Source organism: Gadus chalcogrammus, chromosome 18 (assembly GCF_026213295.1).
Source record: "Gadus chalcogrammus isolate NIFS_2021 chromosome 18, NIFS_Gcha_1.0, whole genome shotgun sequence".
NCBI lineage: Eukaryota > Metazoa > Chordata > Actinopteri > Gadiformes > Gadidae > Gadus > Gadus chalcogrammus.
Window position 1 is genome coordinate 19120963 of NC_079429.1, and position 65000 is coordinate 19185962.

The following is a 65000-nucleotide window of genomic DNA, read 5'->3' on the forward strand; positions in this document are numbered from 1 at the left end:
TAACTGTGAGCCTCGTGGACTCGGGACCAGAGAGGGTCTCCTCCAGGAGAGACGAGGGTCCCCTCCAGGAGAGACGGGGGTCTCCTCCAGGAGAGACGGGGGTCTCCTCCAGGAGAGACAAGGGTCTCCTCCAGGAGAGACAAGGGGGTTGGGGGCTAGAAGCCATCTGTACTGGTCTGTGTGATCCATCGTACACATCTCTCCTTGTTTCACTAAAACAGTCCTTACTAATATCTTTTGTATAATTAATGGTTTATTATTGCACATAAGGGTGCAATAATGAACCAATAACTAACATCAGTTGATGCATTGTTAAGCATTAACTAACAATGACCTAACTAACTAACTAAGTTTCTAAACAACTTATGGTCTAATAAAAACGGTGAAGTCTTTAAACTTTACATTATCTAATAGGGTTAGGGTTTTCTGCGGTTAGAGATAGAGTTAACCCTATTAAATAATCTATAAATGAATACCTTAGTTAACGTGAACAGCATTATCCAATATTAATTTGCTGTCAATGAACTTCACTTAATCTATATGGATAATTTACTAATGCTGTTCACGTTAACTAAGGTATTAATTTATAGATTAGATTTAATTGTGTTCATTGTGTTCAAGTTAACTCTAACTCTAACCCCATAAAACCCTAACCATATTAGATAATGTATAGTTACAATTAATTGACTTTTTTTAATATATTTTTTATATATAAACTAACAGTTTATAAACTGTTAGTTTATTGTTAGTTAACGTATGTCACTGCATTAACAAATGTTTTTTAATGTCTAATCATTGTGCCGTTATTGTAAAGTGTTACAAAACGACTTGTAGCGGTTCTGCCGAACAGCATCTAGCGTCATCACGCCTGCAACACACGTAGTCAACTTTTTTTCTTTCTTTTTGTTGCCTTTAATAAAATACTTTTATACGTCAGCAAACCTTCACCAGCTTTGTCCTGAAGCGACGCCCATCGACTCCTGAGGACCAAAGCGCTGCGCTGGTTTTGTTCTCCCACGTCCTGCTCTCAGGCAGAAGGAGACAGAGTCACTGGAGGAGTGACGCAGGTTGGACTGGAGCCAGGGGGAAAGGGTTCTTAGGATGCAGACCATAATACATCCCACTATTCTGCCATCATACACAAGTATTTCCTCTAGTCCCAGACGGGTGGATATACTGTGTATGTATCTAGATGAAGGCAGGAATAGGCCCGCTGCATTGAGACTCACAGCCTCCCGTTACTCAGCCCAGCTCATCCCAGATTGGATTCAGAAGTAAATAAACGTTCCTCAAACTAAAGAGCCCCCATCCATACAAACCATGAACCGTGCGCTCTATGAGAACCTTCCAGCCAGACGGCCTCTCTTCTCTGAACCCTCAGTCCTCCACCAGGGACCAAAGGAACCCTCCCACCTCCACGCTCCCCCAGCAGGTCTATCAGAGAGACCCTGAGCTGCTCCTACCCCCCCGTGATGGGGACACAGACCCCCCCCAGGACCCTCAGCCCCTGGACCCTCACCCCAGCCCCCAGGACCCTCAGCTCAGCCCCCAGGACCCTCACCCCAGCCCCTGGACCCTCACCCCAGCCCCTGGACCCTCACCCCAGCCCCTGGACCCTCAGCTCAGCCCCCAGGACCCTCAGCTCAGCCCCCAGGACCCTCAGCTCAGCCCCCAGTAAGCTCCAATATGTCTCAACTTAGCCTTTCTAACACTTTGGTATTATTAGGATTGACTTTGGCGTATGTCTTTGGCAGTAGGATTAATATTATTATCACATTATATTATATATTAATAAGGATCAGACATCGCTCAAGTTAAGGTTTGTATCATGTATCATGTATCCTATCTAGAAATGGTGTAGATATTAAGATATGCTAAGAAATCATCCAATCAAAATAATATCCATTCATCGTGTGTTTGTGCGTGTGTGTGTATGTGTGTGTGTGTGTGTGTGTGTGTGTGTGTGTGTGTGTGTGTGTGTGTGTGTGTGTGTGTGTGTGTGTGTGTGTGTGTGTGCGTGTGTGTGTGTGTGTGTATGTTTGTGTGTGTGGTGTGTGTGTGTGTGTGTGTGTGCGTTTGGGTGTTTATGCATGTGCATGTTTGTGCATTTTTATGTTTGTGCATGTGGGTGGGTGTGTTCACTTGTGTGTATGTGTGTGTGTGTGTGTGTGTGTGTTTGTGTGTGGGCGTGTGCGTATGTTTGTGGGTGTGCTAAAGTGACCTTTGCCGTCATTACATTACATTTCCGCCTCACCACACAGATTATTCCCCTGAAACCAGGAATTCCATTAGCTGAACGTGACACCCTATCTGGAGGGACATCTTGCCGTTTGTTTGGCTGTCTTCAGGAAGGAGAGAGTTCACGGTTGGGCTGAACTTTTGAACTTGGCGAGGTATGTGACAGGGCGGTGCGCGGCGGAGGAGGGGAGCCGGGGTGCAGGGGCCGGTCTCCGTGTGTAAGGCCCCCGCTGGGCTCAGAGCCCTGCTCCTGGGACTCAGGGGAAACAGGACAGCAGCATTTGCATTGCTGTCGTAAAGACCTCAGGCTGACACTCACCACACCAAGTGAGAGAACATTGGAGCGCAGTGATACTCAAGAGACATTTCATGCATCACTTAACCTCAGAAGGAAGGTTCAGTCTTTGGACACTACTTTTAATGGCCTTCAACATTCATCATGTTGTGAACACATACGTATGAATACTTTTTAATACAGGGACGCTCAGTTAATGGATCAATAGATGGCCTTAGTTCCTTTTAAAATATACTTTCATCACTGGATATTCTGTTTGATTAATGTACAACTCTACAACTGCACCATTAAGAAATCAGAAGTACAATTTGAATCACAATTAAGTAAATATAAGTTCAGGTTTATTCCTTCAACATTCAGAAGAACCCGGAAAGACTGCGATAGTTATTGGAAATCCTGGAAATGCCTTCCCACACACCCGCGCCATGTTCCTGAAAGCTGATGATTCATCGGTATCTGATCTCAGGTGAGACAAAGGTCCCTCTGCCCTCAGGGGTTGGTTTGGTTACAACCTAGAGGGTCTGTTACGGCTGAAGGGAGGGGTGGAGAAGGGCAGAGATGCGTCAGGTTTTACTACAGTAAATATGGTAATGATTGAAAATATAGTCACTCAGAACTTGTATTATACTCAGGTAAAACATGTTTACTCAGATAACAATTGTAATGAATTACTGCACATTAGCATTTCTGTGTGTTAACATGCAACATCGTCATCAATATTCCCTTTCAATTCAGCCAGTAATCTTAAAGGACAACCATCTCTCCTTCACTAAAACATCTGTTATCTAATATGTCCAAATCACTTCTGTGTTGCTGAGTCTGCGAGAGCCTTCTGCGTGAACATGCCACCATTGTAAACAATAGCAATACAGCATAGATCATTTGTAAAGTACTTCAGTGTTATATTGACCACTTGCTGCGTTCTGACTGACGCACATTGATTCCAAAGGGCTCCATTGTCATTGTTAACGTGCGTGGCAGCCGCGCACACAATAGAAGTAAGAAAATAATTTAATCACAAATAATGTTGTTAACGGACGTTTGTGATGGCTTCAACAACCAGATTGATATTGTCCTTAAATATGACTTATACCAAAAGATTACATACAATACCAACGACATCAAGATAACGTGTAAAAAATGATGTCAAAGTGTGTGGAGTGTGTGGAGGATGGCTGGTTTACAGTAATCAGCCTCCCCTGGCCAGAGTCAGTCTGATCAGACCCAGGGGAGGGGTGAGGCTGCACACCTGGCAATCAAGGCTCCCAGGATCAAACAGCCTTCACCACACATTCTGAGGCTGCGCTCCAATGGTCAAAAGAATCATGGCCTACGTCCTTTCCTACCCTCTTTTCCCTGACCTTGATGGAAAACGAGGTCAAGGAAAGATGTGAAGGAGAATTCATAAGATCTAAGGAAATGACATCCGACTGCACCTACACTAGACTACTTCACTATGAGACTGCACTTTCTCTAGGCTACGTCACTATTAGACTGCACCTTCTCTAGTCTAAGTCACTATGTGACTGCACCTACACTATATTACGTCACTTTGAGACTACACCTACACTAGTCTATGTCACTATTTGACTTCTCCTACTCTAGGATATGTCGCTATGCGTGTTTTGGACATGGGTCTGCTGTGGTGAACTCCATGTTCATAAGATGGACTACACAAGGCTGTTAGACACTCCGTGCCTTCTGACCGTGTTGTTTCCTGCAGGCTGGATATAAACCAGGATAACCATGTGAAAAAGAGGAGTTCATTACCAAGGTTGTAATTTAAATACAAAAATGTAACAAGGCTCCCATTCACAAAGTGTAACGGAATAAATAGCTTACCCCATTGAGAAGGGTGGATCCAGATCAGGAATGGTCATTCATGTTGCTTGTTAGTTTCCCTGCTCGGCCGGATGGTGCCATACTTTAAATGCTCCTGCCGCAGAAAATGGTGGGACGGTATTTTCACCTTTCATTTCCTAAAGGATGGCCCAGTTTACCCTTTGCTAAAGGAGATATGGAAGGAAGCATTGAAGCCCCTTTCCTTTGCGTTTAGAGAATTCACACAGCTCTTATCATGGCTGCCACTGATACTTGCGGGTCATTTCATTGAATTAGGAACCTTCCCAAAACACTCTCCGACCGGCATCGAGACCAGAGCTGACGTCAAAATGGAACAACTGCTCTACCTTAAACTGCTTCCAGCGCTCCAATGATGATCTGCTCAGCAGATCTATTCATTAGTTCTTATTCCTCTTTAAATGGTGCTCTCTCAGAAGGCTGCCTGGGCCTCTGACTGCCTGAAACATCCTTGAACTCTTTATCTTTCTCATCTACAGTTCGGGGGTCAACTTGTAGATAGTGTTTCAGGCATCCCACACGGAGAGAGCGGGTATTGGGATTGAGTTTGAGCATTTTAGTTAAAACTCTTATTGCTAATTTCTTAACTCTTGAAACCCTATTCTTTGTTTCCTTGGTATTGTTAATCCTTGCTATGTTACCTTCCAGTCCGATTCAGAGTCTGTGTTTGCATTTCACACAACTCTGCGTATTAAAACAGTGATCTTGTTATATTCAATCTAAGTTGATGTGATGGACATCCATGCATTTACGTTTTAAATGTTTGTTAGGGCTTTATCGAGGTGGGTGCTGTGTCTCCATAGAGCTAGCACCCAAATCAAACTTTACATTCATATCACCTCTGATCGCTGGGTAAACGAGCCGTTTGACTCCCTTTCGCTTCAGATGGGTTTATCCCATCATGCTGGAGGCAGGGTGTGTAAGTGTGTGATTGGCTAACAGAAAACTGTTCAGAACAAGTGCACAAATAAAGTGTCTGCAAACGTTTCAAATGAACACCTTGTAGGCTGGAAAATGCTCTTCGGACAGCGGGGAGAAGATAAGGAAACGGGGAGTCACTGTGTAGCTCGGCCCCCCCGGCCCTGAGCTCCGTCAGAGGTCAGAGGTCAGAGATCCTGCTGTACAACAGGACTCCCAGATCACCAGCGAGCCGGCCGACGCCTTTGTTGTCAGATCACCTGTAAAAGTGATATGCAAATGAGATGCAAATTCCTCACTACCTTCCCCTCATCTGGTGCTGGTGAGATGTTGGATAGGGCGGGGCGTTCCTCGCTGTCCCCCCCTCCCCGTCGCGAGGCCCATCGCTGGGGACAGAAGGACTCCGGCGGTGAGAGAACACCCTGTGGAAGGTAATTAGCGGCTATCTGAAGAGAAGATCTTTGCATATTGAAACTGTATGCAGAGCCATTCATTAGCCCCCGCTGACCCCGGTGGGGGGGCCGGGGGGGGGCCCAGGTGATGCGCTGATAAAGACGTGCTAATTGAGTGCGAGCCGTGTGCTCTGAGCTGAACTCTGCCTGACCCGCTGAACTTGTCAGCATGCGCTCCTTTCAGATGAAGAGCAGTCACAGCGGGCCCCTCGACGGGCCCCTCAGCGGCTGCTAACGGGCCTGTGAGCTCGTCCTACGGGGCCACGCATATCTTCTGCAGGGCGGTGGGGGGGGGGGGGGGGTCGGAGGAGCCCGCCACATTACCCTACAGGACGCAGTTTCAGGGATTAATGCGGCCATTGACTCGCCAGCGATCTAGCAGGCCTCTCTTGATGACCCCCCCCCCCCACACACACACACACACACACACTGATCTCCAAGGCATCCGGTCCACAGACAGATAGCGTACTCCTCTATCTGGGCCGCCGGTTGGCTAAACGATGTGGTTCTTCCCATTGATTAGACGGTTATAGGATTACAGGCCGTGTCTCTGCAGACGTTGGGGGCCATGAACAAGACATTAGCCAGGGCTTGACCTGCAACGCAGAGCGCATTATAGCACAGAAACACAAAAGGGTTTTTAGCCCTAAATGGTAAAACGAGGTGCTTATATGATCAAGCAGGGATGGGGCTGTCACAGAGAGACGTGGGTCGTCACCGGCCCTTCAACCCCATCAACAGCCTCCATGTGTGGCTGTCAGGGGGAGGAGCGCTCACCGGCAGCCATCATCAACCACCACTGGAAAGGCTGGAGGGGACTAGGAAACAGAGCTGCAGGAGGGAGCGGGAGGAGAGGAGCCTAGGAGACGAGCCAAGGAGATGAGTCTAGGAGAGAAGGCTGCATGAGGGAGCCTGACCTTGATGGAAAACGTCATGAGGTCAAGGAAAGATGTGAAGGAGAATTCATAAGAACTTAGGAAATGACATCCGACTGCACCTACACTAGCGGTAGGAGAGGAGCCTAGGAGAGGAGCCAAGGAGATGAGCCTAGGAGAGAGGGCTGCATGAGGGGAGTGGTAGGAGAGGAGACTAGGAGACCCGCCTAGGAGAGAGAGTGGCAGTCTAAAGTGTTGCACGATGCCAAAGCTAAATACAAGGACAAGAAGTTCCACATCAACAACCATGAAGACACTGAAGATGTGTCCTACTCCTCTTCCCCTCCCACAAAGCCCACTCCCTGCTAGATACACCCGGAACACCCCTATGCCTGGCCTAAAACCAACATTCATAGTTTATTCCATGTCTATAAAACACTTTCCTCTTTCCTGAACGGAAAGAGATTTCCTCTGTGAGAACTGGTTGATAATATACCGATAATAACTTAGGAGTTGGACGGTAAATCAAGTCCCCTCTTATCTCCCCCCCCCCCCTCCTCTCACGTTAAGGTCCCAGGCAGCCAGGCGCTCGGCCCATCAGGGCTATTACCCTGATTTACACCGGCCCGCGTTCAGGCCGCTGAGGGGAATGAAACACGCAGATTTCAGACTTCTTTTCAGCGCCGTGTTGTAAATTCACTGTGATGTCGGCCCGCCTCCTCAGGAACGGGCCCTGGCGGCACAACGAGGCGAGGGGCGACAATGGAGGGCAGTCCCGCTCTTTACAGCGCCGAGAGGAGGCCGAGTTCAGAGAGGTTCAGGGAACATGGTCCGAGGGCTGGGGAGCCCGGATAGGAGGGACGCGCATAAAGGTGTCAGCGACAATTTACTATCCCAACCTGGCCCTGCCCCCACACCCTGGTCCAGGGGGACCCACAACAAGCGCATCACTTCAACATTTTGCGAATGCCATATTAGCGAGTAGCCTGGGAACTTGGAGCAGCCTGGAGGAAGGGTTTAAATCAGCAGGGCTCCAGGAAGACCAGCAGCATATGAGGCAGGCAGGACTCAGTCGAAGGCAGAGCCAGTAGGCCGTGGTGGAGGAAGGAATCCGCTCTGAATACAGCTGACCATTCAGTCAGACCTTTCAAACACTGATCCTGAATACAATCAAATATATACTACTCTGGACGAAGTGTGATTTCATACAACAATCATTTACATTTAGATCATCAATCATGCATAATGCATCTCTAATCCCAGTAAATTCACATTGTGAAGACAAAACATGGTCTAAATTCCACATTCACCTTGATGGTCTAGATTACTTTATGGTACTTTAATTAGCATGAATTAAAAAAAAAAATTAAAGAAGCATTAAAATGTTTCTAGCTAGCTAAATATAATTCTCCAGTATCATTAGCCATTACCAGGGCCAAAGTGAAGTTTGTAGTTCTTAGAAAAGAGGGACCTAAATATTGAAGGTATTGAGGAGACAATGGAGTGAACATGCTGAGTTACAGATGTTTAGTTTGTCTTTACCTCAGTGAGGATCTCCCTCAGCCCTGTGGAGGCTGGCTATAAGATGGTTCCTCTCCCCCGACCTAAAGGCTTTCTATCACTCTACACACTGTGATGCTGGGTGTTCATGGACTGCTTTGTTGTGTGTTCTTGTCTGCATGTGTTTGTTTCATAGACAAAATTAATGGTTTCTCAGCAACAAAACTTTTATTAAATAAGTCCAAACAGTAAAACATATGTCATTTAAATAGGTTGAGGGGTGATACAAAAAACGCTATATAAACTGTTTCTACATACAAATGTACATCCGAGCCAGAGTTACAACCAAGGCTGGTTACAACCCATTTCAAAGTGTTTCACGTCAGTGCCTTTTGTCCACACACACACACACACACACACACACACACACACACACACACACACACACACACACACACACACACACACACACACACACACACACACACACACACACACACACACACACACACACAAATATAGTTATACACATTTCATCTACAACCTTTCATCTGTACAATAGGCCAAAAACAAGCAGCAATGCAGTCAGTATTAAAAGTGTAATTACAGACTTTGTGGCTCAACATTTTAGAAAAACTACTCTATATACTCTTTCCCACTGTTAAATCTCTTAGTATGAAAACATATGTACAAGGTGGCTCTCTGTGTAGTAGGAGGACTAGTTGGGGACGTAGGGGGAGAACTTGGTGGGGAGGTGGTCTACGGGGTACACTGTAGGGGCGGTCTTCATGGTGGGCGGTCCGTTAAGAAGGGTCCAATTGCACTGAGTCACCACTTCCACCAGGAAGATCTTCAGCAGCACCTTGGCAAACTCCTTCCCCACGCACATCCGGGACCCCCCCCCGAAGGGGATGTACTGGAAGCGGGAGGAGGAGGAGGAGGAGGAGGAGCCGGCCTCCCCTGAGGGCGTGGCCATGAAGCGCTCCGGCTGGAAGTCCTCCTTGTTGGGGATCTCGGCCACGTCGTGCGTGTCACAGATGCTGTAGATGACGTTCCAGCCCTTGGGAATCTGGTAGCCCTGTGATCAGAAGGAAGCCATGTTGTTCATATTCACGGTACAAAACACAAACTGCTAGTCACGACTGCTTATTTATTTCACCTTTTTAAAGATCACCTGACTTTCTATTTCCCTCTTATACAAACATACATAAATGCATAATATCTGAGTATATAGATCATATCCGGATGATAACAGATTCCACAACGTTCTCTGAGTGGGGGCCAGGGGTCGGGGGCTTACGTTGAGCTCAAAGGTCTTGAGGGCCACGCGGAAGCCCCCGGGGACAGGGGGGTTGATCCTGAGGGTCTCCTTGATGACGCAGCCCGTGTACTGGAGCTGGTCCAGGGTCTCCATGGTGAGGTTCTGCAGGTCCACCCCGCGCTCCTCCTGCAGGCCCACCAGCTCCTGCCTCAGGCGCTCCACCACCTCCGTGTGGAGGCCCAGGAACATGACCAGGGAGGTGGCCGTGCTGGCCGTGGTCTCGTGGCCCCCGAACAAGAGCTCCGTGGCGGACTCCTTGATGGCCTGGGAGGAGACAGAGGGGACACACCGTAAGACACAATGCCGTGGCAGAGGGGCCCTCGAGCACCTCAGGGTGCTTGAGCACAGAGATACGGTCTGGATGCATTCAGAGGACAGGTCAGAGGAGCTCTTCTACTAAGATAACCGCCATAGTAAGGCATTTACCATTTAAGATGTATTCCAAGACAAACTTTTAGTAAATAAAGTAGTCAAGTTCAAGCAATATTGTCTAAACATTAACACATGTTTCAATAAGTCCTGCTCTGATGGAATGGCGCATTCTAGGTCTCTTGTGTGAGTCGTGCCTCATCCGAAGGGAGGGCTCTGTAGGCCTGGTGCTCTGTAGGCCTACCTGCATGCTGAAGGGCTCTGCGTTGTTCTTGCTGCTGTCGATGAGCTGCTGTAGGGCGTCTCGGTGTTTACAGCCCAGCCCCTCAGAGTCCTCCTCAAGCTTCTTCCTGATGTTCTCCTCGATCTTGGAGTGGATGAAGTTCCTGGCCTTCAAGCCCTGCAGCACAGAGGGGAGAGGAGAGCTTAGCACACACACTCTCAGATGAGCAGCAGATGGATGTGCAGGGAGACACCAGCGGCATAACACCATAATGGAAAAATAACCTGGTTCTAAACAGTGGTCCACACAAGGTGTGGTTTAAGAAACACATTAATCACATTGACATCATAGAGTTATTTGGTCTACCAACTGAATTATAAGAAATACGATAGATACGAAGTAGATCACCAAAAAACGAATGTAAATGTGAAATAATCCATTTAATTGATTTGAGTCCCGTGTCATATACATTAATCAACTTATCAACTTGCAGTCTAACGGATCCACATACCCGGTACAGGCCGCTGAACGGGACGTCGATTGGCAGCGAGAACAGGTTCTTGATCATCTCCTCGAAGGCCTCGACCAGCTGCTGCTCATCCGTGCGGATCTGCTCCGGGTCGAAGCCCAGCAGGATTCGCATGGCGATGCGGAACATGAGGCGCTTCATCTCGGGGTAGACCAGCACGCACGGGTCCCGCTGCAGCCAGTCCCGCACGGCGGCACGCACCTCCTCCTGGATCACCGGCACGTACTGCTCCAGGGCGTCCCGGGAAAATGCCCGCATGATGGCCTGCAATACGTCCGCGCATTCGTTAGTTTATATTCGACGCAACAGCCGAAATCGTATCAAAGGGTCAAAGGGCATTATCGCTTGATCAATTATTCCTAGATGTCTATTCTTGCATGTTTTTTGTTGGTACAATTGGCCATTGCATACATCTAAGAAGTTATCAGATATATTGGTAACACTTCCACAACACGACCCGTGAGGACAGGTGAACCCTCCCCGGACCACACAGGTGTAGGTCCTACCTTCTTCTTGGACTTGTGCTGCGCGCCGTGTACGTTGGAGAGGGTGTCGGAGCCCAGGATGGTGCGCACCGAGGCGGGCCACTGCGCCGCCACCAGCCGGTGCTCCCCCAGCAGGATCTGCCGCACGTTGTCCGCCCCGGAGACGCGCACCGTCGGACTGCCGAAGAGGTGCGTGCGGTAGATGTAGCCGTACTTCTGCCGCTTCATCCGCAGGAACTTCCTCCTCTGCACAGATCGAAACATCCACACGTCAGCCCCCGAATAACAAAACACGGCTGCGTGTTCAAATGGCAATGCCACTGTCATTTCGTGAGGAATATCCCATCGCTATAATAACGTCATACAAATGTGCATGCATGCATGCATTGGAGACCGATCTGCATAAGTGCATTGCAACATTTAAATGAACGGTTGAAATGCAGTGTCTAAATACAGTGGAGTCCCGCAGACATGTGTCCGTGTTTACCTGGAGCAGCAGCTGCAGGGTCTCCCCGAGGAAGGGCAGCCCCATGGAGCCGGGGGGCAACGGTCTAGGACAGCTCGGGTCCCGGCCCCGGATAAGGTACACCTCCCACAGCTTCACGGCCACCAGGAACAGCAGCACGGGCAGCACGATGGTGCACAGCACGGTGGCCAGCAGCGTACTTAGAGCCATGTTGTGGTGATTGAATCCCTTCTGGAACAACTGGCTGCGTCTGGTTCTAGTTCTAGTTCTGCTCTCGGCTGCTGCAGACTCCAGGACGCGGGTTCGCTTCTGAATGCGGAGGATGTCGGCGCGCGGCTTTATAGGATCACCGCTGCCCGTCGGCAGCCTGCTACCTCCTCAACGCCGCCGCAGCAGATCAATTAGTTCACACAAAGTTCATCTTTAATTGTGGGTGTGACTTGGCCCCGCCCCCCCGCTCTGGCCGCTCGCCTACCCTCGCGCACCATTTGTTTGTTTGCTCGGCCGCCGTCTTTAATCCCCTCCACCTCCCGGTGCTGCTCGCGGACCGTCCGCGGCGGATTGAACTGTGAAAAGGTGATGAGTCTCCCCGGACAATAGGACCCCATCCCAGGGTCTTTTGTTGGGGTCCTCGGCGGTTTGGGAGCCGCTGGAGGAGCAGCGGCGACGCCCGCGGCGCCTCCACATCTGAAGTACCGCTCCCCCCCAGCAGCGCTCCGGGGCTGGTGGAACCAGTACCGCCCCCCCCCCCCCACACACACACACTTTAAATCCGTTCGACCAGCATGCTGAGAATACAGAGTGTTAAGTTTTAGCTGGACGCTGTAGACCGAAACGCACCTGATAGCAGAGGCCTGATCTAGACCTAATCTAGACCTCCTCTAGACATTAGACCCGTCTTCTACACCTTGGACACGTCCTCTACACTCTGCCCAACGCCAACCTGTCTACTTCAGCTATAAAATGGTATCTCCTCTCTAGTGTAGGGTTCAGCCCTGGGTCACGAGGGGAGAGAGCGAGATGGTGGGATAAATAGTCAGGGAGAGAGCATAAGAAAATACACCAAGTATTTTGGAGCACACATCTTGCTGTTCCAGAGAGAGAGAGAGAGAGAGAGAGAGAAAAAAAGAGAGAGAGAGAGAGAGAGAGAGAGAGAGAGAGAGAGAGAGAGAGAGAGAGAGAGAGAGAGAGAGAGAGAGAGAGAGAGAGAGAGAGAGAGAGAGAGAGAGAGAGAGAGAGCCACAGGGTTACCCGCGGGCCACAACACAGAGCTGCAGACGCGCGCCCTCCTCTACATGTGAACGTGTTTTTACGCCGCGGCGTCAGGAGGACGTGTGTGTGTGTTTCTGCGTCGTCAACAGGGAAGGCTGAGGGCCAATCGGTCAGCTTTTACAAGAACACATTACAGGGATGGATTTCTCCCCCCCCCCCCCCCCCCCCCCCCCCACACACACACACACACACACACACACACACACACACACACACACACACTCTCTCTTTCAGTGTCACCCCCGTGCAGCGGAGGGTGCCCTGAGTTTCACCCCGGCGGCCCAGTGTTGTCGGCCGGGGTGAACCCATGAGACTGACGTCCAGTTATCATTACCAGGGTCACAGAGCAGGCGGGCCGCAGCACGGCCCATTGTCTGGCGAGACGGACGGACGGACGGACAGATGGATGATAAGAACCCAGCTTTAAGGCTCAGGCCGACATGCGCACTGAGGCATGTTGGTCCATACTTCACGTGAACGGCCGTACATCTGGCGTACACGCGCTGCACTCACGAGGGGCTTTATTGAAACAACGTGCACGTGTGAAACAGGATTCCGGTGTGAAACAGGATTCCGGTGTTAAGGTGTGAGAGGACAGGGTTGGGGGAGGTGGGGGGTGAACGGAAGTTCAAGTGTAGCGGATCATTGCGTGGTGTTTACAGCCCCGCGTCTGGCGGATTCCTCTACAAGGTCCATAACATGCGGACCAACACGTCAGGGAGCATGTACGCATGCGTGCCAGTACCTGGACTACAGCGCTGTAGTGCAGATACACGCATGCGTACATGCTCCCTGACGCATATGCGAGCCAAATGGCCACCTGTGATTTGCTGTGTGTGTGTGTGTCAGTGTGTGTGTGTGTGTGTGTGTGTGTGTGTGTGTGTGTGTGTGTGTGTGTGTGTGTGTGTGTGTGTGTGTGTGTGTGTGAAATAAAACTTTGCGGTGCCGCAAAGTTTTATTGTACGACCCTGCGGGGGCCTGGAACAGATGCGGGGGGGTCGTGAAGGATGGCGGCTGGCGGACACGTTCTTCAGCGTGCACAGTCAGCGTTTTAATCCACGAAAGCGAACGTCCAACAAAAGCCCGTTGCCGCCTGAGCGCGCGTCCGTGCGTGCCCCCCCCCCCCACCCCCTTCCGTGCATGTTGACCTGCTGGTGACCCGCGGACACGCGGACCCTGACTTCTTGGTGAACTCTCAGTGCGCACAGTCTCGCCAAGTTCACTGTTCATCAAATAACAGAGAGAGACAGAGAGCGGGGGAGAGAGAGAGAGACAGAGTGAGAAGATAGGGGTAATGCGTGTCTGTCACGTCTGTTATACAGAGTTTAACAAGCTATGGAACGACACGGTCAAATCTGTGTTGAAGTAGCCATATGTCAAATGATGGAATAATCTCATTATTATGCTTCGAACACTTGAAAATTAACATTAAACCAAGCCACAACTACCACGCGCGCGTTACAATCAGTGCATATGCCGTCTAATTAGTGACGTAATGGATCTGTGAACAGCCTGTACCATCCTTTACAGGCAGCGGGACGTTTCGGCCTCTGATTGGTCCGACTAGAAGTCAGTTTCAGGACGCCTCGGCCTCTGATTGGTCTGACTAAAAGTCAGCTACAGGGCGCCTCGATTCAGGACGTCGGTGATGTGAGTCAGTTTAATCCACCTTTTTGAGAAGACCCAAGGCAATAACTCAAATAGGGGAGGGGGTCACGGGGTTCAGCTCGAGGTCAGCCCCCCTCCGTCTAATATTGAGCATCTCAAAATGTCATCAGACTGACCATATAAAGCATGTGTCTGAAGGCTGGACGTTGCACCATAGCTTTACAGAAACAGAGCTATGAATGTTGACCTAAATGTGTCTGGTTGAAATTAGAACTATCGCTGTCATTTAGGCAAAGAGCCACCTTTATTTACATTTCATCAAATAAGAAAGCAACAAATAACCCATCAATAAAATGTTTATTTTGGATGACAATTGGTTTACAGGTCAAGATGAGTTCTTCAGGACTTCATGTCAAACATTATTGGCTCCAGCTTCACTGAACCATGCACCACGGGATCACTCCGCTCTGCCTCAGCACCAACTCCCAATCAACCAGGACTTTATACAACATATTCACTCTGAGGATTCATTCAATTTCAAATGCAAATAATGTACGAATGATGCAGTATATACAATGGTGATTACAAGCAACAGAAAGGCAACAGAAAATAAACAATTAAATTAAAAAACAGTGCAAAATGCCTGCTGAAGCACAGACCTCAAAACAAACAATAAAACGTCAACATATGTTATGTGACATAATAAAAACAATCACTTAATCACATTTTTCATGTAGTTTTCCATCGGGAATCATTCATAGGTGCTAAGGTTACCTGCTAGCATGACAACCTGCTAGCCTGCAGGTCAATCTAACCAATAAGTTATTGCTGTGCTGCGGGAATATGTAGAGGAGAAGACCTTAAAGCTTACATTTCCCAGAGGGGAACAACATATTTCAAATGATAAGTTAACAAAACAGATTTTTGTTTGAAGGTAATTTGGTCACTCAGACCAGTGGGGGCGCTGTTGTAACCCCAGTAGGTGATTGGGTCGCCCCGACCTGTGGGGGCACTGGTGTGCAAAGGATTATGGGTGTTAGAGGTTTACGTAGAGGGGTTTAAGTAGGGTTACAATGTTGTGTTTTTAGTGTTGAAATGTGGAACCGTGACGCAGACTATCAGGAGGGCCTTCTGTGTTTGTCTGGTTTGAACAAGTTGAACAAACAAGCAATTTGGAGTTCTGGAGTGCTGTGGCTGGGACACACCATTGTTTAATTTAAATCTCTTTCTCAGACATTATGTATATATATATATATATATATATATATATATATATATATATATATCCATGTGCGTGACATGCTGGAAATAAAACAAAAACATTTAAAATGACTTCTGCACTGCCACAAAGTTCCTTGATCTACATGTTCAATGCTTGCTTGATGTTCACTTTCATATTTCCCTGAGCAACCCACCAGGGGAGATTCCCTATACATCCTGGATCCTTCATCCTCATTCACCTTTTCTTGTGAGAATGTGAATGTTATTCCCGTGGGCCCTGACACACAAGTCCCTGCTGGTCCTGTCCGAGCAACGGCCCACCTCAGTCTGGTACTCTGAGCTTTAACCTCATCATATGAACAGAGCCAGGGCCAACGGCTGTCCCTCCTTTCCAGTTTTCATCTGATAAAAAAATGAACAACGCTGAAAAAGCTTCATATTAAATATCACTTTGTATCACAGAAAAGTAAATAATAAAATGTTAATTTAGGCCTCAAAGCCCCCAGAGAGACTGCCGAGCAGCGGTACTGGAGGACCACACAGGATTGACACTGCACTTTAAGTGGAAGCTCAGAGAGAGAGAGAGAGAGAGAGAGAGAGAGAGAGAGAGAGAGAGAGAGAGAGAGAGAGAGAGAGAGAGAGAGAGAGAGAGAGAGAGAGAGAGAGAGAGAGAGAGAGAGAGAGAGAGAGAGAGAGAGAGAGAGAGAGAGAGAGAAAAAACACCAAGTATTTTTGAGTACACATCTTGCTGTTCCACGTGAACATCAGTCTTTGGGGACGTCATCATTCATCCACTGCACACCGATGCATGGCGGCAACCAATAACCCAAAATACAGAATGAGGCAGGTCTAATATGGCTGCTTCTGTGAAGACTTGGATGGCATACAAAATCATGAGTATCCATCCTGATCAAACACAATCTGACCATTTTCCTATTCCTACTGGGAAGCGTCTTGTTTTAATATGTATTTCGGCAGAGTTAAGGGTGCAACACCCCCTAACCCAGGTAGACTGACCCCTAACTCAGGTAGACTGGGCCGGCTGTACCAAGCCTCACTTAGACCTCCTGGAACCATTGCACTTTCACTGAAACATGGGCCCAACACGTTTAGCCACCCTAGTCGTTAAAATACATTCAGAACATTTGACTGGTGATCTGTTTTAACAGTAGGTAATATACGTTCTTTGTATGCGTGTATATCATTGAAACTTCATATTCAGTCGCGTTCGACTGAAGGGGCAGTATGCGAGTGATGCAGAAATGCCATGACTCATGGGTTAGTCTGCAGCTTTTGTTTTAGATATTCCTCTTTGTGTGTTGTGTGTGTGTGTGTATTGGTCTCCATGTGACCGGACCCCCAGAGGCGGAATAGGAAAGAGGCCACCACAGAACGAATAGGTCACACCTCTGTGACATCAGAGGAGTGTAACCAACAGAACAACAGATGTGGACCGGGGACACGTGGGGGATGGATGGAGCATTTTTTTAAATATATCAAACTGAACAAATTGAACAAATTGAATAAGTTAACAGGCATTAAGAGTTGCGTCTCAATATAAATAAAATCCCACTTGCCCTAGACAACAGCTTGCACTTCAGGTGAATAGCCCGTCTCTACCACCAAGCTCTGCCTCTGGCTAGTCTGGCATTGAAATGTGTGTCAGGTGAACTGGAAGTGCTCAGAGACACACCAGCGCAAGATCGAGTTCGGTTGACCAATAATCCATCCTTTGCGTGGTCATCTGCACCTATGTCCTAGATATGCCTTGTTCCAAACTGAGTTTGACTTTAATATGTCAATAGTTCCCACCTCTGTCCAAAGCTAGATGGTGGTGGAACTAGTTTCATATTATAGCAAAGCTGCTGTTTGTTCTGCTGTGGTCACACACCTGTCCACCGGCATACAAACCCATCACCATTCCACCAGTCATTTGGAGCTCAGCAATCTATTGATCATATTCATGATGCCCTTTCTACCCGACTTGCTTGGATTTTCAGACTTTGAGAAGCTCAAAGCCAAGCACATAATTGGTCACTGAAGATGAATGAAGAGACACAATTCAATGCCAGAACTTCTGGGGACCTCTGGACCCAGCCAGGTCTGGACAGGGCTGAACACTATTGCTTCCATGTGTCAAATAAAAAAAGATCTGAACCTTTGCTGGCAATGACTGAGACCTTGGTTGAGAATGCCATGCCCTTCAGTATATTTAGAAGTGTGCGTGTGCGTGTGCGTGTGTGTGTGTGTGTGTGCGTGTGTCTAGGAGTGCAGCGACATGCCATTGACGAGGCTCCTGAGCTGTTTCACTACTGTCTCGATCAACTTCTGCTTATCCCGGTCGTTCTTCCTGAACTGGGAGAAGATATTGTTCTTCTTACTGGTGTCCTTCATCCTGAAGGGGAGAGAAGAGCACATATTGATGGACATGAACATGAAGATCTTTCCTATTAACTAGTTTACACATGTAGCATCTGTCTTTTGAGTAGTTTATACATGTAGTAGCTTTCTTATGACTAGTTTAGACATGTAGTCTCTGTCTTATTAACTGGTTTACTGCATACATGTAGTATCTGTCGTATTGACTAATTTATTAATGTATTATCTGTCTTATTGACTAGTTTATTCATGTATTATCTGTCTTATTGACTAGTTTATACGTGTATTATCTGTCTTATTGACTAGGCAAGGCAAGGCAACTTTACTAGCATAAACATGAAGATCTGTCTTGAATAGTTCATACAGCGAGAGGTCTATCTAGAAAGGTGGGGACAGTAAGATGAGGACTATCTAGAAAGGTGGGGACAGTAAGAGTAAGATCCAGTCTATCTAGAAAGGTGGGGACAGACAGTAAGAGTAAGATCAGGCCTATCTAGAAAGGTGGGGACAGTAAGAGTAAGATCAGGCCTATCTAGAAAGGTGGGGACAGTAGGAGTAAGATCAGGCCTATCTAGAAAGGTGGGGACAGTAGGAGTAAGATCAGGCCTATCTAGAAAGGTGGGGACAGTAAGAGTAAGATCAGGCCTATCTAGAAAGGTGGGGACAGTAGGAGTAAGATCAGGTCTATCTAGAAAGGTGGGGAGAGTAAGAGTAAGATCAGGTCTATTTAGGAAGGTGGGGACGGTAAGAGTAAGAGCAGCACCCTACCCCCTGTAGACTCTGTGAGACAGCCAATAGCAGCACAGAGAAGGAGAAAGGAGAGCGACAAGTGAGGAAAGGAACATTGGCCCGGACAGCCAGAAGACAAACTACACATTCAAATTAGCTGCAATAGGGCCATTTCTAAGATTTAAGATTTGAGCCTGCCTTTTGGTATCAAGGCTGCTACACACTGGTCCAACTGTTGGCCATCTGAGGCTCGGATGAGTTTGGGAACTAATCTTTTCTGTGTGGTGGAAGCTTTGGAACCGCGCGGACGGTATCTAGTCCGATTCAACATGCAAAGACTGAGAGAGTTGGCGTCTGAGGACTGGAGCCACAACCAGGTTGAGTGCTGCTAGCACATAACCAGCGAATCAGCGAGGTGGGTGGGCGGGGCAGACTAGCGCCACAAGACAAGCGCCACTCGATGTTAAAGGAGACATATTATGGTGTTTTCCCAACAAGTTAACATAGTATATGAGTTCCAGAAAACATGTTTTTCAAGCTGTTGCTGGAAATAGCTAATTCCCCTCTAATTCAGTCCCTTCAGAATGCGCTGGTTCTGGTGTCTGTAGCTTTAATGCAAATTAGCTGCCGCCCATTGACCAATGAGCTGTCAGAGTGAACAACAGCATGGAGCAGAAGTGATTGTTGCCGTTTGCAGACTCCTGGAGCTCTATGTCTATATAATATAATATAATAATAATAATATTCTTATATAACATAGGTATTTCCATAATATTATATCAAATATCACGCCCTAAAGATATGTGCGCCTTGGATGATATTATGAATCATAAAGGCTGCCTCTGACGTCACTGGTACTTCGGCGGCAGTTCAGCTCCCGGAGAACGTCCGCCGGAGCTGCCTGAGTCGAGGGGGCGCCGCCGAAGCTTTGGCGGCAGTCCGGCGGGGGGACATGGCGGCAGTCCGGCAGCTCAGCTCCGGGAGTACAATCCCTTTCTCCTCCATGTCTCCTCCTCCGGACTGCGAAGCTTCGGCGGCTGCCCGGCAGCTCAGCTCCAGGAGTACAATCCCTCTTCTCCGCCGGAGCCTAGCTCTCCCCCGCGGGAGCTGCTCGTCAGCTGGTCCACAAAATCGTAGCTATGCTGTGATTGTATGGGGGTGGGGAAGTGGGAGGTAATATTCAAATGTGCCCCCTTCCCACGTAGGAAGGGGCGCCGAAACGGACTCGCTTGTTTGGTAACTGTAGGTGGGGTACTTTCAGAAATGCATATCTCACTCAAAAAATCATGTACAGATTTTTTTCAAATTTCTATACGTGTGGGAGCACCACAGACCCAAAACAACACCCCAAATCCCAGGAAAAGTGTTGTTTTCCTGATATGTCCCCTTTAGGGAGACTTATTGCATCTCGGGCAAGCGCAGAACGTACACGCTACTGTGTAGTTGGCAGTAGTCTTCGCAGTGGGTTTCAATGCAACTTTTGCATCTGGTGTGGGCCCCTTTAGGAAAAAGTTTTTAAATAATGTGCAACTCTCCAATATTATCGATTTGATCTGGTTTATTTAATGTCTTAAAGTGGCAATCTGGAAGAACCCTGTTTGATTGTCTGGGACTAAAACAAAACCTGTTACGCCGCTACACAACACAAGCCTGTTTGAGAGCGAGCCTGGGGGTCGGCTCCACCCCTCTCCCCTCCACCACACCCCTCTAGTGACCTTCATATTAATGCAGATGTAAAGGCTCTCATCAGGCCAGCAGGCTCCACCAAGCTGTGGTGGAGCCCTGAAAGACATCCTTTACATGGAGATCTTTGGAGTTCCTCTCTAAGCAACGGGCTGATTTAAACTACATGTGTGCTGTTACCCTACAATATATTCCCATGCACTCCCCAGAAATCCGGCAGGCTTTTCATGTGCTGACAGCAGAGAAATGTAATGTATTGCATCAGTATCCTTGATACTAGAAGTATAGGGTGGTCCTATATATAACAGTGTCCATGAAAGACCAGGAATGAGACGGCCGGGGTGGATTGAGTCACGGTGGTGTGAGCAGTCAAGCGGGGGGGGACTCACTTCTCCAGCAGGGCCAGCGCCGTGGTGGGGTTCACCCTCAGGTACTTGGAGGTGGGCTGCCCGTAGTCCGCCAGGTAGGTGGACCAGTCCCACACCATGAACAGATCCAGGAGCTGTCTCACACGCACACACACACACACACACACACACACACACACACACACACACACACACACACACACACACACACACACACACACACACACACACACACACACACACACACACACACACAATCAATGTCCATGTTTCTCCCATGCAGCAGGTAGGTCTGACAGAATGCGGCGTGGCTTCCACTTAGAGCTGGCACCAGGCAGCCCGTAGCCTAAGGGGGCTGGGACCCAATCCCCCTCCATCAACAGAGAGAGCGCGAGACGCGACCCAACGTAGGGAGGATTAGAGTCTAGACCCCTAGAATGTAATCTGGGGGAGACTTCCAGGGCATGCAGGGTCCTGTTATCTCCACGCCATGAAAGAGGCTCGCAGCCTTTGTGACAGGGGCCGAGTGACAGATTGGATAAAAGATGGGAGACGGCAGATCTAAACAGACAGTAAAACAAACAGAGAGGCTCCAACACACATGGAAACATTCTGGCTCAGCGAGAGCCAGAGAAACGGAGAGGGGAATGGGATCTGAACATGGCCAATAGCACAGGCAATAACAGATCCGTTTCATATATGAACCAACCAGGGGTTAGACATGGGTTCACTCTACTCCGCCTCGTGGATCACTCCCTCCAACGCACATCTTACATTCTACAGTGGCGGGAACATGTGGGGAACATTGAGGAGTTACAATTTGAGGGGAATTTGCTATAGCATCCATCTGACATCAGTGAGTGAATGCTTTGTGAGGATTTTTGTTTGAATTGACTGCATGGCCTCCTCTGGATGAGACAATTTAGATTTAGACCGCTCCCTAATCAGGTCTGACCAATCAGAGAATCTCTCCCCTGTGGCTGCGGGAATCCATCGCGCTGGTCAATATAAATCACATATGCCGTTACCAACTCAATGGTGGAAATAATGAAGGGAGGAGGCTGTATGCTCTTGGTTGTTGGTTTTCAAATTCTCTCTCTTTAGAACTCACATCTTTCCTACCTCAAGTTCAGGAATATTAAACATCCATTAAAAAGGGGATGCGATTCCTATGTCTATGTGTTAAGATAGGGCCAACAAACTCCCTTCATGGGAATTGTATGTGAATGCATTATGTTGAGAAGAGGAACGATGCATCATGGTACAGAAGTTCCTTTAGTAGGGTTGATTTGATAAACCCAGCGAACCAACTAATTAGGAGCTTCAGCTCTACAGAGTACTTATGGCCACATTAAGGTGAAGGAACCTCAACTCTACAGAGTACTTAAGACCGCATTAAGGTGAAGGAACCCCAGCTCCAAAGAGTTCGTATGGCCCACATTAGGGGGATCTCTGGCTAACCCCCACCTATTGATTTCTCCTGACCCCTTATTTATCCCAAGGCCGAGATTAACCGGTGAATGTTACGGCCCCGCCAGAGGAAGCCTGTAAACATCCTGTGTTGGTGGGACTAACAATGCTCTATCTTTCATGGGATCCATGAATGCACACCTACTAACCCCAATAACCATGGGGGACCACGTTTCGGCATTAGTGTTTTGCACTAAGGTCTGACAATTGTTTAAAGATGATGTTCATGCAGATCTGTGGGCGTATTACAGTGAAACAACCTCTACGTGACCTGGACTTGTTGATACAGAACCAAACCCCAGGCTCAGCTTAGCAGGTCAACAGAACTTCAAGTCCCCATCAACACTTCACATACCAAGGCAGCAGCCATTAACCATTGAGCCACCAGGACGCTGTGTGTGTGTCTGTCTCTGTGTGTGTGTGTGTGTGTGTGTGTGTGTGTGTGTGTGTGTGTGTGTGTGTGTGTGTGTGTGTGTATATGTATATGTATATGTCTCTGTGTGTGTGTGTGTGTGTATGTGTATGTGTATGTGTGTGTGTGTGTGTGTGTGTGTGTGTGTGTGTGTGTGTGTGTGTGTGTGTGTGTGTGCGCGCTTCAGAAGGAGCGGGGGAGAGAAGGAGAGGAGTGTGTAACGTTAGGTGAGTGGGGAGATAGCAGCCGCAGCCATTCGTTCTGGAAGGTCCTGGAGGGCGAGTGAGAAGGGGGACGTTAAGGAGAGGGGAAAGGTGAAAAGGTGCAAGTGAGGGTTTTGGGATCTGAACGAGAGTGGGAGAGTCAGGACTGAATCTCAGGCCTAGGGTCTACGGCCTAGGGTGAGAGTGAAGAGACTAGGATGAGGGTTTAGAGGCTAGGTTGAGGGTTTAGAAACTAAGGTGAGGGTTAAGAGATATTGAACGAGGGGGAGAGCCAGGACTGATTGTCAGGCCTAGTTCACACGCTCTCTTAAAGCTGGGGTAGGCAAAATATTTTCGAAGCATTTTTGTTGTCATATTTGTTGAGATTCTGTTTATATTCCGACAGCAATGCATACATGAAATGCTAAGACAAAAACAGAAACATCGGGTATCCGTGACTGTCGAAGGACTGTGTAACAGGCCTGTACCAATCTGATGGCCTACTCGTCTGTCTACCTAGCTACCCGTCTGTCTACCTAGCGACCCGACTGCCAGCGGAGACTCGTTACCTATCACCGGAGTCTTCCACAAGGCTAGCAGCCCTGTAGCTAAAGCTAGTGAGCTAGTCATGTGTTCTGGGGGAGGGGCTACAGAGGGAGGCCTGAAGGAGAGGTTCCTCTAAACGGCCGACCCCAGCTTTAATGAAGGCTCAAATTCTCTCTAAAAGATTTGAGTATGTGGAGCACTTGGTAAGAGAACATCAATTGCACTTTTGATGAACAGGGCCTAAAACGGGGTTTAAAGAGCAACGTTTTAACCGGGAATGTGATTCAAATTAGTGCTTATCATTATAACCTGACTGGAGCCGAACACACCTCGTCTTTAAGAGACAACACCAAAACGTACTGCAGTCAATGACATTCAGGACACCCAGATGAAGAGATCGTGGTGTCATGTTGCCTGAAAGCAAGCCAAATGTCGTAAAGTATGGCTGATAAGAGATGAGAAGGAGCCATTACCTGTCTCAGGTCAATAAAGGCCAGTTGGAGAGTGTCTCCTTGGAAACCTGGGACCGGCTCCGAGCTCGCAAACACTGCAAAACAAACACAAAACACCACACCTTTACTAAACGTTAAATTAGCATGGAAGACAATATACTACTGCTACTGCTACTGCTGCTAACATATTTTCCCTGCAGTGCGGAGGGATTCATATGAAACTTAATTCCCATTCAAAAACTGTTTGAGTTAGATTGTAATATACATTTTAGAAATATTACAGGTACCCTTATCCATTTGGAACTTGTTACAATATCAGCAAACCTTTCATTCAGAACACGAAAAATAGAAAAATGGAGCAAGTTTCTCCTGAAAATCAATTGTTCTTTATATATACTATTCAATATATATAAAGCAAATGAGGGAAAAAGTACTACAATCTATATGATTCTGTTACTACTGCTTCAACATATTAGGGTACAAAGATGTAACAATTTTAAAGTTCCAACACACAGAACGCTAAAACAAACCCCACTAAGCTTCCTTGGGATAATCATCCCTCTATTGAACTCCAGCTGACCCAGCACACTTACACATGAACACACGTGCACCCGCATACCAGTATCTCCTGCCTGCAGAGAGCTTCAGGGAGGATCACCATGGAGGCGTTCACAGACATGCACCAACCACATGCCTGCTATTGAGACATATCTTTCTGCTTGAGACGCCGTACAATGGAAAATTGGCTTTTCATAAGAATTGACGCTGCCAACTATTCAGCAGTGGTATGCTCAACATTTCTACATGTCATTTCATGTTCTCTGCTTGCCCTCGCTGAAAGCCTGCCACAAGCTAACAGACACAAGCTGACAACTGCAAGCTTGCAGTGATAACACTGCTAGCCAGCAGTGCCAGCCAGCAGTGCACCTGTCGCTTCCCCAAGTCCTGAAGGCTATGTATTCAGGATGGATACACTTGTAACAGAGGCTGTCTAGTAAGGAGAATCCATCCATCATATTACACCTTTAATGGTAGTGAACTAGCTCTCCGTCTTTAACGAAGCACTCATTCTCAGGCTTGTAGATATCTTGATGATATCTTGATAACATCAATAGATCTTCTATTGAACCCAAACACCACCATGCTAACAAGGACGAGTTGGATTATCACCAACGACCCGGTGTCCTTCCTGTGTGAAATCTGTTCAACCGGCCCAGACTGGTGAGACAAACATCTGCACTAGCTGGAGTCATCAGGACTCATTCTTTATATCACCAGTAGCTCAGATCATTTGCAATGTTAATTCCAAACAAACTTTAGTTCTATTCTGAAATATTTGACCGCAACTAACGGAGAAAAGATGACATGTTTTTCACAGTAAACCACGCTGCATCATTGCTTCTTAAAGAAGAATGTAGCTGTTGACAACCCCAGAGTGAAGTCACCCAGAGTATTCCTTGTGTGGGCCAACATGATGATACATTAGTTTGAGAGGGTCGGTCCGTCTGTCTGTCACAGCAGCTCTTCACATACCAGAAGAGGTTCACCCAGAAGTCATTGGCCGACGTTGTGTCATGCAATACGTCAAACATAAGATGGAACCACTTTAAACCAGGCCTGTGTGTGTGTGTGTGTGTGTGTGTGTGTGTGTGTGTGTGTGTGTGTGTGTGTGTGTGTGTGTGTGTGTGTGTGTGTGTGTGTGTGTGTGTGTGTGTGTGTGTGTGTGTGTGTGTGTGTGTGTGTGAGAGAGCCGGTGAGTCAGAGGGAAAGATAGAAGACAGAGAAACGGTTGAGGTTCAGACTTTCCTAAAGTGTAAGTGAATCCCCTTTTCCCCGTTGCACTACAACATCAAAATGGATTTTCTCAGAAGAGTAGGCGTTTGTAATCCCCATGGTAACAACCCATACCCATGTTGAGATACTGTTTTAAGCGAGTGCACATCATTGGTTCTAATGAGAAACGTGCAGCAAATGGACGCCACCTGAGGCCGGAGCAGAGGACAACCTTCACCAACAATTCGGCTGACCAGAAAAACATTGAATTTTAAACCAGCCTTTTTTGCATTATGCTATTTTTTATAAAAATAAATACAAGTAAACTTTTTTTTTTTTTTTTAACAGAACAAAGTAGTTATTTATATGTATAACTTTTGAATCAATCCTGGCCTGGCTGAGTTAAATGCAAGGTCATTCGTTCATCTGGGTCATTCATTCGGTGGAAGTTGCTTTATGTTGATCTCCATGTTCTGCCTTCAGTTTGAACCACTAGTCAGCATTAGATTCACCTACATTCTCTTATCCTGTTCAAGTCCTAACCACACTATGTTGACTCGTGCCTCCATCCCGGTGGACGTGGAGATGCACCACGCGCAGACGCACTCACGTTCACACTGGATGACGTCCAGGTTGAACTGCTGGACGGCACCCATGCTGATCTGCTTCAGCTCGCTGTCCATCAACATCTGCAGCAGGGAGGTGGACAGGTGCTTGCAGGCGGACATGCAGGCGGTCTGGGCCACCTTACCCTGGGGGGGGGGGGGGGGGGGGGGGAAGCAGCAGGGAGCAGGGAGGGACAAGGAGCAGGGAGTTTAGAAACAGGCAGGTGAAGCACAGCAGCGGGAACACGGATAGCAGAAATTTCTTCAGATTAAAAAAAATCAGATTATGAATTTTACTTTTTCACTTGAAGCAATCCCTATCCTTTGAATTACACTGGAAACTATAATTTATGAGTCAAAAGGTTTCAATATACCGTATTTTTTTTTAATAAAGCGACATCTACAAGATGCAGGCGCGGTAAAATGGGGTTCATGTTCCAAATTCCCTCTAATAAGGTGCTCTGTAGTATAAGTCGTATCTTTTTAAACATATTGGCCCACAACCCGAAGACTTGTTGCCCCAATGCTGGTGTGAAAAAGTCACCAAATTGTTTAAATGTTCAATGTTGCTTTATTCACAGAAAATACGGTATCAGGCGACATTACATCAGAAACAAGCAAGTCTGTTTAGTATTTCAGAAAAAATAGACGTTAGATATTCTAAGAAATACAAAGCCCTGCACAAACACAGAAGTGTGAATGTGTGTTTTAGTGTTAAACTTCCCCTTCCAGGGGTCTGCGGTCACAGGGTGACGAGCTCAGGATGGGCTGCTGTAAGTCAGACGCCCCGATGGTCCACATCAGAGGAATACGTGATCCCACTACAGGGCCCAGAGCCTTTTACACCCTCCTCCTGCACTACACACACACGTTCAGACTTCCAGGCTTGACCCAAGGCCCATCCCCTCCAGAGCATGCTGCAGTGGCCTCAGCGTGGAGCTCACTTCAGGGAGATCATCGTGTGAGCATGTGAGGTGAGTGGTATGCAGTAGTAGTACTCATGTTAAGTTGGACTTGCAACAGAAACACAGACAGAGATCACCACTGACAACATTGAGACCAAGACGTGCAGAAACGGTCAAATCCGGGCATGATATGGTAGACATATATTACAACCCAGACTCTGTTGGTAATTCATATTTCTGAAAGGTGTGAGGATGTAAAAGGTGGACAGAGGTGAATCTGATGAGATGAGTGTTAACACAGAAATTATGATTCACCAGGCACAGAACCAGTTCTAGAGTCGTTTGAATACATCTTAATATAAACCTCTCAACAAACCCAGCCAATGGAAACATGGACAGGAGGCCAGACAGACGGTCATCGTTCAACCGAAGATAAGACTTCTCTTTAAAGGTGTCCTCTAAACGGGATCTAGGTGAATATCGCTGACCCTGCTGCAGATATTCACCTAGATCCCTGGAGCCTTTAAAGTTATCCTCTATTCTAGAGCACGTTTCTGCATAGTGTAGCTTTAAGATGTATATTTTTTCCTATGTTTGACTTTGGTAGTTTTACCATCTTCTTAAACACGTGGTTTACATGTAAAAGCAAGATTAATCTGCTTTGTAAGTAGTAAGTACTAATGTTGGAAAAAACAACAATAATAACAAAGAACGGTCAGAAAAGCAAAAGGAACAATACAATATAAATAAATATAATATCGGCAAGGTGAATATTTCAACTCCCAATCATAAAAATCTAAATTCCATTTAACAGGTGGAATCCATTCAAATCAAAGTCGGCAATAACTTCAAGTGCCGTGTTGTACCAACAACAGAGGAGTGTAGTTCTGACCAACAGATCTGGCCTCAGGCCTTTACATGGGGCCTGAATAGACGGTGGGCCTGGTCTACACCCATCCCTGATACACACCTACGGCCACATGGAAGCAATGGAATAAAAATCCACCAACGTTGAATTTGAAAAATTGTATGCACTCATAAAATCACTGTCAAATCAGAGGTTTTTAATCAAAGTTGTCATATGGCATTGATAGTTGATAGTACTATTCCTAAACCCTAACACTAAAACCTTGTTCAGCATTGTTAATATAATATACAATATAACACTCCTAATAACACATAATATAGGTAATATAAGCAGCCACCTTGAGTTACATCAAGCACAAATCTCATTTATTTTATTATTGCACCTTTACTGATTTTAGATTTTTAACTAACACATATCAGACCGTTGCGGAGCAGTCCGGAGGAAGGTCACATGGAGTTGAGGAGTGGGAGGGGAGAGGCGACAGGTCTGAACCGTGAGGGCCGGGATTACGTTTAGTTCACACCGGCAGAACCAGCTCACGCACGGAGACGATCAACCGGGGTTTAACATTTCATCTCATCAGCCAACTAAAACGGCAATGACTGTGTGGAGGACGGCTGGTTTTAGCAGCCTCACCTGGCCGAGTCTGACTGGACTCTTGGGCTGATCGAGGCTGCGCATCTGCTGCACATTGAGTAAGTGTGCTAACCCTAACCAGCCATCAGCACATACACGATATCTCCTGGATGGCAGCGGAACACCCGTGTCATGTTCATCTGTTTGGAGAAGCACAGAAAAGTCACCAGGGTGGAGTGTGGCGGTGGACTTTGCTACAATGGCCATCCAGGAGATCTCTCCCCGACTGTGTGTGGAGATGGTTTGTGTAACCTGTGCACACCAATTACTCGATGGTGTGCAGCCTCAGAGTCTAATCAGCCTCGGCCTGGTAAGGCTGATTAAACCAGCCATCACCCACATACTGCATGCGAGTGCTTCTACAACAATGATTTGATTTACTTTATCATTTGAAGCCACTATCAGCAGACCACTGAAGCGCGGGCCAGCGGGGAAGGAAGTATTGGTAAGTAAACCATTTCAGTAGTGACATGAGGTGTTACCAATCTCAGTCCAGAAAGTGCATTGTGGGTTCCAATGAATAGGTGGTGTTCAACCAGGGAGGGCTGGTTTTCATCAAACACACAGAAAAAAAACCTTTTCCTTAGTAGACAACACTCTCTAAACACAGCATCACCTCATCAGCCAGTAACTCATGGACTGGACAGGTGAAGGACCAACAGTCCGTTTGTACGCAGCATCATGTGTCCATCAGCCACTAAATCCACAATCTAAAAAATGTTCTGTGACTCAGGAGCTGTGCTCGAAATCGTTCCCTATCACGGATATAGTGCACGATATAGGGTGCTCGCCATTTTGTAGTTGTGTTCCAATTCTCAGTGGTTGATTTCATGCACTATATAGTGCACTTAAAATACCCAAAATTTGAGTGTACATACGATGTTCCCTACATGTTACTCCCGTATGCTTTTTATCCCGTACGCAAATTACGTTTAGAAATGTTCAGCGTAGTGTCCGAATTCTCGTTTGTTCGTTCCCTATATAGTGCACTATATCATGAACACTATACAGGGAATAGTGAGTGAGTGAATAGGGAACGATTTCGAACACAGCTAGGGCCCTGTCAGCATGGCGAGCTGAGCTGATTGGGCAAGGCTGCTACCCATCATGCATCTGGGTGGACCTTTCCACATGTGATGTCACTTGAGGGTATATAATGAAAGGGCTTAATGGCCAACCAACATCTCACCTTCCGGTAGGACTCGGGTCCTCTAAGGTAATCTAGAGTCTATGGAATCGGCTACCGAACAAGTTCGGTAAAAAAACATCCAGAAGTATTGCATCAGGAATCTACAACAGAGCGCAACGTGGCTTTTTGAACCTGTATCTGCTCCTGATTGGTCCAGGCAAAGACCCCCCCCGCCTACCCTCCGAGCAGCGTCCTGAGACGGACGCCTGAGTGATGGAGTGAGACGGAGTTCAGGATGACGGTCTAGAGGACTAGGGCGGTAGAAGCATGCTCCCTGGGTCTGAGTGGGCAGTAGCAGCGTGACGAGGCCAGGCAGGGTACTCACCGACATAGACGCATGGTCATTGTTGTTACTCTGGACAGGGACACCCCCCACACAACCAATACAAACACAACACAAGATCCAAGGGGGGAGGGAGGAGGAGGAGGAGGAGGAGGAGGAGAAGAAGAAAACAAGTGTGGAAATAAATAGACAAGAGGATGTAATATTCAGGTCTGTCATGCATAGCTAGGAATCCATCGTTTAGTAAATCAAATGAGAAATCATAACAGAAATCAAGTAAAAGCAGCGCTTGTTGCTAATGGAGTTGCAAAATCATTTGTATAGATCTTAAGAAGAAAACGATCTCACCGCGGGGGCGGTAATATACATATAATGTTCATGACCGGTTCAAAATGGTGCCAAATGACGTGGGCACTTTGAGCCAATCAGAGCCATCAGTTTGGATAAGCTTACGTGGCTACGGTTTGATTGGACGGTTTGGTTAGTGTTTAGCAAAGGATAAAAACAGGAAAAGGTGGGGTAGGAACAGCTGGAAACATTACAGAAGGCATGCATTTTGTTTGGGAGCAGGGTCGAGGCGATTGGCTCTGCCTAAGCATGCTCCTCTCTCAGACCCTATCTATCATGTCCTGATCACATCCAACACACTGACCACCGCCGGTCCAGACGCCTCTAGGAGTACCAGCCAATACTCTCCTGCTCTGAGTGCCTCATCAATGGGTTGTGTTCTTTTCATGGACTTGTTCAGAAACTCTGTGGCAGTTTGCTTTGTGATTCAGGTCTAGATTATTCTCATATTATCTACCCTTAAAGGAGACATATTATGTCGTTTTCACAACAAGTAAACATAGTATTTGAGTTCCAGAAAACATGTTTTTGAAGCTGTTTGCTGGAAATAGCCTTTAGGAAAAATAATCTTGCCTACCGCTATTCCCATCTGTTTCAGTCCCTTCAAAATGCGCTGTTTCTGGTGTCTTTAGCTGGAATGCAAATGAGCTGCTGCCCATTGACCAATGAGCTGTCAGCATGGAAGAGAGGGGATTGTTGCCGTTTGCGGACCCCTGGAGCACTATATCTATATAATATAACATAATAATAATAATATTATATTTGGGTGTTTATGGTAATATTATATCTAATATCACGGCCAAAAGCTATGTGCGCCTTGGATGATATTATGAATCATAAAGACTACGTCTGACGTCTCTGATACTTCCACAACAAGTAAAGTCTCGTAGTGGGGGATATCTCGGCAATGGTTGAGAAGAATTGGGGGCAAGGAACTTTGGCCTTGACTCTCCAAAGTCCATGAACCGCGACATGGAGGAGAAAGGGATTGTACTCCGGGAGCTGAGATGCCGAACTGCTGCCAGGCTCCCTGCGCCGGAGCTGCCGGACTGCCGCCGAAGCTTCAGCGGCGCGGCCGCCGTCAAAGCCGTCCGGCCGCCGCCGAAGCTTCGGCCGCAGTCCGGTAGCTCCGGCGGTGTACTCCGGGAGCTGAACTACCGCCAAAGCTCTCCGGCTGCTCCGGCGGGTGTCCTCCGGGAGCAGAAAAGTCCGGCGGGAGTAGCTCGGCGGCAGTCCGGCAGCTCAGCTTCGAGAGTACAATCCCTTACTTCTCCATGTCTCCTCCTCCGGACAGCCGCTGTCTGGCAGCTCCTGCGGCCACCGGCAGAGAAAGGGATCGTACTCCCAGAGCTGAGCTGCCGCCGAGTTCCCCCCGCCGGAGCTGCTCGTCCGCTGGTCCACAAAATCTTAGCTATGCCGTGATTGGAGGGGGGTGGGGAAGTGGGAGGGATATTTCAACTGTGCCCCCTTCCTACATAGGAGGGGGCGCCGAAACTGACTCGCTCGTTTGGTAACTGTCGGCGGGGTACTTTCAGAAATGCATATCTCACTCAAAAGATCATGTACAGACTTTTTTTCAAAGTTTGTATGGGTGTGGAAGCACCAGAGAACCAAAACAACACCCCAAATCCCAGGAAAAGTGTTGTTTTCATAATATGTCCCCTTTAAAATAAAATTATCATCTACCCTTAAATGGGATCTACAATTGAAACATATTGCAATTAACTTACACAACTATTAAACTGTTGATTATAATAGGAATACAAAATGACCATAACCAATATCTATAGAGCTACTCATCTTTTATCGACCTCATAAGAAACAGAAGTTATAAGCGAGTTAGGTTTCTTTATGATCAGCAACTGGAGAGTGAAAGTGAACAGATTGTTTCCAAAGATAAATGCATCATTAAGAGGAGAATCTTTAAATTAGCCTAAATATCAAAAAACAAGTTCCTATCCATCATTCTTGTCTGCGGCCGTTAAACCCGTGTTTCCAGTTTGGGAGCCACAGTCAGTAGAACCATCTGGAGGGAACAGCGCAGCGGGCTACGGTGTTGGACCACGTGTCATCCACAAGAGGAGGGCTGACCTACCGGCAGATGGGTGAACACCTGGAAGGTGGAGCGCAGGAAGTTGATGAGGTCCATGAGGTAGCCGGAGGCGCGGCCGTCGGACTCGGCCATGCACCACTCGTAGTCCGCCAGCTGGATGAACTCGTCGATCTTCTGGTTCAGCTTGGTGTAGATCTCCCCCTCGGCGGCGTGGCGCGCGTCCTACGGCCACAAACAGAGGCTCAGACCCACAGTCCTACACGGGCCACAGGCACAGGCACAAACCTGCTGGGGCCCGAAGGAGAACGACCCGGAGTCGTGCTGGGTGAGTCATCGGGGGCTGAGAGAACAGGGACGCTCCACTGGCCGCTCGCGGATGTGCTCAGCCTGCTAGCCTCAATGCGTGGGGAGAGTGGTACCTTGAAGGTGGACAGGCCGTACAGCCGGGTGGTGTGCACGGCCTCTGGGGACACCGTGGTGATGTTGGTGATGAAGTCCTCCAGGTACCTGCAGGCTTGCTCCAGGTGGGTGGTGTTGATGATGATCTGGACCAGCTGAGACATGGTGGAGGGGAGGAGGTGAGGACACCGCACACATTCAAGGTCTTCAACACATCACCAGTTACCAACCATCCAGAGGCGGCAACATCTCAATAAAGTGTTTTGTTATTTTACGTTGATAGCCTTCTCTAGCAGAAAGCCATCTAGGTCATTCATGGCCTTATATGGACACTGGAGAATCAACAAGAGGCTGATATTAATCTATATTAACTCCACACATGTTATTTTATGACTTAGTAGGAAATTAATTGATATGGAATGATCCATTTGGGATCCGTCTCAGAGGTAAAGTGTTTAGAGGACAGAAGGCGTGGTTGCTCGGTGTTGTAGCCCAGGCTCTGACGATGGATCATTCCTATTGTTTCATTTTCTCCACGTGGAGAAGCGCCACCAAACCGCTCTTGGCTAGAAGCACTAGATCTAGCACATCTGTGTCATGTTTTAAATGTCTCATGTTTTCAGCTTTTCACTAAATTCATAATAAATAAACAAATGAATACAAATGAATAGAAGGAGCAAGGATGGATGCTAACCAAAGGACAGCAAGGTCAAACCAGTGTTTGTTGGCAGAAGAAGCCGTGGGGGAGTCCTACCTCAGTCAGTCCGATGTGCGGTTTCTTAATGAGGTTCTGCAAACAGCCACTGAGGGTTCTGGTCAGCAACAGATTGGTAGACTTCCGTAGCATGTCATCTATCTCCGTAGAGCTGAACGGGAGGAGAAGGGTTGAATACAAACGTGTATAAGCCTCCCAGACGTTTAAACCAGGTTCATTAAGGACGGTGTCGTAAACCTATGTGTGAGCGTACGGGATCTTCTCCCCAGCCGGTTGTAAACGTATAGAAAGCATCAACGTAAACATCTCTTGTGCAACTGTTCTTTGCGTCGCCATCTCACTGAGAGTCAAAAGGCTTGAGTACGCAGGGCCGTTGAGAAGGGAGTTCCAGTCTATTTTCTGAACGAGCCACTTACTCTTTGGACGTGCTACATGCTAAATTCTCTCTTGCACACCTTTGCATATGGCTGTGAAAGTAAATATGCTGAATCATCACACCCCCAGATGTTTAACATCTGCTTCTTCTGTTAGTGAGCGCCCACAGAATGTTGTGACCACATGCGATGTATGTCGATGTGGGCAGCATATGCGGGAGGGTATAAGCATAAGGCCTGCATGCACGCCTTTGCATAAGTATATGGCTACAGGTTTTCCTGAGCCGCGTTTCAACCAGAGTGATCCATAACTTTTAGACCCAGGAGCTACACTCCAAGGGATTAAAGGTTCCTCCAGCCCCTTGTTGTCTGCGTTTCAACCAAGCTCTAAAGAGCCCAGAAGGTGGGGCAAATAATGGTCCTTTACATCAGGCACTTGACAAATAAAGGACATGACAAAGCCAGAAATACTGAGAGAAAAATCTGACCAATAAAATCATTTCAATTTAACCTTCAACCTTGTATAGCTAGTGAATATGAGCGTATGCTCAAGTTGGTATCCAAAACAAAATTGTTCAAACTGTAAAAATTCCCACCATTAGCTATCAAAAGGCACCTATATTCACGTACCGCAGAAGGAAACATCGGCTTGTAGCACTGACTGCTATCGAGATGAATGATCGATACGTATAACAGACAGCGATCATGATATATTCAGAGCCTTGAACACAAGTAGTCAAGGGAGTGATTGCTCCTGTTTGCTTGCGTATGCATCTGTGCCCATGCGTTCCTGTGCCCTGTGGTCACACACACACACACACACACCGTGTGTCCTACCTGCGATGCAGCGATTCAGAGAACTTAAGGCTGGCGTAGATGAACTCCTTGACCTGGGTGTAGATCTGAGGCACAGACTGAGACATGGGCAGCTTCTTAGGAAAGTCCTGCTGCAAACACACACACACACACACACACACACACACACACACACACACACACACACACACACACACACACACACACACACACACACACACACACACACACACACACACACACACACACACACACACACACACAGGTTGTACTTAACATGTTTTGCTTGTGGCTTCATCACTGTAATGTTTGTGCCAGTTGAAGGCCCATGGATAACGTCAAACTATTGAATTCATGTATTTAAAGTGTTAACAAAGTATATCAGTTTTTCAGAATGGTCTGATGTTCATCTCACTGATTAGACCGCAGTATATATTATATTATAGTATATTTTTGTATATCGATTTATCTTTATAACCATCATCAACTCTACACTCTACCGGGGATCACACCAGCAACCTTCAGGTTAAACAGCCAACCCGCTCTACCTCCGGAGCTACTGTCGCCCCGTAATGGTTTGTCAACACCTTCAGCCGTTCATGACATCATGGCAGTGCGGTGTTTAAAAGATGTGTGGAATTGAACACATGAAGGGGATGAAGACAGCAAAGTAAATTCAGGCAACATGATAACCCTAGTAATGAACGGCCCGGTTCCCTGTCTCCTAACTCCTCACTCTGTCGTTCTTTACACAAGGCATTAAAACTAGGGCTTTCTATTCATCTGTTCCACGTGAATCTGCAACCTAAAAAAATGCATTGTATACGATGAGTTAATATTGTAACTAGTGAGAACTACCGTCAAACAGGTGAGGACTCTACCAATGTACCCGTGACCCCCTTAACCCCGTGACAACGCTGAATAAAACAAGTGTTTACCCTCAACTCTCATCAGAGGGAGGGGAACAAATCTTTTTTTTTTTTGGTTGTGTATAGTATTAATTCCTTATTACTGCTATTGCTGAGACTATAATGACCTGGTCCAATTGTTAACTAACTTTAGTTAAAACCGATTTGGATAAAGCCTACGCTGGGTCAGCCTTAGGGACTGCCGGGGTCCCCAGCAGAAGGACCACCCATCCACAGGGGGTCAAGCCTCTGATCCATACCTCACAGACTGATGGCTAAGGACCATTCAATCAGCAGCCATATCTTTCTTAGCCATGTATTAGCCGTGCGATAAATCAAATGGGTTAATAGCGGTCAGCTGCGGTTATTGAAAGAGTACGACAGAATTTATAGAGCAGCAGAATACTTCACTACGTGAAGACTCACACTGAGTCGCATTTCCTGATTGTTTGTGGACCTGTATGCTCTCCATATAGGTCTCTGTTCAGAGAGCATAGGTCTGTATGCCTGTATGCTCTCTGAATAGACCTATGCGCTCTATTCAGAGAGCATAGGTCCTGTATAGGTCTCTATACAGAGAGCATAGGTCTCATAGGTCTTTATACAGAGAGCATAGGTCCTGTGTAGGTCTGTATACAGAGAGCATAGGTCTCATAGGTCTTTATACAGAGAGCGTAGGTCCTGTGTAGGTCCGTATATGGAGAGGCCCTGGATACTAAGAACTATCGCGTTGTATTTCTACATAATACACTCCCTTAAAATGCATCAAAAGCACGTTTCTGGTGGGAATGACTGCACTCGGCTGCCTCTTGGTTGCCCGATGTTAACTACGCGCTGGCAAGCTTCAGCATCTGCCCTCTCTTTGGCGTACGTCCATAGTCACCCAAAGTTGAGTCAGAAAGGTTACATTCGCCGAAATGCTAGTTGTTTGCATCCCTGCTCTCTGTGTGTGTGTGTGTGTGTGTGTGTGTGTGTGTGTGTGTGTGTGTGTGTGTGTGTGTGTGTGTGTGTGTGTGTGTGTGTGTGTGTGTGTGTGTGTGTGTGTGTGTGTGTGTGTGTGTGTGTGTGTGTGTGTGTGTGTGTGTGTGTGTGTGTCTTTGGGTGACAAAGACATTGAGACTGCCAACCTTTTCTATTTCTGCGTCGTGAAAAGGGAAGCGGCTGATGACCAGCTTGTACTCCTCCTCCGTCTCCACGGGGATGGGGCTGTAGTTGTCCAGCTCGAAGATCTCTCTGAGGGGGACCGGCCATGTACACAGAGACGCTTAGAGCAGAGCGAGGGTTCAACCGGACTCTTGGCTTCTATCTATAGTACTAAGTTGTGTAGCCTCTTATCCTAGCTATCTCTGTTGTAGACGGGGAATGGGTTACTAACCCTAGAGATCGTTAGTGCTTGCCACTTGTTTCTATGAACATCTTTACTGTACAGAAAGCAATATATTGTTGTTTCTCTTTATTCTGACTAATGCACGTTTTGGATAAAAGCGACTGCTCTAAATGTAAAATGTAAATGTATTGTGTAGAAACACACACATTTATATAACTGTATTAATGTCCACATCTATAAACGGGCCATAAATATGAGAAGACATGAACAAACTCAATAACCCAGTAGTATGTACAGGGTTACCCGGGCCCCGGCCCACCTCCACCCAGAACTCACCGGAACACCAGGGACCACTTCTTCAGCAGGGTCTCGTTGTACTGGTCTCTGATCTCAAACAGCAGGTCGAAGAGGCGGTTCACAGGGAAGCCGTAGCCCTGGAAACACACGGCTTTCATTGTAATGTGTTGTAGCTCCTCTTTATGAGCTGCAGCCACCTGTGTGACTTGGTTTGTACTCTATACATTCATATTGCTGCCTTGCTCACCTGCAGAGTGTCTGCAAAGATCACGATGAGGTTCTTCAGCTCCAGCACCAGGTCTGGGTCGTCACAGTAGGACTGGAGAGAAAATCAGTGTTAATACCATTAATCTAGCTTCATTACAGTTCAGTAGGACTGGAGAGAAAATTAGTGTTAATACCATTAATCTTGCTTCATTACAGTTCAGTAGGACTGGAGGGAAAATCTGTGTTAATACCATTCATCTAGCTTCATTAGAGTTCATAAGGCAGTGACACACACACACACACACACACACACACACACACACACACACACACACACACACACACACACACACACACACACACACACACACACACACACACACACACACACACACACCCTCCCTCCCCCCCACCCCACCCTAGGTGAAAGGGGTTTAAGCGGGGTCTGAGTGCCTGTGGCCCTGCAGAGCATTGAGGGGATAAGCCCTATTATGCTTTGCTTTGTCATTAAGATGGCGACGGCTTCTCCTCACACCATGGACCCACTGCCGGAGCTCGGGTTGAGCGGTGCGCCTAGCATTCTTACTACGTCGTATAGGAGCAATGTTACATTGCTATTTTCATATTTAGCATATCCATATTTGTAATTAAAGAATTAGGTGAGTGCTGCGCGCAGTGCTCAACTATTGCTCTTCTTAGGCTTTCTTCTTTCTTTCGTTCTTTATTATTCTCTACATATTTTGAGACCCTACTCCTTCCACGATTTGTCATCTAGAGACTCCATTCCATTTTAAAATGTTCATGTTAGCTTGGAATTACATGCCAACATAATTTTTTTAGGTGTTTTTTTTTAGCTTTTTTAAGCTATTTTTAAAACATTATTTTTTACATTATTTTGTCTGTGGGAACCCCGGTTTATATGGCTAGAGACAAGGTGCTTGCTAAATATCCATTGTACTTACGGTAGATGCTAAATGCTAACAAAAATGCTTAAATTCTCGTCATGGTATCGAGAAAAGCTCAGTTATTCTATATTCATTCACTCAAATGTATTCAAATTGTAAATTCAACAATTTAACATCTTTTTAAATTCTGTGCATGTTTACATTGTTTACTCCATTTAGACTTGTGAACTCACTGGATGGCTTAAATCCAGTGGAAAGATTTGAACAATTCAACATTTCTCTACGTCTTAAACAACGTGGCTTTACTAAAATATATTCTCTCACTCACTTTTCCCTACAGCACGCACCGCATTTTCTGCAGGACACACATTTTGTAGTGTAATTATTTGTTCAGTTGTTTGCTTTCTGCACGCATTAGTTGTTGTAACCCTGAACGCTGCTGACTCAGGTCCTGGCTCTGGGGGCATCATGGTGCTCAGGGGAGATGTGCTCCACAAACAGGAGTGATGGGGGTTCTCTGGGGAGCCGGTGGACACTGACAGGGCTGGGAGCTGAGGTCAACTGGGAGGTTGAGGCCGGGCCTTTGTGAAACACCTTACCCCAGGCTGTGCAACTGTCTGGGGGCTGTTAGCATAATCCCTGGTCTGATTAACAACTGACTGGAGCCCAGTGGTGAGGAATATGCAGGCTTAATCTGCTGTTATTGTTGCAATCTGTCCCTCATTAAGACCCACTGACCTTTTGCTTGTCCTCAATGTGTGCCGAGTGTGTGTGTGTGTGTGTGTGTGTTGAGAGAGAGTGTGTGTGTGTGTGTGTGTTGAGAGAGTGTGTGTGTGTGTGTGTGTGTGTGTGTGTGTGTGTGTGTGTGTGCGTGTGTGTGTGTGAGCTCTGAATGTGGTCTCCTTTCTAACTGTTCCTGTGAATGGAGGCTGGTTACCATAGGCTAAACAGAGGCTCACCAGAGCCCCATTATCTTAATGAACTGAGAGCAGTCTCTCTGCCATTTGCATTCAATCACACTGGCCCTCGGGCCGGTCTCCAGCTATAGTCGTACTAGAGGTTTGTTTTCCATGTCTTCGTAGCGTGATGTACTTCGGTGGTGGTCAGGACCCAGGGCTGGACTGGGCTGAATCACCACCCTACGTACATTAACTTCCCCTGACGTTACGCCCTGGGGGGTCCTGAATACCACATATACCAGCCAACATATTAGTTACTTTGAACGATTTAAGTGGTGGTTTTTTTTATTGACCTATTCTACTGTTATCAAAGTACTCTTCAAATCCTTGCTTGTGCTAAAGCGATAAGCTAAAATAAATTTTAGCTTATTGTCAAGGAAACACTAGTTGATTTTGATTTTACACTCGTGGTTCATGTTGGATTTGTAAAACATTGATTAGGCACTGTTCAAAACAACCAAATGACCAACCAGAATCAATGATTCCACAATGCTGTGGTGTACAGCAAAGCTCATCATAAAACACCCTTGTTAGGTCTTCATCCTGATTGGTCTAGGTGTGCATCACTATTCAATAACGGACACCTCTGCTGTCTAACAACTCAAAATGAATAAACTTGTCAGGGTTTATTCCTCTATTCCTCCGTGCTGTAGGATGTGTATTAGGGTGTGTGTCCAGGCTGCTTACAGAGTGTGTTCGCAGCACAGCGATGATCTTCGACAGAGCCATGTTCCACAGCTCCTCTGTGAAGGCCCGGGTCACCAGCCCCTGTGTGGCGTGGAGGATGTGGTCTTCAACCACGAAGAACCTGACACACACACGCACACGTACAGACAGACGGACAGACAGACACCAGAGAGGGCCGGAGGTCAGACTAGAAATCTACTGAATGAATAAATGTAGAGATACATAGGAGCAGGGTACCAGCTTACCCTACTATCTGGTTAAAGTATCTCCGGTAGCCCTCCACCGTCTCATGCTGGAAACACACACACACACACACACACACACACACACACACACACACACACACACACACACACACACACACACACACACACACACACACACACACACACACACACACACACACACAGGTTTGGATCCAAATAACTCAAAAAGAGACAATACAATACGCAAAAATGTATAACAATGAATTATCTTTCAAGCAATACATTATTTCTGTCAGTTTTCTTTTCTTTCCAATCTTTCTTTTCTATGTCATTAAAGAAAGAGCTGCCCTTGAATTAGAAGGAGTTCTTGTGTCTGGCTGTGAGTTTGCATGCATGCTATGCGTAGGCTGAATCGTAATCGTGTCCAGACAAATCAGACTGGCCAATACACACTGAAGATAAATTAGACAGAATGTTGCAGCAGGTGAACCAATAAAAAAAATGAAAATCAGATTATTAATTTATCTGCATCGAGACGGAATCATTCTAGAGAGAATCGCGATGCATCAAAGAATCGATTATTTGTATTACCACCCCTGGCCCACAGTGTTGGGCTATGTATGATGATGAATCAGAGCTGCATGTGACCCCACACCATAGAGACTCATATTCCAACGTTCCAAATGCGTGGTCAAGGCTGCTGGGATGGGACTGGTCCACCCCCAAACACAGCGCTCAGGACGGATGGAGGGGAGCCTGCACTCACCATGCTGGCCTGCGGCTGCAGAACCAGCCTGGCCTGTTTTTTCCTCTGTTTCCTGTAGTAGTTCTCAAAGGTTTCCCGGTCGCCCTGCCAACACAAGGAGGGGGTGTAGTGTTACGGTGTGTGTGTTCTCAGGCGGTGGACGATGAGCAGAGCATGCGTTTCCCCCAGAGTAAGGTGTCCATAAAGAGCTGACGATGCCCCAGAGTCTGGAGTGAAGCGTGAGACCGGGACCCACCAGGATGGTGTAGATGTGCAGACACCTGTAGACTGGGGAGAAGTCCACCAGGTCCTGTGCTGTAAGGACCTGCAGACGGACACATGAAACACACAGACACCATCACCATCCCGGGTGTCCTCTTCAGACACCTTATACCGTTACGGTCTGGTCCACTAGGGAAGTCTGGGACACAGGAGGCCCAACCAATCACGGGTAGTGAACCCGAAAAGGTATGTCTGCAGAAACAGACCCGTGGGGATACAAATGGGATTTAAAATGTGTTTCACAATGATTGCTCAGCACGCCGAGACTAGTTATGGTGTGGGACTGGAAGTCTTTCAGAAGCTCTCGTCTGTACATCTCCTGATGATGATAAGCTGAGAGCTGCTAGGCAGAGCACAGCTAATGATCTACTCTAAATTATAATTTATTAAGCACTGCTCATTATCTACTCTTTATTATGCTTTATTAAGCACTGCTCATTATCTCCTCTTTATTATGCTTTATTAAGAACTGCTCATTATCTCCTCTTTATTATGCTTTATCAAGCACTGCTCATTATCTCCTCTTTATTATGCTTTATTAAGAACTGCTCATTATCTCCTCTTTATTATGCTTTATCAAGCACTGCTCATTATCTCCTCTTTATTATGCTTTATCAAGCACTGCTCATTATCTCCTCTTTATTATGCTTTATCAAGCACTGCTCATTATCTCCTCTTTATTATGCTTTATTAAGCACTGCTCATTATCTCCTCTTTATTATGCTTTATTAAGAACTGCTCATTATCTCCTCTTTATTATGCTTTATTAAGAACTGCTCATTATCTCCTCTTTATTATGCTTTATCAAGCACTGCTCATTATCTCCTCTTTATTATGCTTTATTAAGCACTGCTCATTATCTCCTCTTTATTATGCTTTATTAAGCACTGCTCATTATCTCCTCTTTATTATGCTTTATCAAGCACTTCTCATTATCAACTCTTTATTATGCTTTATTAAGCACTGCTCATTATCTACTCTTTATTATGCTTTATTGCTTTTTATTATTGACCTGACTCCTCCCACAATCTTTCACATGCAGACTGAAATACAACAAAAAAATGTAATCTTGTCTTGGAATCGCGCACTTAAAATATTTTACATATCGTATACTTAAATAAATATTAAACTTTAAAAATGATATTTTGTAATAGGTCTCCCTGAAGACGTCAGTTATTTGCTGTGAGACTTCACACATTCCATTTTGAACTTTATACTTATCGACCCAGATTTTCCATATGTTTCGTACTTTAAGAATGAACCGGTTCCTGGTCTAGTGTCTTCCATTAGCCCTGGAGAGCGTGTGAGGTCACCCTGCTCTAGCTAGTTTTAACTTCACATTTCCTCAACCGTGGAGTCTCAGAGTGGATTCACCTAGTGACCAAGAGCTCATTTAGTTTACATTTCCTATTTAGGTGAGTGCGGCCTGCAGCGCTCACCTATTGTTCTTCTTAGGTATTATTCTTTGTTTCTTTCTTTTTTTATTATTCTCTACAAACTTTGGGGCTTATCTCCTTCCACAATTCATAACCTAGAGACTCCCGTCCAATTAAAAAATGTCAAGATATGCTTGGAATCATGCGCTACCATTAACATTTATTAAATATTTAAACTTTTCAAGATATTCCAATTTAAAATATTATTTTTTACAATGGAATTCAATAGGAGGACGGCGAAGCCAGCCGCCCATTCTCTGACACTTAAAAAACTAAATACACACACAACAAATAAGCTTCCTAGCTCCACAACTGCCACTGTCAATCTGAGAAGCTACAGCTGGGCTGAATCGGGAGAACAAGCTGCTTCATGAAGCATGACCACACAGATACACACCTCCTCCTCCTCCACCACACAGACAGACACACACCCTCCTCCTCCTCCTCCTCCTCCTCCACCATGACCAGATACACACCTCCTCCTCCTCCTCCTCCTCCTCCTCCTCCACAGACAAACACCCTCCTCCTCCTCCTCCACAGACACAGACACACCCCCTCCTCCTCCTCCTCCTCCACCATGACCAGACACACACCTCCTCCTCCACGACCACACAGATACACCTCCTCCTCCTCCTCCTCCACCACACAGACACACCTCCTCCTCCTCCTCCTCCTCCACCACAGACACACCCCCTCCTCCTCCTCCTCCTCCACCACACAGACACACACCTCCTCCTCCTCCTCCACCACACAGACACACACCTCCTCCTCCTCCTCCTCCTCCACCACAGACACACACCTCCTCCTCCTCCTCCTCCTCCTCCTCCACCACACAGACACACACCTCCTCCTCCTCCTCCTCCTCCTCCTCCTCCTCCACCACACAGACACACACCTCCTCCTCCTCCTCCTCCTCCACCACACAGACACACACCCCCTCCTCCTCCTCCACCACACAGACACACACCTCCTCCTCCTCCTCCTCCTCCACCACACAGACACACACCCCCTCCTCCTCCACCACACAGACACACACCTCCTCCTCCTCCTCCTCCTCCTCCTCCTCCACCACACAGACACACACCCCCTCCTCCTCCTCCACCACAGACACTCACCTCCTCCTCCTCCTCCACCATGTCGTCCAGTGCCTGCCCGTTGAGCGCCTCCCGGCCCCGCCCGTTCAGGGTGAACAGGGGCCTGCTGTAGGGGCCCGCACTCGCCTGCCTGGACACCGCACTGTTGAAGGTCCTGTGCTGCTGGGCCTGACACACACACACACACACACACAGACACACACACACACACACACAGATATTGAAAGATGCCCCTCCATAGCAGAGACCATCTGAAGGTCTTCCTCTGCGGCGTTGGTCCTCCCATAGCGTCCTCCTGGACCCACCTGCTTCATGGCCGCCTCCCCAACCTTGTCCGAGTGTTTCCGGATACTCTCCAGGAAGTCTTTGAGGTCGGACATGGAGATCTCCTTGATCTGGTCTCTGAGCCGGGGCAGGTTCTCCGCCATGATCTGACAGAAGCGGTACTGGCCCACCCTGGGTCACACAACACATCTCTTCATAGGTTGAACTTCTCAAACAGAGCAGGCTGGCTGTATCCATATGATAGAAGCATGGCTGTCCAGATGTTAGGGATCATACCTTGGGATATATACATTCTCTAGCTGCTCCATGGTCTTTAATGCAGCATAGTATCTGAAGTGACACACGGACATGACAAATCACATTCAGTTCATTTCCATTCTTTTTATTAGCGTAGCCCTTAATCACAGGTACAGTGTCAAAAGGCCTAACAGGCCGTATATTTATGACCCCCCCCCCCCGACCCTATCCCCCCAGATGTTAAGACAAACTCGGGGAGAGAGCCGGTCCTCTGGGGCAGAGAGCCGGTCCTCTCCCTGGGGCAGAGAGCCGGTCCTCTCCTAGAGCAGAGAGCCGGTCCCTCTGCTGGCTAAGACGTCCGGCCCCCTGTCCCGCTGGCTCTCCACTAATGGCCTCACCTTGTCATCAGAACAATGAACCCTGGCCTTTAAAGATCTTTTCCCTGGAATCAACCTCCTAACCTCACTGTTTTACTCGCCCAAAAAACAACAACTTAGGTTGGTGAATTGAGGCATTGTGGGCCTTTGAAACGGGGCACGCATCATCCCGGGTTCAGCCCCCGGTCAACGGCCACAACTCCCATCATTAAAACCAGGGACAACCAGTAGAGCTATCTAATTGGTCGGTCAATGAGTATAAAGCGAGCTGGATCCACTTGAACAGAAGGTGGCTTCATGGTGATCATACAGAGGTCCGCAGCCACGCTCTCAGAGCCGGCCTCGCCAAGCACGCAGAGCGGCCATCCCTTCCGTCGGCATATAGGCAGGGATATGGAACGGATATGAAGAAATATGCATTGTTGAAGAGGACGCGGAAGCACACACACACACGCACGTATTCAAGCGCACGCACACAAACAGACACACGTACTCACACATGCAGGCGCTCAAACACAAACACGCACACACACGCACACAAACACACACATGCATGCAGGCCCACACACACACACACACACACACACACACACACGTCTTATGCCTTGGCGGTGAGCCTTGGGGGGGCCGTGGTTAGGGGCTCTGCCGTTAACAAGGGCACACTGAGGGTCAATTGTCCCCCCAGTGAATAGCCTGCTCCTTTATGGGGGCCCTGGTAGTCTGTGATGAACAAGGGAGGGTCATTAGTGTCCCGTCCTATGTGGACTTGCAGCCCATGATGACAGATCTATGTGTAAGTACGAGCCCAACAGCGTCGGTCGTGAACTCCACGGGGTCGGGAGGAAGTACAAGCGGCCCTACGAGGCAGTCAGGTGGGCTGAAAGCTTTAGAGTGGACGACCTGATTACAAATGTTTGATTTGAAATCAGATACACAGTATGCCAGGCTTTGGGTCAAAACATGTGAAAGAGAGAAACCAACAGTAAGACTGATCAGTCTGACGTAAACAACAACATGTGAGAAGGAGAAACCAACAGTAAGACTGATCAGTCTGACGTAAACAACAACATGTGAGAAGGAGAAACCAACAGTAAGACTGATCAGTCTGACGTAAACAACAACATGTGAGAAGGAGAAACCAACAGTAAGACTGATCAGTCTGACGTAAACAACAACATGTGAGAAGGAGAAACCAACAGTAAGACTGATCAGTCTGACGTAAACAACATGTGAAGGGTACCTTTTAGTCTGCAGCTGCTCCTTTAGTTTACTGTACATTTCCAGAACTGTAAAATAAAAAAGCAGATATATCAGTTGCCGTAAGCTACAGCCAAAATCAATATTTAGAATCCATGTACACAGAGAGGGACTTTACACACACTGCAGGACTCTGTGGGATTTTACCCACAATGCATCACACTGGTGAAGAAGCTAACGTGCAACAAGGAAACCGGTGGTTTAGTCTGGGCAATGGAGGGAAGGACTGGTGTGGCCAAACCGCTACCTTCAGCTCAAGGCAGCTGATGTGCCGTCCAGAGACACAGAGACGGGGACATGTCTGCCAAATGACTTCCTCCTCCCTAACATACACGGCACAAAAAACATTACTCCGAGCACTTGTACTGCACCCGCACACAGAATTTCTCTGGTCGTGATAGATATAGAAGATAACCCGTTCACCCGTACATCAAGGAGCCTGGTTCCCCCCCAGCGCTCTCCTACCTGGGAGGCAGAGCTGCAGCCTCTCCACCGTGGTGGCCATGTTCCTCTGCTGGAGCCGACAGCAGACCACCTCCTCTGTGCGGGCCGTCACCTGTGGAACAGACACAACGCTCGTCTGTCCTGGAACAATAGGGACCAGTGCAGCAGAGGAAAGGGTGTCGGAAACAACAGAGACGAGGGGGAAAGCGAGAGGGCCACACAGGAATCCGAACACACAACCATGGGTGAAGGGTAATTGCCCCCGTGAACAAACGAGGAAGAGGATAGTTATTGTGTGTGTGTACCTCTTTTCCAGCCTCCTGTAATCTCCGATTAGTGTCCGTCACTTGGCCCTAGAGAAAGAAAAGCAGTCTTTTAATGAGATAGCTGACCTTTTAATCACTCTTGCTTTCAACAATGCTTCAATGACATGGCCTTATTTACAGCCCTTCAGTTTTCCTGAATATCAGAATAAAACTTCTTGTCCTGGTGTTTCACATTCCATAGGTGCATGGGACATCAATCAAGTCATGTTCCCAATATTGCAGTTACATGCAAGACAAGACCAAAAGGTCTACATTTGTAAGACATTTAACAAGTAACATAAAGTATGGCATACGATTGACTTGAATTGTACCGTTACCCGCACATTTCTACTACTTCTCCTAAAAGGTCAGTCCAGGGTTTCCCACAGCATTGTACAGCTTAGGTGGCCGCCTAAGCAACATACGCCTGCCGCCTTAAAAAAAACAACTTGGGGGCTTACAGCCGGCATGAAAATAAGGATCAATGGTCCACCTGTAAAAGACTGCAATTACCAAAGGGTCCTTAAATTGTTCTTTTTAAAAGCGCGGAGAATAGCCTGTAACGATTCTAGATGTCAGCTCTGCCATAAGAAATGACTCTGATCACTGTGATAGTGTTGAATAGATAACTATTGAATGTAGTGCAGGGGCTTGTCTATCGCCCTCCCTTATGTCCCTCTGCCTCCCCTCCCTTATGTCCCTCCCCTCCCTCATGTCCCTCCCCTCCCTCCCCTTATGTCCCTCCCCTCCCTTATGTCCCTCCCCTCCCTTATGTACCTCCCCTCCCTTATGTCCCTCTGCCTCCCCTCCCTTATGTCCCTATAGCAGTCCTTCTAGGTTGGTCTCGGTTCCTCTGACCCGTGTTCATGTAGTGATGTGTGAGTTCTGTTCTGTCCCTCCCCTCCCTTATGTCCCTCTGCCTCCCCTCCCTTATGTCCCTCCCCTCCCTTATGTCCCTCTGCCTCCCCCCCCTTATGTCCCTCCCCTCCCTTATGTCCCTCCCCTCCCTTATGTACCTCCCTCCCTTATGTCCCTCTGCCTCCCCTCCCTTATGTCCCTCCCCTCCCTTATGTCCCTTTACCTCCCCTCCCTTATGTCCCTTTACCTCCCCTCCCTTATGTCCCTCCCCTCCCTTATGTACCTCCCCTCCCTTATGTCCCTCTACCGTCCCTTACTTTCTCTCACTGTAGCTTTCCACCGAGCCACTACTCAGCCTTGTAATCAGCTCATTGTCCATGAGAGGGCAGGGACAATGCGGCCTCTTTGGAGTCCCCAGGCCGTGAGGCCCTGAACTGGTGCTCAGTGCACGGGGCTCTTTATTCCGGCTAATGCCTTGTGACAGGCCCTTTCTCACAGATTCAGTGACAAACTTCTCGATTCTGGACGGGGATTTTTGAACTTGGTTCTTGTCAAACGTCTAAGAGCCATGACCCAATTGACCACTGGGCTTTCCGATGACAGCCCCTTTCAAAGGGAATACGCTCCACAAGTGGAGGGTAAAGAGAAGGGCAACCACAGGGCAGGACACGAGGCCCGGACAGAGCCCGTCTATTGGCTGAGTCTGGGTGTGGTGGCATAAAGCTTAATTAGCTCCAGCACTATGAAACTTAACCTGATTTATTTCAAAACCATCAGCATATTAGAATTTAATCTACAGTTCAAATTTCATTAAACTTAAAAAGGAACATATTTTATTTGCCCAATTTGAATGGCCCAATAAAAGGGGAGGGAAAAATATATAATTTTACGGAAATATTTATCACAAAATATAGATTTCTTATTTGTGATGTATGGGAAATATTTGGTGATGTGTTTTTTTTAAGTTACTGAATGAGAGAACGTAGAAGCGTTTTAGCGAAAACGCTTTCTAAACGGATACACTCTGTCAATCGTAGTTGATTTGGCCTGTGTATAACGTTAAATGTTACACATAGTTTATATTAAAGAGGCAATGTGTAGAGCTTAGTGGCATCTAGTGGAGCCGACTTGGCAGAAATGGAATCGAATATTCACGTCTGAATTCAATTATAATTTGATTAGAGTAGAATCCCATGAAAATAACAATCCTTCTGTTTGTTAACTTGCAATAAACTCTTTATATCTAAATAAGGAGCGGGCTGTCTTCATGGGGGCCACCATGTTGCACCTCCATGGTTCTCCAGTGGCCTAGAATGGACATTCGGCTCTAGAGAGAACGCATTATAAATGAATGTTTAGGCTAAAAGTCAAAGGAAGGACGGGGACCTGTAGTCCCCATGGCTGTGTCCCGTTTGGGATACTAGTTTTCCGTTGTTGTGAAGGGCCGTTATAAAGCCTGATGTTTAATATTAAATTCACCGCCCACACCGTGGCGTCATACTATCAGTGTCCGACAAGCATAACCCTCTCTGGGATTCGGACATCAGAATCACCTACTGGTCGGACGAAGCTTGTCTCCACACCCACTCTGGCGTTATATTAGAAGATTGATGGAAACCTCACTCTCTCTTGGACGTGCCCCAAAATTGACTCAGGGCTGTACAGTGCCACAGCTGGATTGCACATCATATGCTCCTAAATATGATTGTGTGCATAGATAAATATCTTCAACTTGCATGTTTGCAACCGAGGACAGAGACTTTAGGGATTTAGTTTTCTCTTCAACAGATATTCACGCTCTGAATTAGCGAGGTGACACTGAACTAAAGAATTGATCCGGTCTGAGTGGGTCTTGCGGTGTTAACCTGCCCAGGAGACGAGCAGCAGCACTCCTCTCTAGGGCCATCGTTGGGTCAGTATTCCTTCACAATCGGGGCATTACAAAGTACTCTGCACGAAACATTAGCCTTAATGAAACACAATTCAGCTGGATACATCTGCTGATTGAAGACCGGTATTGTTGGACAGTAGGGCAAGGGTAAAAATATTGATTAATCAATGCACTGCAATTTATTTGTTCTCGATTTAATTTCGATTCAGATTTTTTCGATTACTTCCATTAAAAAGAAAAGAAAAAAAGAAGCACGCTCAGTCATTGTAATCTAGAAGCGAGTATGCCTAAATGTGCATGCCCTTTTACATTTGTCCATGTTATGATTATTACTTTTATGCCGCAAGTTTAGCTCAGGAACAATTCTATACAATGGTGTATTCCCTTTTTTGCTAGTTAAAGCAGAATGAAATGGTTAATTCATTTTTAAATGGTTAATTCAAAATAATATTTAGGTATTTTTGTCATCTGCACGTATTATTGAATCAATATCGAGCAATTCGATCAATATAAAATCGAAATCTAATTGAATCAAGACTTTAAGAATATAATTGAATCGTGAGGTACCTGGCAATACCCAGCCCTATTGGACAGCAATTATTTTTTGCAAAACGATAAAGCCTAAAAAAACGATGTCATCTTTGTGGAAACCTAAATGGTTCCGCCCTACAGAGGGTGCTATATTGTATTCGCCTGGTTAATTTTCATCAATTCTGTTCTGTATCACCACACAAAATACAAAAATCAATGGCTGACACCCAGAGCCCTGTACACTCGAACCACAGCGTTAAAATCCATATGGTCAACCAAAAATAAAGAAATCACAATCACATATAGCAACTTGTACAGAATCGCAAAAGTAACTGAATTGAAAAAAAATATTAAATCAGACGTCTAAATGAAAAAATGCATATATACACATGGCTGCATTATGAAAGGCTCCCCATTACTGTTGAAACATCCTATGTAGCCGGGACATGTTTAAGTCACGAGTTACAAACACAGCCAATCAGGAAGCCGCCCTGGGTACAGCGACTCACCATGAGCTTCTCTGCGTCTGCACGGACTTTGAGCAGCTCGGTTATAGCGTCCACAAAGCCCTGATGGTGAAAGTTGCACATCTTCTCGATCTCACGGTCGTGGTTTCGTATTCTGGCATCCAGCTTCTCCATGAAGCGCTTGTGGGCGTAGGGCTGGTCATCATAAACTGACCTGAGAACAACAGGGTGAGAAGATGAGTACGGTCATCTGCAGGCCAAGGAACAGGTTGATCTGGGTGAGTAATGGAAGGAAGATGGGAGATGTTTGCCGTACGCACAATACTGAAGGCCAAACTATTTAGGCTATTTTTAATATTATTTCTTTTTTAAAGTGTTTCAGGAAAAGGTCCCCAAAAGACTATACAACGGCTCCATGAGAATGCCAATTAAGGATTGATTGGCAGCTTGCGATAATCGCTGACATTTTACGTCATGTAAGCCTTTGCATGTTGAGTGTTTCTAATTTATTTCGTAACACAGAAGAGAGCACTTGCTGAGACCCTAGGTAGGCCTACTCCGCTGTCAGTTTATCCATTGGCCATTAAAGAAACGTGAATCATCTGTCTTATGCCATCACTTTTCTGGAACATGGGATCTGTTTTGGGTTACACAAGCTAATGATCAAAAAAACGGGTGGATAATAAAGTCTAACCAAGTCATCGTAACATGAGTTTCTCCTCACCATTGCTCCAGACACACTCAGGCTTATTAATAACAAGGGCTGCAATACGGCCTCTTGTTTGGTTCAAGAGTAACAAGGCTGCTTTTGGATTCTTGATTGGTTCGTTCACTGCTTGGGATCTGAAATAACCAAAGCCACTGGTGGAGATCAGCGGGTTCTTTCAAAAATTTGGTTTTAATCGTTTTCGCTGCAGTAGATGGTTCCCTTTATTACAAAATCAGTGAGATTTATAATTACATTACGCCAAAGCATACCTACTTGCTTCACATTACATTACATACCTACTTACATTTTTATAACTGCATTCTGTATAATCTGCTAATGGAACATGATGAAACAACGTTTCTGTCGCTTTCAATGTTTATAAAATAGAATAGACTGTCTTTGTGCGTGAGGCTTTCTCATTTTGCATTATGGGAGACTGTGGTGCTAGTTAGACTGTTCCGGGGCGCATTCAAATTCTAATGTCTGTTGTCAGTAATAGACTAACACTCTTTAACACTCTAAAGGAAACATAGGAGACAAATTAAAAGGATGATTAAATAAATTGGGAAGCAGTATACAAATATTATTCCATAGCATAAATGGTATTCTGTTGTAAAGCAAGCTATGGAATAGCTTGCTTTACAACAGAATACCAGAATAGAACACAAGTATAATATGTATATCAATGTATTAGCTTCTCTGTTCAAATATAATAACTGACACTTGAACAAAAAGGGGTGGAAAGCTTCTTTCATTTTTGAAACATCACAAATGAAACAAAAAACATTCAAAAGTCTTTGTAAAGCGACCACAAGGCGTTAGCACCACCTAGTGTCAGCCAAACACAGTGGCATGTTGAGAACTACACTTTCAAAACTCCTTACTTTTTAACACATTTACACAAATATTTACATTTAATGCTTCAGCTTGGCTCTTAACCGTTGCTCTGAAATATTGTTTAGACATGATTCAAACGACTTTTATGACTTGTATGAGTCTGGCAGTCACAATTCCAATGATGGAGTGTGTGGGAGATAAAGGATTACAAAGGATTATTATAAAGGATCTTTACACTTACACCTTGAAAATGTACAATAATGAATAACACATTTAAATATTAACGCTTAATAGTTGTATTACACTCAGAAACATATGTTTTTTCATGCAATTCACCGTTACAGTAGAAGATCTTTAATGTGTTTTAAATTGGATCACAGTGGAATTGGTTAGTTGAAATCCCCCATGTTAGCGAGAGATACAATAAAACCATGCAAAGAATTTACAAATGGTTATTTTCCATTGAGAAATGGAAACACCCACTAGACCTGTATGAGGTGTAGATACTACTCACACACTTCTAATGTCCCCACTAGACATGTATGAAGTGTAAATACTTCTCCCAACCTCCTCATGTCCCCACTAGACCTGTATGAAGTTTATATACTACTCACACACTGCTCATAGTAAGGGTACCAACGAGTAAACAACAGAGAGCCTAACCACCAACCGTCTTAAAAGTAGTGTTAGGTCAAATATAAACCATAATCTGATTATAAGATAATATTCAAGGTTCTTTTTCAATGGGGCAGTACGAGAGACTCACGATTCCAGTACCGGGTCGTACATTCGGGGCAAGAAGCGCGATACTGCCCCCTTGTGTACACATTAATGCGACAGAGAAGTATAAATGCAGGTTGATTCTGTGGGCCCCGTGTGGATCTTTGCAGATATGTTCTGGTTCTGGTTCCACCAGCAGAGGGCTGAACCACGGGGAAGGGCAGTAAGACCAATGCACATTTATGGAAATACGCTGCATATTTGCATGGCTCCTCTCATCTTGCATTTCCATGTACTTCACTTTCAGCCACAGAAAACACTTCCTGATTTAAAAGCTGTGTTTGAACAGATGTTGAACACGGTCAGTGAAGTGACCGGGACACATGATCTAACGTGTACGGACCGCCAGTAGAGAGAAGGCTGATGTTTGGAGGGTTTGGGAAGGAGAGATTTTGAAATTGTATTATCAAAAAACTAAAGTTACATTTTAGTTCTTCCCACCCAAGAGAGCAAACCACCCGAGATTCCGTTGGGTTCTGGTACCGGTGGGACACCTGGTTCTGGTGGGTTCAAATGTGAACGGTACCCAACATATTAGGCTTCATTTGAGCAACACTTCATTACAGCAGCCTCCTCCTCCCTCCTCTGTGATGAGCGTGGTGTTCTCTACTGTGATGAGCGTGGTGTTCTCTACTCTGATGAGCGTGGTGTTCTCTACTCTGATGAGCGTAGTGTTCTCTACTGTGATGAGCGTGGTGTTCTCTACTGTGATGAGCGTGGTGTTTTCTACTGTGATGAGCGTGGTGTTCTCTACTGTGATGAGCGTGGTGTTCTCTACTCTGATGAGCGTGGTGTTCTCTACTCTGATGAGCGTAGTGTTCTCTACTGTGATGAGCGTGGTGTTCTCTACTGTGATGAGCGTGGTGTTTTCTACTGTGATGAGCGTGGTGTTCTCTACTGTGCGGTCTTAACTCATGAGGTCATAATTAGGGTATTACTCATCAACAATACTCCCACTGATTTCTCATATCATGAGCCAATAGCTGCCGCAGTGAAAGTGATTCTTTAACAATAGTGATTCTTCCGTTAATATTTGCATGAAAAGGAAAGTTAAGGTCATATTGCATGTAGTTGAGGAGGGGACTGGTATTTGATAAACTCAGATTGGAACCAGTGCTATAGACAACACATCAGAGACACACATAACAAAGGGGAGAGGGATAAAGAAATCTGCAGCCTGCATACTCCCTTATGAGCTTCCTATTTCCTGTTATTATCACTATGAAGCAGCTAGCAGCTGCAACCAATAGGTCAGAGTCTTCCTGCTTCCTAGGGACACAGGAAATGATGCCACTCTCCAGAGTAGCCCCTGGAATCCAACATTCATGTCACATGAGAACATCTGGCACTTTCACCAGCACACATTTTGCGTGTGGGAGTGTGTGTGGATGATGGCTGGCTTAATCAGCCTCACCTGGCTGAGTCTGATTGGACCCTGGGGCTAGGTGAGGCTCCACACCGGTTGTACATCGAGTAATAAGTGTGCAACGGGTTAAACCAGCCTTAACGATACGCACTCAGGGAGATAACTCGTACATGGCAGCATGTAGCCCCAAGCCAACTTTAATTGACTGCCATCTTTACAATAGACCTGATTATTAACAGCACCAATAGAAGTCACCCAGGTGGAGAGTGCCGTGTAGTAGAGACTTTGCAAGTGTTTTAATCAGCTGACGACTAGTTGGTGCGTGTGAACGCAGCAACAGCTAAACTGGACAGAGTCCCCCCTGGTGTTCTCCACTTCTGCTTTACCTTACAGGCTGCTTCCTACACACCAGTAAACCAGTATTCTGTGAGTGTCTAATGTCTGCTCTGCACTGCATCACTTTTCCTCTGACAAAACTGCAGATGCTTTGACATTGGTGTTTGATGGCTGTTAAACATCTATTTGGGCTAAAGCTGATGCTATGGCTGCCTTTATATGACCGTCTGGGAGAGCTGAGGGAAAAGCGCTCTCTCCTGCTCTTCTCCACCCCATGATACCCCTTCAGTGAGTTATGTTCTAATGCAACAAACTCCTAAATAATGAATTGGTGCTTGGTGAATAATGTGAATAATGTACATATATATATATAATATATTATGCACTATTCTGAAATGCGGATTACCAGAAAAGGAAAACAATAGATCACAACTGGACTATAAGACCTTACCCCCTCTTATGTTTAGGTAGATCATGTATTCAATATATATAGGAGGAGGAGGCGGCGAGGAGTTGGTTCGAGAGGAAAGCGATGTCGAGATATTCTGTCTCGATGGCAAATCAACAGAGCATTTTACACAGCAGCAGCCATCTTTGTTGTTGTTGACACCTCTACAGCTTCTCTGATTTATCCCGCCTCATGCTAGATAAACGGTTGTGATTACTAGGTCTATCTCGTACTGGTCAGAAATCTTTGTGTATGGGGACCCAGACCGTATCTGAGGAGCCAATGAAACATGAGCTGGTGAGACTGGTGCAGTCCCAAGGCTACAGCATCATGTGGAAGAGTAACTTTCTTACAACCCTGACACAGAACCCATCGGCCAACCAGGGCTGAGCCTGAGTATTACAACATCTGGATGTCCGTTCGTCAGGGCGCTATTGAAATCTCAATTCAGTGTTCGGATATTCGTTTTGTTTCGATGGAAAAATTGTATACAAAACATATTCATGTTTTTTAATGTCTATGCATGTTTGGGGATGTCGGGCAGAAGGCTAAGTAACATGTCGTCCAAGTATCACAGTCATGAAATATATGTAATGGCGCTGGACGTCTGAGAACCCCATAAAGCTCCACCTACTATTAATAATTTAGTAATAGTATTAACCTGTTGGTTATTTAGTGAACATGAATAGAACAGGAAGAGATGTTTTTCCGTTATGGCGATAAAGTGATTTATCACAGGGTAAATAGCACTCGTCCTGCCGGGAAACTCATTTCAAATGTATTTGCAAACTATACAAACCCCCTATTTGCTTTGTGATAATATGAAGTAGGCCTAGGACAATTTTAGGCTGCAATGAAGCTCTGCTGAAACCAGGTCAATCTCAGACTGTGTATCCCAAAGCGACTGACGTGATATTGTTGTTTTGCTATTTGGCATTATTAATACTATAATAATTTTTTAACCAATTGTACCACTTTAGAAAATGATCAGTTGATAAATCCTAATTCTGCAGCGGTCGCATCCCCTGCTGCATTTACATACAGGAAGTGAAAGATTATGAATGGACCCTAACCCAATATTTTGATATTCGTTCTGAAACCTAACGGTAAAACAAAGCTTATGGTGGACGTTGGAATTCTCCATACCGGGCCCAATGGGTCTAGCGCCCCTTACTCTGTGGGCCTCACTAATAAGTTAATCTTTATAGCTAGGATATCAAAAGTAACAACTTAATGATGAGGGAAGCCATCTTTAGTAATATGTTATAACGATAATCGCAGTGTTGGGACATCTTAATTTGACAGTGTAGTGAGCTAAACTACCAGTTACTCTACATTGAAAGAAGCTTCCCTACACTGATGAAATGTAGTAAGCTGAGCTAATGCAACATGGCAACAGTAGTACACTACATCAAGGATATTTATTTTTCACAATGAACCAACTGCAATCATTTGACATTAACACAATGAGCTGTACTCTCTGTTCCCAAACCCCCCAATAAACATCTGCTTCACGTAATAACCAAAGGAAAGTGTGTGTGTGTGTGTGTGTGTGTGTGTGTGTGTGTGTGTGTGTGTGTGTGTGTGTGTGTAATGTTTAACTAATTGTATTGTAATATTTTTAACTGAATCACACCTCATGCCAGTACGGCAACATCAATGATAGACCTCACTTTTCCTGTCAGCATGAATCCTAACAGAGGCAAGAGTAACCAAGTTTAAATGCATTCATTTCCACGCTTCTCAAAATCACAACAAACCTATTAAATCCATGTGAGCCATGTGAACATCGACGAACAAGACGTTAAATCTAAAAAAATATGTTCCCTAAAAAAATGCAAAGATAGATGTTTTCCATTCCTTTCATAACTCATCTACGTCAACAGAGGTGACTGCTGACTGATCACTGTAAAAAAAAAAAGGCCGCCTGCAGGCATGTCTAAAGTCAGGCTTGATTGACAGGTCCTATGATAGATATGCTCCCAATTTTGACAGGAAGGCCCCCTTGATGTTAACCTCAGCAGCCTCGCATGACTTTAATGCATTAGAAACTGCCTTTCAGCTATTCGTTATTAACTACTGGGCTGCAAACAAACGTGATACAATTTAATTACAATGCAGGTTTCTCCATTCAGTGAGTGTATAATAAGATATGCAAATGTTGTGACGTGAGCAGCAGCACTTGCCCATATAGCTAAAGAGGTTGGTTAACCTGAGCGACAAATAACAACCTAGAGCCACACGACTCATCACGTCTCCTTCCGTCCTGACAGCAGACTTCTCAAAGACTGCTGCTCACGGACAAAACGTACAAGACATGCATGTAACGGTTCCGCTTCTGTTGTTAGCTGTCACGAAGAGAGGTTAGCCATCCGGCTGGTTGGCTTCCCCGTTCAACCTAAACTGCTATTAGCTCGGCTGATAGCTGGTTTAGCCGAGAAGCTAACAGCTAACTAGCCATCCGGCTAGTTAGCTTCCCCATTCAACCTAACCTGCCCGTTAGCTCGGCTGTTAGCTGCTCGGCTAAACCAGCTACCGTCCAGGTAGGCGCTGCTAGGTGGGCAGCTAACAGAGGTCTCCAGTGTACTGAGCGCAGACAGTGACACGTACAGAACGACCGCTGACATTCAGCGGTTAGCCTCGATTCCCTACCGAAGCGTTGGACCAACACACGCCGTGTCAGTGCTCTCGATCTCCTGCAGGATCCGTTCGTGCTCCGTGACACACTCCAGGGTCTCACTGTCCGCCATGATGGTTGTATATGTGAGCATCTCTCACCTCAGACCTGAGAGAGCTGCAGCAGACACCCGCAGTACAGAGACCCGCCGCTGGGGGCAGACACCCGCAGTACGGAAAGTCGCCGCTGAGCGCAGCTGACACCCGCAGTACAGAGACCTGTCTATGGTGGCAGACACCAGAATAACAGAGACCTGTTGGGGAAGACACCAGGGTAACAGAGACCTGTCTGTGGGTTCAGACCCCAGGGTAACAGAGACCTGTCTGTGGGTTCAGACCCCAGGGTAACAGAGACTTGTGGGGGCAGACCCCAGGGTAACAGAGACCTGTGGGGGCAGACCCCAGGGAAACAGAGACCTGTCTGTGGGTTCAGACCCAGGGTAACAAAGACCTGTGGGGCCAGACACCAGGGTAACAGTGACCTGTCTGTGGGGGCAGACCCCAGGGTAACAGAGACCTGTCTGTGGGTTCAGACCCCAGGGTAACAGAGACCTGTCTGTGGGTTCAGACCCCAGGGTAACGGAGACATGTCTGTGGGTTCAGACCCCAGGGTAACAGAGACCTGTGTGTGGGGGCAGACCCTAACAGAGACCTGTCTGTGGGTTCAGACCCCAGGGTAACAGAGACCTGTCTGTGGGTTCAGACCCCAGGGTAACAGAGACCTGTCTGTGGGTTCAGACTCCAGGGTAACAGAGACCTGTCTGTGGGTTCAGACCCCAGGGTAACAGAGACCTGGTTCAGACCCCAGGGTAACGGGGGTTGGTGCCGTGTTGCGGTTCCTGGAGGTCTGAGGTTGGCTCTATTCAAGTTAAAAAAATAAATACTTAATTGTCCCCTAATTGTCCCCAATTGGTTCAGGACACCAAACAGTAATCTAATAACCAACACCTCTTAGCACAGTACAGGTTGTTTGGTCATTTAAGGTTCAATAATGATGTGTATTTTACCTTTACAAGAAAATATCTGGGCTGGAATTTGCTCAATTTACGATATTGTTGTTATTATTAGTAGTGTAGTAGTAGTAGTAGTAGTAGTAGTAGTAGTGGTGGTAGTAGTATACATAAGTAGTGGTAGGCTAGCAGTAGTATACATTAGTAGTAGCAGCAGTAGTATACACTAACAGTAGTATACATTCATAGTAGTATTAGGCCATACACTAGCAGTAGTATACACTAGCAGTAGTATACATTAGCAGTAGTATACACTAGCAGTAGTATACACTAGCAGTAGTATACATTAGCAGTAGTATACATTAGCAGTAGTATACACTAGCAGTAGTATACATTAGTAGTAGTGTTGTGGGCATATGACAGTGCTGCCGGAGGAGATTCCTGTAGTGCTGAATATAATTATACATGTCTCCTAGCTGAGTATGCAATTGTTAAAATCTACTCTAAATGCTGGATTTAGAAAGGCCTGTGTTTTTAAACTTTAATAGGTTATATATGTATCTATATATATATATATATATATATATATATATGTATATGTCAGTATCAATATATTTTTAAACTAGTCTAGTTATTGTTTCCACACACAATTGAGAGGAACAACCATTGATTCTAGTGACCACAGTTGATCCAATAAATGACTGACTACAGAGCAGGTGAATGCTACCTTAAGGTGGTTCCAAGTGGCAGATCAACAGACTCCAGCTCAGTGAATATATTTCCATATGCCTTCTCATCTTCTTCTTTGATGTCCTTTTCCCTTTGAGTTGGGGGATCAGGTAAGACTGTGTTCCCTCCCTCCGTCTCCATGCCCGCTGTGGAACTTCTGTCTGTGGTGGCTTATACCGCAGAGAACTACAACTCTGCTGCTAAATGATTCAGTAAGACGAAAGGAACTCCTTGATGTGTGTGTGTGTGTGTGTGTGTGTGTGTGTGTGTGTGTGTGTGTGTGTGTGTGTGTGTGTGTGTGTGTGTGTGTGTGTGTGTGTGTGTGTGTGTGTGTGTGTGTGTGTGTGTATTTTAAATTCCAGGGCAGGACACCTGCTTCTGTCAGCAGAACGAGTGGCAGCAACAGGAAACAGAGAACTTGTGACCAACAGAACTTTGAATCCAACAAAGTTGGCTGAAACAGCACTCTGAGGTCAAAGATGGTCAAGTACAAAAACAAATTCAATGTTCGTCACACCCATTTCATTATACTCCATTTCTCCTTAATAAATGATAAATAAATAATAAATAGCGATTTATCGTTGCATCGGCTTTCATTCATATTATTGATCAATATGTCATTCATAATAATATTTAATTAGAAATCCATATCAATAGATAATATGTAGCCTAATTCATAGTATTGTTATGTTACCAAAATACATACGTCATTCTGACGATTCTTTATTCATATATTTAGCAATTATTCACCGAAGGCGAAGTGAATGGTGGGGAATAGCTCCACCAATAATATAGTAGCTGGGCCCACTACAGTGGGATTATTAGCGGTTTATTTGTTTTTATTAGCGTAACGAGACGCCCGTCACGCGTTGAAAACAATATCCCGAGTTTGAGATCTCAATCATGGGACACGTGTACTAATATAATTTAGTCAATAATTATTGTACAAAAGGTGGCCACAAGATGGGGGTGTTTTCCTAAATAATCAACCGTTGTACCCGAACATAGTTGGCGTCCTGAAACCATCCCGAGCCCCACAGTTTATTGTAGTTCTCTATGAAGATCAATATCAGGCGTGCATTAACTGCCATTGGGCCCTGGGGCTGAGAGTGTTCGCAGGCCCCCTGAGAGGGGATCTTACAATGAAGATGTGTGTGTGCGTGTGTGGGAGGGGATTACTTAGGCCCCCTGATAGTCGTAGGCCCTGGGGCTTCACCCCAGGTAAGCCCGTGCATTAAGGCGGCCAACATCAATATCAGGATCTCACGAAGCTAATAGTCTGAATGCATTTTGGGAACACTCTAATGATCAATGTAGATTTATTAGAGGATTTCATTAATAAGCCTCTAGTGATTGGCTGAATGCTGTGGCCCAGAACCTTTAGGCCTATATATCATTAACCTATCTTTATCTGAATATTAGGAGCTCCATCCGACACGGTATGATGCAATATTATTATGATACATTAATGTGAGACCCTGATGAATATCAATAAAGCAATGAAAACGAAGGTAAAAAGTACTTGGTACATTGGTGCAAGGTGCTTTAACAGTTAAGAGCTATCATTTGAGTTGTCAGAGATGCCATAGCCACACATCAGACAAATGGCAATATGGCAATATTATAAAGTTTCTATAAAGTATTACTCTTTATAATTAATAAATGTATACTTTTTTTTTAACCTTTGTCTTTTTTGTCAATTTCAGTAATACAAGTTTCGGTAATACTTTTTTAATAATGTTCAGTACAGCCATAATGTACAGCCAGGATTAAATTAAGTTTAAATTAATTTAAACTTAATTTATAAGTTTAAATTAAATTGTATTGTATTTGTATTTTCCTCAATCCCAGGTAGAGTCTCACAGGAACACAGAGTTTATAGAGTATACAGAGTATAGGGTTATTATTATTAATGCTATTGTTACTATTATTATCGTCGTCTCAAATCTATCATTGTTACTTTTTGTTTGTTGTTTGTTTTTTATTTTATCTTTGTTTTTTATAGAACATTACATGTTTTTTGTTTTATCTTTGTTTTTTGTAGCAAATTGCATTTATAGTACATTACATTTACATTTGCAGAGTGGGGGATCCCTCTTTCCTGGGATGGTCAGGGGTGCAATTGTTGCCATAAATGACAGACATAGTAATACAAGCAATTAATATTAGTCATTTATAAGCCTCAAATTCATGATGAAGTAATAATTTATAAAACATTGAAATACATTTGTAGATGATTAATGATCGCTATGAATATATCAGCCTACTAGTCTGCAGTGGACTGTACCAATTTGAAGGTTGATCTGTCCATCAAACATCTTGGTCAATGTTCCCATCTGTCACTAGAAGGTACACCTTGACAATGTACACCTTTTACTCAACACCGCACCAGGTGGTATAATTAACCTTTGTTTTTCCTTTATAACTATAGATTACTTTATGTGGAGTATGCATTTGACACTCAATTACATTACCTTTGGTTATCTTAGATGATCAAAAGATATTTCATAAACACCAAACTACAGGGAGTCTTTCAATTTGTATAATCCAAATGATAGTTAGTTGATATGCAACTGACAGACCAAAGACAGGCACTGTTCACTCATGCTGCTGTCCAGTGTCATGTTGTATGGTGATGAGAATCATGTGATACTTATTTTAATTCTTAATGTCACTCAGTAGCCCTGCATTTGAAATATTAGTTGATAGCACTTCAAATTTCACCAGATATGAAACTCACCCATGTGAGACATGCAACATGATATTCAACTGAAACATGTCGTAAATGGATGGGTGCTTATCACTTGACATGTTGATGATTATATAATGAAACTCAGTTCATAGTCGATAACACTTAATTTAATATGTGTGATTATGTGGTTCTCGATAACCTTATTGATCAACATATACTCAGATGATACTTAATTGATACTCAGCTGATACTTGATTGATACTCAGCAGATACTTAATTGATACTCAGTTGATACTCAACAGATACTCAACTGATACTCAATCTAATCTCAAATGTGGTCAATCAAAGTAAAGTGCTGCAGCATCAGACGTTGTGAAATGTGTCTATAAATAAAGCAATGTTTCAGCAGGCTGCGATGAGTATGCACTACGTCGTCTGCTGACAGAGAGCTTTAACTCATTCCCTTTGATTTGCAGTTTCTCAATTCTTATTTTGGTGGTGGGTGAAATAATGTTCCACATGTATTGGTAAATATATAAACATGGACACATATACACACACAAACTGAAGCCCAGGACATTTGTCAGACTTACAGGAACCGATACGCAGATGAACACAAGTTACACAATAGGACGACAAAGCAACCGACACACATATTCAGACGGATAGACAGATTGTGTACACAAGCACACACACACAAACACAAGCGCACACAGACACACAGACACACACACACACACACACACACACACACACACACACACACACACACACACACACACACACACACACACACACACACACACACACACACACACACACACACACACACACACACACAATGAGGGTCAGCCTCCAGGCGGATACCCTGGCTGTCAGCAGCTATAGCTTAACACAGCTCCAGAAAGAAAGGCAGGAAGTAACCACAGGGCCACAGGAAGCCAGACGACTCAAACCTCTGGATGTGCAGCCCGCTGACCTGGGCACCTGGAAACGACCCCTGCTCCCCGCTGAAACTGGAGCCTTTCTCCTTTCTTTCAAATCCAATCTTTATGTTTTATGAACATCCTTTGTTTGTCAGTGAAAAGGCTGAAGAAAATACAGCCAGGATTGGGAGTCCTGATGTCACATGTCACAGGGCATTAACTAGCGATTACATTTGGTTTAGTCATGAAACAAAGTCAGAAAAACGCAGGCGATAGAAATTGAAGTACCAAAAAGCACATAAATAAAACATAATAAAACAACTGGACAGGGGGCACAGTAGCAAAATACAAAGTATAAGTGGTAGTGCATTCCAACGATTTTAGTAGATATCATATCAGAGTGCTTCAGTAAATCCCACCACACTTTCTAAAGTTCAAGAGCAACAATGGTGCAACTCAGTGCAAGTACGACTGCTGTGGATAGCAAAAACACTTTCTACGGCCAATCCAAAAAAGGCCATTTACATCTGAGTCCACCTGGCAATCAGCAGGTCTGGGCTGTTAATAATCCTGCTGTTTCAAATGTCTTCTGTCTTCTCATAAGTCTTCTGACTGGAACAAATGTATCCAAAATGGACACACAAAATTCCAACACTCACTTTGTTGATGTGTCATTTTAAATAACTCAGTACCACTAAAATTAGTCTATATTTTTAAATCATATCATTATTCATCATCCTCATTTTAACACTGCAATAGCACTCAGACCAACTATATCTGTATGTCTAATTAATCGGCTCAATGGACAAATGAAAATGAGATCTTATTGTTGTTTGCACAGAGTGTGCGACAGGCCAGGACAGATACATAGGATTTATTTATGTACATCTTAGAGTAAAGCTTGGAATTAAAAAGGATGCACATACTATATACTTATCTCTTTAAAAATAAAAATGCACGCTAAATTATATAATAATAGTGTAATATATTATTCTATTTTATTAATTTATTCTATTTTATTCTATTTTATCCTATTTTCAATTGATCTCTTATGTCCCTGCTTGTGTGCTTGTTTATATGGTGTTATATATGTATCACTGTTTGTTCATTGTTCATTGTTATTGTCTTAATGTATGCACCTTATTCACCAAGCCAAATTCCTGGCAATTAAATCCTTTCAGATTACTGATATAAATATAATTAAATAAAAAGAATTATGTATTAAAAGTATGCAGATATTGATAGTAATATCAGAAAATATTCATTATCAATATCATAGGTATTAATAATATCCATAATAATGTTATAAAATAAGCATACAAATATTGACAGCAATAATAATACTAATACTATTACTAGTATTACTACTAATAAGACTAATAGACTATTAGACATGCTGAAGCAGTGGGTGGGGTTATCTGGTACTGCATTGCAATGGTTTACATCTTATTTGTCAAATATAAATTTTGGTATTTCTGTAAACAACTGTATGTCTTCTTATTCTTCCGTTAAATATGGTGTACCACAGGGGTCTGTTTTTGGACCTATTTTATTTTGCTTATACATGGTTCCCCTTCCCCTTCATGCAATTCTTGCATCCCTTCACTGGCTCCACATTTGCTGGAGAATTTATTTTAAAATGACTTTTAAAGCTCTCCATGGCCTTTCTCCTAGTTACATCTCAGAAATACTAGTGCCCTAATTGACCTACTCGCAGATGAAGGTCTGCAGGCAAAGGTTTACTAACTATTCCTGAGTCCCGGCTCGCTACTAAAGGGGACAGGTCTTTTTCTGTGTTAGCCCTAAAGCTTTGGAATGCATTGCCTGAGCAAATAAGGTAAGCTGATTCAGTGACATCTTTTAAGTTCCTAATTAAGACTCACCTGTACCGCAAATCCCTTAAAGAGTTTATTTAAATGAAAATTTGCTATTTTTATGTTTTGCCTGATACACTTTTAATTTCTTCTTTCTTATTTTTTAATATAATTGTAAAAGAAAAAGACCTGTG

General features: G+C 45.5%; 2 protein-coding genes across 10 annotated transcripts; both read right to left on the bottom strand.

Moving 5' to 3' along the window:
- Positions 1 to 8356: 8356 nt before the first annotated feature.
- Positions 8357 to 11923, bottom strand: LOC130371018 (cytochrome P450 26A1). The gene is made up of 6 exons (XM_056576626.1): positions 11553 to 11923; positions 11087 to 11311; positions 10563 to 10844; positions 10073 to 10228; positions 9439 to 9723; positions 8357 to 9216 (listed from the first exon to the last, which is right to left on the bottom strand). Exons 1-6 carry the CDS (start codon positions 11739 to 11741, stop codon positions 8857 to 8859), a joined length of 1497 nt encoding a protein of 498 aa, XP_056432601.1. The 5' UTR covers positions 11742 to 11923; the 3' UTR covers positions 8357 to 8856.
- A 2387-nt stretch (positions 11924 to 14310) lies between these two features.
- Positions 14311 to 59598, bottom strand: exoc6 (exocyst complex component 6). Of its 9 annotated transcripts, none has more exons than XM_056576615.1 (24): positions 59373 to 59598; positions 50586 to 50757; positions 46797 to 46844; positions 46513 to 46603; positions 46031 to 46076; positions 44453 to 44506; positions 44197 to 44347; positions 43913 to 44059; positions 41336 to 41404; positions 41101 to 41184; positions 40374 to 40420; positions 40129 to 40249; positions 37618 to 37689; positions 37410 to 37507; positions 36874 to 36979; positions 34860 to 34966; positions 33688 to 33799; positions 32954 to 33088; positions 32577 to 32756; positions 30176 to 30205; positions 26258 to 26399; positions 23896 to 23969; positions 20813 to 20925; positions 14317 to 18027 (listed from the first exon to the last, which is right to left on the bottom strand). In XM_056576615.1, exons 1-24 carry the CDS (start codon positions 59513 to 59515, stop codon positions 17895 to 17897), a joined length of 2475 nt encoding a protein of 824 aa, XP_056432590.1. In that variant the 5' UTR covers positions 59516 to 59598; the 3' UTR covers positions 14317 to 17894. The 9 variants fall into 9 exon arrangements, with proteins under 9 accessions (XP_056432595.1, XP_056432590.1, XP_056432598.1 ...); XM_056576614.1 differs by having other exon boundaries at positions 14319 to 18027; positions 34860 to 34969; XM_056576616.1 differs by lacking the exon at positions 59373 to 59598 and adding an exon at positions 57672 to 59194 and having other exon boundaries at positions 14319 to 18027; positions 34860 to 34969.
- Positions 59599 to 65000: the final 5402 nt, after the last annotated feature.

Excerpts from the sequence above, each read along its gene's own strand:
- LOC130371018 (XM_056576626.1), bottom strand. The coding sequence starts at position 11,741 with ATGGCTCTAAGTACGCTGCTGGCCACCGTGCTGTGCACCATCGTGCTG. Across the intron at positions 11,312-11,552 it reads CCCTGCAGCTGCTGCTCCAG|AGGAGGAAGTTCCTGCGGAT; the intron begins GTAAACACGGAC and ends CGATCTGTGCAG. Across the intron at positions 10,845-11,086 it reads AGCACAAGTCCAAGAAGAAG|GCCATCATGCGGGCATTTTC; the intron begins GTAGGACCTACA and ends GACGTATTGCAG.
- exoc6 (XM_056576614.1), bottom strand. The coding sequence starts at position 59,515 with ATGGAGACGGAGGGAGGGAACACAGTCTTACCTGATCCCCCAACTCAA. Across the intron at positions 50,758-59,372 it reads CCACTTGGAACCACCTTAAG|GTCAGTTTATGATGACCAGC; the intron begins GTAGCATTCACC and ends TGTTGTTCTCAG. Across the intron at positions 46,845-50,585 it reads CAGACGCAGAGAAGCTCATG|GGCCAAGTGACGGACACTAA; the intron begins GTGAGTCGCTGT and ends TTCTTTCTCTAG.